This window comes from Diuraphis noxia, unplaced genomic scaffold (genome assembly GCF_037042655.1).
Source record: "Diuraphis noxia isolate RWA-SAM2 unplaced genomic scaffold, SU_Dnox_SAM2 contig0005, whole genome shotgun sequence".
NCBI classification, from domain to species: domain Eukaryota; kingdom Metazoa; phylum Arthropoda; class Insecta; order Hemiptera; family Aphididae; genus Diuraphis; species Diuraphis noxia.
The window spans coordinates 8,646,156-8,718,244 of NW_028301715.1; the positions used below are offsets into that span (position 1 = coordinate 8,646,156).

General features: G+C 31.9%; 1 protein-coding gene across 2 annotated transcripts; it reads left to right on the plus strand.

Annotated features, from left to right (window-relative positions):
* The first annotated feature begins 4,399 nt into the window (after positions 1-4,399).
* snu (ABC-type transporter snustorr) lies at positions 4,400-51,221 on the plus strand. Of its 2 annotated transcripts, none has more exons than XM_015519171.2 (16): positions 4,400-4,789; positions 34,272-34,577; positions 36,500-36,659; positions 43,202-43,356; positions 43,436-43,543; positions 43,631-43,724; positions 44,138-44,308; positions 44,462-44,709; positions 45,004-45,211; positions 45,291-45,468; positions 45,561-45,676; positions 45,772-45,842; positions 45,932-46,020; positions 46,678-46,854; positions 46,913-46,999; positions 50,015-51,221. In XM_015519171.2, exons 1-16 carry the CDS (start codon positions 4,737-4,739, stop codon positions 50,227-50,229), a joined length of 2,436 nt encoding a protein of 811 aa, XP_015374657.2. In that variant the 5' UTR covers positions 4,400-4,736; the 3' UTR covers positions 50,230-51,221. The 2 variants fall into 2 exon arrangements, with proteins under 2 accessions (XP_015374657.2, XP_015374663.2); XM_015519177.2 differs by lacking the exon at positions 4,400-4,789 and adding an exon at positions 25,032-25,358.
* Positions 51,222-72,089: the final 20,868 nt, after the last annotated feature.

Consider the following 72,089-nt stretch of genomic DNA (forward strand, 5'->3'; position numbering starts at 1 on the left):
GCACTTATTATATTTTATCTCTCGCGTGCAAATAATATAATATGCGACCGTTTAGTTGTCGCACTCGAGCGCGATCATTAATAATAATTACCATCACGATTTGTCAAACTTAACATCGTTGAAATTAGTTCTTCGAACGCTAACGAATTACTGAATTAAATCGTTTACACGTTATTATATAACATGTAAATAGATCCGACCAATAGGTCAATCGTAGCCCGCGGGAGTTTATCTTATAAAGTACCTACCAACACTGATTGTTAGGACAGAACTATATACTACATCGCACTGTTGCAGTGTTCACTGGTGCTACACTGAAAATATAACTGAAACATACAAAACTATTGTAATCGCGATAAGAATTAATTCGTCGTGTTCACTATAATATAGATAACATATTATACCCGAACAAATTAACGAGAAATAAAATTAGTCATAGAGCGATGCGCTAAAAAATTCTTACCGGCAAAATATTACAGTAAAATTATATCAACGACCGTTTTACCATAATATAATAATAATAATGATAATAATATTATATTATAACAGTGAATAGTATTGTGATTTTATTCATGTCATGTGTTAAATGTAATGTTTATGTCGCGAAATGTTTAAAACGAAATATTATTATGATGATGGAGTAACAAGAGTTTTTCGTTTGTCCTGTATTTTGCTCAATTACGTAAAATATTTAACACAGTGCGAGCACGGCAGTTTTTTGATTCGCAGTGTAAGTACACGTCACGAATTTAATTCAAAATTATATCAAAATAGGTAAGTGATGGCAAATAGCTGCAGGCGTATTGCATAACTGCAGAAATTGTTTTAATCCCACATTTGCTTTGACATTTAATAATATTACTGCGAGAAACACTGAGCAGCTGCGATTGTTCGGGAATGTATGCGGAATTCTTATTTTTTTTTTTTAACAACAACGTAGACTTTGGTGTTATGAAAATTATTTTTTCATTGCGAGTTTTAAGTAAACCAATTACAACGATATTATTCTTATATGAATCTCATCGTGATTACACCACTGACGCGGACGTAAAAAGTTTGACGATTGCGATATTGTGTGCGAATTAATAAAGTTATTGTAATTATATTTGTGATTGAACATTTTTTTTGTTTTTTTTTTTTGTTTTACCTCAGATGATTTCGCAGCAATTGAATTCGATTTATTTTAATGGTAGTTGACTAAAATAAGAATATTGTCAGAAAGTCCTCATGTTGCACGATGGCTTAGTGTACAATAGCCGACTCTGTAGTAGTGTGACGCTTCATTTTAACATGATATTTGTACGGATGAGTAGATAATAATAAATTATCTTTAATTTGTAAAAAGCAAAAGTTAAAACCATATAGGTTGACCTACCTATTATATATAAATGAAATATTTACACATCATCTCTCTCTCTCTCTTTCTCTGATATAAAATAGTTTTAAATGAGATCATGATTTATTTCCTACGTCTGAAATTCGATCAAATTATAATAACGATATTTTAAACGCATCATTGAATAATAGTGTTTAATTCTCTAGTAAAATGTTTCCGTTTTCCTTTTATTACGATCCTCGACCGTTTTCACCATGTCAATAAAGATTATACTCGGATTTTTATTAAAAACTAATTTATTATTTTAGATATTTTTTGAGGATTTCTCATGTCTCTTATTGTTCAACGCTTCCGGTTATTGAGAATGTTCCAGTAGATGCTGACGAAAGCTTCATTGTACATTTTTTAATTTTCGAATTTATTAATAATAACCGTGTTGCTCGCGCTTTTATTGCATAATGTCCGAAAACATTGAACTAATAGCGTGTAACCGTGTTCATATAATTTTTTTTTATGGCTATACACATCATATATGTAGGCAATACATCTCAAAATAGCGGTACACAATGGAAGTGCTACGAAACAAGGTCTTATTTTCGTAAAATACGATTTGTAATTAACAATATTACCTATATGTTTACAATTTCTTATTTTTTATGTGGTTTAATTTATAATCTAATATATACTTATACGCCGCTAAATTTGTGATTTTAATATTATGATTCAGAGACTAAACGCAATGTGGTGAGGTGAGGTGAGGCGCTTGTATCGTATCGTTACAATTATTTACGGATTTTGGTTTAGAGATTCTCGACATATATGTACAAGATAATATTTATTTTTTTACTGAATTCAAAATAGGTATAACCTTTGACAGGTGATGGTCACTTTGGAGGAAACCGGTCACATACCCCTAATGAATACCGAGTAAACGATAGCGAGTATTTGAGACTTCTGAACGTTATAAAAGAGAAATTTGATGAATAATTATATAATAATATTAAATCTGAGTGAAGTGAGGACTGTATCGTGGCAGTAATTCTGCAAAGCTACCTGTATGCTGTTATCAGCTGATATAATATTCCTACCATTTTAAAATTGGTGTATCAAACATTTTTTCTTCAGAGATTTAAGGTTTCAATAATGGTGATGTCTCGTTTTCTAATTTCACGTCAGTTAAAATTGAATATAATTGTAAAACTTGAAATACCTTCCGCATATTTTCGTAGCTTTATGCGTGATAAATAATTAAAGCTTCCAATAATTTATATTAATTTTACCAACAACTCATAACGTTTTCTTAGAGTTCCGTCGAGTGTACGCTTTTCGAACGCCACTAATATAATATCATCAGTTATTAACCACCGTCCTGCAGTATCGATCGTAATTATATGATCCGTGTATCGATATAAACACGAGTGGTTTGATTATTTTCGTTGAAAATCTAAAACGTCGAAAGTTTAAGAGAATCGATAATTATATATATCCTCACCGGACTTTACCTACCGCGAACTTTTGCCCAGCTCGCATTAGGTTCATACCACACAGCATATGTGTTGTACCTATTGTTAAATCTGTTGATTTTTGGTCGGTGGAAGCCGGAAGGTTCGCGAGTTATAATCATATTCAGCTATATAATATTATCATTACAATATCGACGTGGAGTTACGTAAAGTATATAGGTATAAAACAACAGACTACCTACTCTAAAATAGCTCTTAGTAGTTATATAATAATATAATATTAAAGTATTGATGTTATAGCATGCTAGCTGAAAAACAATATCATTTGTTCGAGAGAATGAATTTATCAATTTGTTTACGATAAATGAATAAATGATTCCAAAACTATATTACAAAAATACTCGTATTAGGCAGCTTGCATCTGTACAACAATAACTCTAACCTGCACTTTAAGACCAGCTTAAAAAGGGTGATGACATAATGTAATATAATATTATGCTTATCTGCAGTGGTATCTGAGCATTTTGATTTCTTATGTTTCTATCATAGGGGCAAATAGGAAGGGTGCTTGTGGGTATTAGCAGTATTAGCACCCTCATATTCGTATGTATCAAAAACATCTCGTTAAAAAAAAAAAAAAACTAAAATGAGAAAATTCTTAGCTCAAATGGTCGTTATTTTATTTAAAACTTGTGATCATTTCGTTGTCATTAATGCATTGTATCATGTTATGATTAATATTTAATAGGTATTGTAATTACGATTTCAAACGTGTTTATATTCGTAATATCATTATAATATTACCGAACCGATTCGCAACGGTCGCCGGAGATCGCGTAAAGTCGTACTTACGATATTATTATTATGACGACGATAACATATATATATATTAAATAGATAGGCATATAATAATATTGTGTGTATTATTACAAAGAAGAATAAGAGACATTCTAACGCGTATACTGCAGCTCGGATATCGGATGTTACGACTTCGATGATGATATTATTATATAGCACCTAGGTACCAGTCGTTTGTGATAAAAGAGAAAGAATGAAAAGAAAAAAAAAGCGAACGCGCATTATTACTATTATTACTATTATTACTATTATTACTATTATTATTATTATTATTATTATTAGTTATTAATATTACTATTATGTAGGACCATCGTCGAATGTCGTCGTAGGAATGTCGCACGTGAACCGGTACACCCGGTCGACCTTCCTGGGCGAACGCGCGCGCACGTACCCGCGATGGTCGGAGGACGGTCCCACCACACGAAGAGTGAAAACGAGCTCGAGACCCACCACACACACACACACACACACACACACACACACACACACACACACACACACACACACACACACACACACACACACACACACACACACACACACAATTTACGACGACTTAAACACGCTCACACACACACACACACCGATAAACATTGTTACGCGTGCGAATAATATAGCGCGTTCGCCAAACTCGTATAGCGCCTCTTGTTTTATATTATTATTATTATTATATGTTATTCTTCCGGAACCAACTCGCTGCAACCTGTGGACGGCGGCGGCGGAGGTGGCAGCGGACAAGTCTGCACAATCGTTTCACTACCGTCGCGTCGGTGACTCGTGCAGTGTGAGCGTGAATGCAGTGTGCGTTCGCGTCGAAACGTAAAACAATAATTAAAATATAACAATATTTATAACGTCGGAAACACGTCCGCACGCGACGTTAAAAAACATTATTGTAATAATTAGTTTTTCTCCTGTTTTTATTTTTTTATTCTTAAATTAACTTTCGGTATTTTCGGTTTTTCTCTCCTATATTAAAATATATATATATATATATTACTCGTAAGTTAATTTGTGGTCGACACGCGAGTCGCTAAGGTTTGCTACACATATACGACGAAAACGACGACGACGAAAACATGGACGACAAGGATAAGATACGGAAGATGTTCAGCTGGAGCTCGAGCCTCACGTGAGTACATACAACACACTCATACATCACTCCGTCTACAATTACAGACCAACAGCACCCATCGGAGTATTCCGTGTATTAGGAAGGTCAGGGAAATAAACGATAGGTCACTAGGTCATATTATACCGTTTCGAGAACGTGTCACCGTGCTTGTGCTACTCCTATAAAGTCCCCTTTGTGACAAACGCTTTTTTCGCGTCGTCGCCGGTCGTTCAAGTCTATACGCACTGTCAGTGATATATAGACGAGTGCCGGAAGAGGGGGCGACGGTCCCTCGAATTTGAAACTGCTCAATATCATACGTGTTGGTGCAGGGGAACGGTTTAGATCGATTTGAGGAAACTGCAGTAGTGACTCGGTCGTCGTCACTCTCCAGTCGCCGACCGCAGTCTTATCGTGTCGGCGTACAAATTATTTTTATTTTATTTTTGCTATACGATTGTCATTGTAAGACAACCACTGGCGGCTCGAAACCTTCGTGGTGACATCTTCGGAGGATGTATATACCGTACAAAATAATATCATTATAAATACGACGTGTGTCGTCCAATAGTTATTTTTCGACCGTTGTCATTTGGCCGCACACCAGCCGTAAACAGTAGATTGATATGATACTGTTTACGTGAAATAGATTTTTTTTCTTCTCTTTTTCTTTCCTCCGTTTCACACGCAATGTTACGACCGTACACAGTGGCTATAACCTAACCGTGGTTACGCAACCGAAGAAGAAATCGACGGTGGCAGCGGCGGCCGTGCGAGCAATAGCCAGTGGCGACTGGCAAAAGGGGACAACCACCGGAATACCGGTTTGTTACGCCACGGACGACGAGCGCTCCCACCGCCATCGCCACTGATGCAGTCTCCACGCCGGCCGTCGGGAAAGCTGGTTTCGGGGTGTCGGCCGTGAGACCTGATCGTTTTTTATAAATAGTTTTTTTTTTTTTCATAGCGTGTGCTAAACACGTCGATTAACAATAATAATTATAATAATAATAATAATAGATAATAATGCGTGGCGCGTTTCTTACGTAGGTACGTTTACATATAATACGTCACATCACTCGTAGCAATTAAATAAAATATAATATGATAAAGGAAAAATGTAGTGTTTTTGACTATATTATTTTATTCGAATTTGATGTTCGACGTGTTTTACCGTTCACGTTTTGTGAGCCCCCAACGAATGCCTTAGATTGTCCGAAAACGAAAAAACAATTACTCCTCGTGACTAGATAACTACTAATACATATGTTCATACAAAGTTGCCTACACTAGTAATTTTACGGCTCAATGTTATTTTTTAATTTTTTTCTCCTATCGGTTGGTAGGTGACTACTAATAATGATACCAACTATCCGTGGTTACATTATTTTGCTAGCAAAAAAAAAAAAAAAATAATAATAATAATTTGATGTTTTATTTATACAATATTAATATTCTATCAACTCTCGTCGTTCGGCGTCACATTAAACTATTCAGTCATCTACGACTTTCATTCGAATACATAATGATATTATTCTATTATGTTATTTTTTGGCAAACTATAGCGATGCGAAATAATAAGCTCATTACGCACATGGCCAAACATGATGCGTCTGAAACATACCAATGGCTTTAATGAGAATTTGAACCGTCGAAAAATGTCGATAAGAGACGTAATAAATCCAACTTTTCAGTTGACAATCTATTGCTATATTTTATTATATACCCATCACCGGAAGCTGATTGACTACTTATCTATGTCAAGGTCAACTCTTAACAATACAAACATTCAACAACAATAGTCAAATTGTGCATAACTTTTCTATGGTATTTTCTTTTATCATGAAATATAATTAAACGAAAATACGAGTCTTATTTTTTTCTTATCAGTTTCCATTGATCATATATTATTTGAAATTTTTATTTAAATTCATCGAATAAAAAAATTAAATTAAACAATACTTAAAATGCACTTAATGGTAAGCATAACACCACGAGATTTATTTCAGTACCCATAATAATAAGATAAAAGTTAAATATTATAACTAATAATATTTATGCCATAAACATTGAAAAATTACAATCTCACAATGAATATAGCTCAATAGTTTAATTATTTTAGTAAAAGTATTATAAGATCCATTTTAACTTTTAAATCATTTTATATAAAATTTTCCAATTATCTGTGATCGGTAGTTTGGTCTTAAAAAATAGGTCTTCGTTTGGGCAATTATGGTGGTTAGTATACAGTTCTGAAGGTCAGATCTCATATAAAGTGTCGTAACTATAAATTGCAACTTGAAATAATATGTTTATCTGATTGTGATCAATGTACATTTTCATCATAAATTCATAACATATAATTATGTTTATTTTAAGTGCACATTAGGTATACCATGGCAATTTATTTGTTTTAATTAATACATTAATATATAATACTGTAAGATGCTTAAAAATAACAATAAATTATTTAACAATATCCATATTGACTTAACTGAATTTTAAAAATTTAAACTGAACACAAAACTCTAGCCATGATCACCTAATATGTAGTGCTCGTTCATTTGATTAAAATATGTAGGTAATATATGTCATTTGATAACGGAAGACGGTACAAAACTAAACGACAAAACGAAAAAGTGAACGTAAGTGAAAGGATAAAAAAGATAGCGAAACCGAAACCTTAACAGTTTATTTGATAGGAAGGAGAATAATGGTATTTAATAAGTAACATAATATTATGCTTTTATGCCTGCCAATGATTCAGATAATATAAAATTATAACAATAATAATATCATGTAATTATGGAATCTTTAGAATCGAATATAACTAATGGATTTCATTAGTTATAATTATAAACATAATCAACAACAATTAATATATCATGTTGATTAATATAATAAAATAAATGGTAAAGATATTAAAAAAATTAACTTCACGATATTGTGAGTCACTGGTTGATTTTTGGCTATTGGATGATACATTACGTAATTTGATGTGGTTAACCTATTATACCTAGTTATTTTGATTTTTCTTCATATTATATTGATTCGGTACCTACTTAATAATAATATGTATATTCTATTTTCTTCATAAGATCCGATTCATCTTCGAAATACTGTCATAAAAAATTGCACTTCCAGAAACTCCAACTAACGTTGTGATGTTTATCTTTATTAAAGTTAATAAAAATCTGTCACCAACCAAGTCCAGATCTGTATCCCACTACATAATAATATAATATATAATAAATTAACCGAGTATATGCAGCTTTCAGTGGTGAAAAATGTGGGTGATTTGTTAAACATGGCGAGTTCATAGAAAAAAAAATGTATTTCGGATTTCCCATATAAAAGCACATTTTAGAGATTACGTAATATTTATCGTATTTATCAGATTTGAGTGTATTATTATTATTTTGTAGAAACCCGTGTAGGAAAAATCGTATATTTTATCATTTTCACTGTCAATTTTTTTTTCTTCTCGTTTTTAGAAGGAATGAGATATTGCCATTCATTTTTTATCTAATCGCCTACCTCTATGATTTGTGTTGAGAAAATGTTTACGTTGGTTTTACTATATACATATTATGGCAATCCGTATGATAATGAAATTTCAGTACATGTTTTTCTAAAAACTAATAAAGTACGTATTGTGGACTGGACATTGACAATCAACCATAAATTACAAATTCAATCAATAATGGATATGAACAAGCGTTTAAATTAAATGTTTCATTTATTTCCTGTTAGACACACGCTGCATTATCTTCGCCAATATATACATATATACGTACGACGTCGTCAAACGCATATTACAGCATACAATTCCATACGAACTTTTGATACGTATAAATTTGTTTTTAATTCAAGTTATCGATACACAAGGTTTTTCAGTGGAAGCGCTAAAAACTGTTGAGTTTTTGGCCACAATTATTATTATAAAAGATTAATTATAGTTAAAAAAAAAAAAAAATGTATTGATAATATTGTGTAAAAAAATTAAAAATAACAAGCTTTACCTCGAGAACAAATTGCATTCGTTAGAAATCGTTATAGGAATATCTCCTGTGCCGGTATGATTTGTGTCGACCACATAATAATATGACCATATTTTGTCTTATGACGTATCTGAGTCTATGATTTAAGTGTATTTAAAAATGTACGGAAATCAACTTATTAGTCCTGTAGCGAATGTGTACATCAACATACAGTGTTGATGAAATGGATATCACGAAAGACATAAAACGTGTGACCGACCAAATCAATATTGTCAGCGTTTTATGTTAGTTGGAAATAACAAATGAGGACCTGTGTAGGTAGATACATATTATGTCATGTTGTGCACACATCATATATTATGTACGCAGTATTTGAAATAAATATAATATGTTCCATAACTATTAATGATTGTACAATGTTTATACCTATAATAATAATATGTAAGGTATATATATATATATGTAGGTATGCTATTTTATTATACACACGGTTTAAAAATAAAAAATAAAAAGTATCATGAGTATAGTTGTTATGATTTGAAATCACTATAAAACGACCTTCGTAGATTATTCATAACTGATGTAATCATTCATAAAATATGTAATCGAATACATATTTATCAATCACCGATCAGCCCGAGAAAACACTGTTTTACCTAAAAATGTCAACAAATTATTATGCTTGACTTATCATATTAAATGTATATAATATGTATGTTGACTATAACGTAACGCTATAAGTTGTCCAACCGAGGTTACGTTTAAAAACAAAACGTTCTGTTTACTATTTTCGAATCTACTTATATTTTTTTAAATTAATTTTTACATACCCATCAATATACTTATTAGACATTAAGGATTTGAGATTTTGATATTGTATTAAATGCTCAGTTGAATGCATTTCTTCGTTTAAACGACACAAATCACGTTAATATTTTCCGTGAATCACTATTCTCTAAAATGTTATGTGTGTGTATCTAACATTAAAAACAAAAAAACATAACAATTATAATGTAGGTCAGTAGACGAAAATTATTTTTACAATTTCTTCTACCCGTTTCATCTTTTACTTGTAGGTATATGTCAGTATTTTCTATAATGATGTGTTCACGTATGATCAAATTTTTAACACATTATACAAACATTAAAATTTATTTGAAAAAAATAAAATAATTATAACTTAGAGCGTCCTTGCTTGTTTTGATTTAATTATAATACTCTTTGAGTAACATAATATATAAATATTATTCTATTATATAATTGCCTTAACCATTTGCTGATTGCCCTAAATAATAAACACGTTTTTATTGATTATAAATCTACATTAGCTAAAACCTTCATTTATTTTAGTGGTTTTTTTTTATATACTTTCGTCGACTTCATACAACATGGTATACTATAGTCATCAATTTATTTTACTTAACACCTAAAAGTTTAGTTGTCTATATTGACATTATGACTATAGGTATCTCTTAAAATAAAAATAATAATAATTGCTTTCTGAAACAGGATGTCTATGAAATCGTCTACTGCAGATTTTCTTAATATTTTGTTGCTTATTTTATACATAAAGATGTACTTACTATTTTATTATTATAATGATAGTATTTAATGTGTATAGAAAAACATTAAGTAATTTTATTTGTTTTATATTTTGCTGTGTAACAGCAAGTCGACTTTTTAATCACATCGTTTAAGACATTTACGTTCAAGTCATAATATCGACTGCTGTGTTTTTTTAATTTGTAATTTTTAAATTAGTCAAATCGAATTGAAGCTGACATTACAATTTTGATTTCTAATTTTAAATGTAATGTATATATATTTATTGACTTTATTAATTATATATATAAAAAAAAAAAAATTATCATGCAAAAATCAATACCGATGCTAACATTAAACGTGCGAGAAAATTTAACGAGTTATTTGCAAGCATATTATTGTAAGGTTATTTTACGATAACATGAGACTGAAAATAATAATATAACTTGAAGGTTAGAGATATTATTTTAATAAACGATCGGGGTAATAACGTAGATATTAAAAATATAAATGCTGTATTCATATTATTTCATTCCCATACCAGGTAACTAAAATATACCACTTATATGTAAGATAATTAAACGTGTAAAAAATATTAAGGTTGTACGACATACTTTAATGTATAAGTAAATACTGTGTTCAAAATCCTAAAAGAATATAAGGATGAGGCACTTTCGCAATATTTACTATATTTTAAAAACAAAAGTATATTGTTGTATTTGTATACCTATACATTAAGCAACATAAGTATGTAGCTGATGAATTTTGTAATATTGTCGGGAGACAAACTGAACAACGTTTAATTAAATATAAACCAAAGGAATGTTTTAATCCGAAGAGATAATAAATAACCTTCGTTGTACAGAACCACACTAAATATAAAAATAAATACAGATGAGGACATATATTACAATAGATGTCATAATGTATATGGTTTTATGATTTATTATTTTTATATACCTACCTTAAGAGTTAAACGTAATGGACATTATACACGGTAATTTTCAATACGTCATCGAATTTGATTAACAATAATAATAATAATATGTAAATGATTACTTTTGATTTACGTCAGACTAAAATGTATAAGCATTTCCTCGTGGCAAACTAATACAATAATAGTTTAATGATTGAACCACGTTGAAGTATTAATTTTTGGTCGGTTTTTCAATAATCCTAAACATTTTGTCAATGATAAATGTTGACGTTAATTAATTTTTTAATTTATTTGAACATGTATGTACAAATTAAGTGTTCGAGTTTACACGTATAATATATATTATACATATTATAATATATTATACAGAAACTTAATTACTAACAATACACAATATATTATTATACATTATTGTATTAAATGTTCATTGCTTACATGGTATATTTATAACTTTTAAGAATGTTTTTATGACCGTTACTCAAAGTTCCATAGAAACAATTAAAATGTTTTCTAAAACTAATTTCTATTGCGTACGCTATAAATAAATAATTAAAATATATATACTTATTATATTGTTATTTAATCGAAATGGTTTATTTTTTGTTTATTGAAGTACATTACGTTTCGAATGACACCTAAATAAACAACTGAAGACAAACACGTAACATGTTTAGATTATAATATACAGTACAATTATGGTACAACTACAACATTATACATAGCCTAACTCAACCAATTATATGTATATATTATACAGCGAGAGAGAGAGAGAGAGAGAGACATAGAGAGAGCGAGAGAGAGGAAAGAGAGAATGCGAATAACTAGATACCGTGCATTACGACAGGGTCAGGGTCAATAAAATTATTATACGGGTAATTTTATCTTTTTAACTCCTTGTTTTCAAAATTCTATACGCTTTTCCAGCAGTCATAAGTAAATAGGTGTTTTCGACATTATTCTTAATATTATTATACCTACCTATATAGTGATTGGCACACAATATTATAATAATGTACCTACTTAAATTATGTTATATTTTAGTGAATGACCGAATTAAATGGGTAAAATTTAATACAATATTGTGCCTACAAAACATCTGCATCCGTATTCGTAGCAGTCGGATAAATTTCAAACAATAATGTACTCCTGCGTATAAAACCATCGCGGATAATACTGTTTTATCCTTGCAGGATTGAATATTCATTCTGGTTGATCAAATACGTTTTCAATTAATTATCGTATACAGAAAATAATTTTTTGTGTTGTATAAAAACAAGTATCGTTTTGGTTTAAAGTCTCAATAGTAAACGGAGGTAACACCTAAACATATTTTTTTCAAAAAAAAAAAACGTATCGGTGCAATCACAAGAGGTTTCCTGAGAATTTGATGGAGTACTCAACGTAGTATTAAATAGAAAAGGCTTTAGTGACTTTAGCGAACCATATGACTACTATAATAGCTAGGTAGGTACAATGTAAAACAGTGTTATTGAAGTCTCATATTCAGTGAAATTTAACCAATGCAATTAATATCATATTATTATCTTGACAATATCAATTTATTTTACTTTTTTTGATACCGAAACACTACGAAATTTAAAAAGCTATTTCAGAAAATAAAAATACTTCTATTCATTCTTATTCTGTTTTTTTCTTATATTCTATGCTTGACAATAATACTTAAAAAAAAAAAAATTGTAACCGTGCATGACTAATTATTTTCAGGCGAAAAATGCAGTGTGTATTAAGTTCGACGTCGGTATTTTAACTAAATTTTGACTCGCTGAGTTTGAATATACACAAATTTATTATTTATTTTATAGTTTATTCATGTGACTTTCGAAAGCAAAATTATACACTAGAAAAGTATTATTAAAATGTGTTTGTTTCCGAATGCTCTAGTGTTTTTAATATTCTATTTTGTTTATTTCGATTTTATTTTTAGCGAAAGCTATGCATTATTTGTGTTTGTACGAGTACTTTCGATTATTGTCATCGATTGGTTCGTTCATTTTACTGAAATTATATATTATCTTGATAACCATCGTGGAAGACACAAAATATAATCGTAAAAAACCAAATAATAAAACTACCAACCTGATCATATAAGACTACGACGGCGGCGACGGCGGTGAATGGTCGACGGTCGCCATGGTCGGAGGTTTGTCCGACTCCAAAACATGTTTACACGGAAAAATTATAAATCATAACATAGTTGGCTGGTTGATGACCCCCGAAAATCGTAACGCCGGACGGTTTTTTTTTGTTTTTGTCGAAAAGAAATAATTCGTTAGGTAATATATTATTATCATCGCGGTTCGCACAGTTCGTATCGGCGACAGGTTCATCGTACGTCAATAGAAATGATTATATAATAATACTTATTGATGCATAATCCGTCGAGTTCGTGGAAATATATAATACGAAATTTGTGCCACGTGGGCATCGTCAAGTCGATCGTCGATCGAAAGGAGAACTTATGTCATTATTTTCCGACATAAAAACTAGATGTTGGCATACATGTTATAATAAAATTGTAAACAATATTTTTCGGACTTTAAAAAAAAAATTTTTTTCTAATAGCTTTCGTTTACGGTTCGATGATTACAGCGCAACAATATCACGAACGACTGTAATATAATAATATCGCAGTTATATTATGCGCTCGTAAATATTCGGACAGAGCGCCGCCGCCAAGTCTGACATTCGGCCGTCTTCGCTTTTATTCCATGGCGTGTCATGCCTCTCCCATCAAAAAACGCTCATTGCAGCCCCAACAACGGTCAATATAATATTTTCGGGAGTTAACGACATCATGCGTGCATGCTTTATAATATTCGCATACGATGTGACGTGATTCAAGTTGGTCGACGGTCGTTTTTTTAACACGCCATGTACGATTAATATTATTAAATCAAAACGATTTTCTTTGCGTGTGTGTGGTAGATTACTGTTTGTTTTATTTTGCATCAAGTCAGCCATACCACGACGATCACCTCTGAAGTTGCCAGTTTCATGATGATAACTCCATTCAAGTGTCTGTCCGTTTACCATAAGATAAGCGTCCGGAGAATGCATCACTCACACTCTATGGCCCATACCGTAATGCAGGGGAGAGGGTTATGGTTTCTTCAAACTTGAGTCAGTCCAATGGAATATGACGTGATTGGCAAAACGATTAAGATTAAGTACTTGAAAAACAACAGAGTACTGTTGCAACGATCACTCGAAAACGGTGTATTTTCCGCTGGTCACCATGCTGCAGTATATGAGGGCATTAAAGATGAACGCGCAATCACCGTGACCACAACCGCGTCAAAAACCATTACTTGATCAAAACTGCATGTGCAGCATCGTCTCTCCCGAGCACGACCGCTAGACTGCAGCTGCAGTGTCTTTTTGAACGGGCTGTATACTATATGCATTATACAGCCGGCCGCTGCTGCGATGCTATACCATATTCTATTATTGTTGTTGTTGTAATAATGATATCCGGTCACAATATTGTTTTCGACGCCGTATATATAATATAACCTTCTGCGGCGTCGTTGACACGGGTCGCCGACACTTCGACCGTGCCGCTGAGGGTTTTCGGTATATATACACACACGTCATAATGTTATAGATATTCACTTGATACACGTATATATATACACATATTTATGTATATTGTGTAATACAGATATACAACCTACGTGATGAACGGTAGACACGATGCTGCGAAATATGATATATGTTATTAATTATTATTATTATTATTACGTCGTCGTTCAGTTTTGGAAAGAACGGCACGCAATATACCTAAGCGTTTTCGCCGTATGTTATTTTCACCGGTCGCTCGGTGAAAATAATTATAGAGACGATCGTAGACTTTTGCAGCACCGGAACGTTTTAACGTATTATATAATATTGTGTGATCACAATAATACATTGATATGGCTAATATTTAAGTCTGTCCTGACGTCGAACCCACGCCGAATACGGATCTCGCCAGTTCGTATAGGTTTATGATAAAATTATAATAATATAATAATATTTTATCTAAAATAAATTAGTGCAATAATAATACGTATATTGTACGAGCAGAGTATACGTATAGTATTTTCCCGGACGAATTTACGCCAGAAGACGCAACAACTAAATTATAATATTATATTTATATATACATACGACCGGGACGACTGTCTTATGCGTTATATATTATACATATATAGGTTCAAAAGAAGGCGGCGGTGGCAAAAAGTGAAAGTACTATCGGACGTAGTGACCGTGAAGGTAATTCGATAATAATTCGGTTTCGAGGCAACGGCACGCTGCACGCCTGCACATATCTATGGCGAAAGCTCTTTTTCCTCTCTCGTGTCGTCATTGGTTTTTTTTTCTCCGTCTCATATTGTGTGTGTAACGTCATTACATCTGTTGCCGTGGCAGCACTCCAGTGATTTTTCCTTGCTTTGTTTTCCCCGCAAAGTCGATGCTTTTCATCTGCACACCGTTTCGTGCAGCTCCGCCGCGCGCCGTCTTGTGCTGTTTTCAGGTTAGGTAAATTTACACTGCAGATGACACAATGCAGATGCGCATAACAACAATTATGTTATAAACTAATATAATAATAATAATATGCAAAATATAACAAGTCACGTGCGTGCGAACTGTGAAAACTTCGCGGTCATCGTTTGTCGTCTTCGCGCGAGCATGTTGTGGGGTATAGGTATACTGCAGCTGCTGCATTTTTGCGCAACAACAGTCGCCGCCGACAAAGGGTTTCGCCTTGTAAACTATTAGTGTTGCAGTTATAATGTATAGTATAACTTTATAACGCGACGCGATGACGATACGCACACAAGACGGTTATTGTTTTTTGACGCCTCGTCGTAATTACCTATAGTCATTTTTTGGAATAAAGCACACAAACCGCGCGGGTTGCGCCTAGTGTCAAAATACATACTTCAATATATATATATATATGTACAAGTACGACATTAATCAATTTATGTACCTACGATAACTATTATAGTCCACAAGACGTGTTAAAAATAAAATAAACGTGTCAAACATTGGTTTGACAACGCAGCGCCGCGACTGTTTCCATCTGTCCAGTTCCCGCGGTGGTTAGTTTTTCAATGGATATTGTAAATATTATGCAAACATAATGATATATTTCACGATTCTTCCCTGCAGATTTCGAGCTTTCGACAGAACTATCTATTATATTTATGTCTGAAAAAATATGACCGATAACAATGATATAATGTTATACGCCTAGTCATATTAATATATTATTTTATAGACCGTCGAGCGTTTATAATGGGTGATTCGTTTATCAAACAACACTCATTATTTATAAAAGTATTAACTTTTTTCAAAATATTGTTTTACATAGTTTCAAGTTGTTAAAAAACCAACGCTTTTATTAAAAAATTATATTTTTAAATATTTTTTATCCTTATCATTTTTTAAGTTTTTTACTTTTTTGAATGGCAACATAGTTTTTTAATTTCATATTCCAAAGCAGAATATTTTTCTAAAAATTTTGATACATAAAAATCGAATTTAGGACTAGTAGTTTATGAGTTATAAGTATTTAAAGTTTAGACAAGCGGAGTAGTGGACAAACATTTTGCGGGGTAACCCCGTACCACTCCACTCTGCCAATCTAAACTTTAAATACCTATAACTCATAAACTAGTAGCGCTAAATTCAAAATTTTAACGTAATAATTAATTTAAAAAATAGCTTTATTAAATTATGAAATTTGAAGTATAGGTTACCATTTGAAAATCAAAAGTTGATGGTGGTGTATATAATAAATATAAGGGTGAAAAATATAAAAATAATAAACAATTCAAGAAGAGTGTAAATCTACAATTTTGAAAAAAAAAAAAATTGAAAAAAGTCAATACTTTTTTAAATAATGAGTGTTGTTTGATAAAAGAATCACCCTGTATAGCTGATTTAATAAAATGTGTTAATTATCTTATCAAGTAGGTAAAAAGGACAGGCACTTAATATCTATACGACCTACCTACTTTTATACAATGCGTTATTTGTGATTATCATATCACCGACTAACTGATAAAGTGATAACCATATTAGTAGGTACTTGGAGAACAATATATTATTATATTAAAGGCAAATTAATAAATTTAATTTCAAATGTTATATGATTTCAATCGGATCGAGTAGCTGCTTATTGTGACGAAAAAAGAAGAAATAACAGTGTTTGATAAATTAAAAACCTATTTCCGAACTGTTGGACAAATACATCCGTTTATTGCAAAAGTAACAATTTTCATACAATCGAGTTGCACAATGGCTAAGAAGAGAAGATTTTCATCAATCGTGCGAGCACATATACACTTGAAATAATGACAAATACGCTTGCCTTTGTGTAGGGCCCCGACCTCATTTTACGTTGGTTTTCAAAGGGATTATTGATTTATATATATATAAATTTATTTCCAGTTCTACAAACTAAAGCAAAACGTCTTGTTTGATACAAACTTTAAATAATAGCGTTTGTTATAGTAAGTTTTTTAGGTTTTGTATAGATATGTACGTCATTCAACACTTTGACATAATAAATAATTACACTTACTACTTATGTATAATGTTTTTAAAAAATACGTATATTAGATTATATATTTTTAGAACAGCTATGCTTTGTAGATTTGTACAAAACGACTTAAACGTCTACAAAATTGAAAATATAATAATATAACAAATTGTATTGTAATATTTATTATTTTCTAAACGGTGTTCAAACATGTGCATAATATAGCATTATAATTATATTATGACCGAGCGTAATTGAGCAATTCTCCATAAAAACAAATCACATTCCTAGAACCACTTTGAAAACCTTTCTTATATATGACGATAAAAAAAAAGAAAAAAAAACACTCACGCTCGAATGCTAACCGAATTTCATATTATGCGCATAACTCGTTTCCGGCGTCGTTTCCGAATAATATAATCCCGTCTTATAAACGCGTAAACGAACGTCGCGTAAGCCAACAAGAAATCGATTTATATAATACATCTTAAACTCGTTTGCTCTTTCCGTCGCGGGTCCAAAACTCTCATTGTTAAGTGTGATCCGGATATAGACACGGTCCGACTTGAAGACGTCGACGCCCGACGCGGACAGACACAGAGGTCAAACGGTCCACGATGTAGGGATAATGATTATTTTATACACAATACGACGTGCGAGTGGATATCGAAATCGAGTTCTCAGTTATGGTTTGGGGTGGGGAGGGTAAAGGGGGAGGTCGTGACATTCACGGTGATAATAATAAATTATATGCGCGAGATAGGTACGTGACGTGATAAACGATCGGTTCAAACACACGTGAGAATAACCTCACAGTATTGCGAAGACGACGCGTAAGCCTCGCTAGTTGCGTACCCGCAATCTGCCGCCCGGCGTGCGGTTTTCGCGCGACTTTCGGCACATCGGAATAATAATGTCGATGAATAATATATTTCAAAGTCGGCGAAAACGTACGCGTCGAAAACGAATCTGCAGAGCTGATGAGATAAGACCACCCGTGTGATATCCGTTGGAAAGTCGCCCAGACACAAATCGCAAATCGCTGCAGGGCCGGGAAACGTTTTTCCACCGCGGCACATCAATATTATTTACAGGCGTCTAGGCGTACAAGCGTTCGATTTACGATTGGCGAATATTACTAGGCATAATTTCTAGGAGCACCGGGTCGGTTAGGTTAGGTTAGGTTAGGTTACACAGGGTCTGTGCAGCACCACGACAGTCGTGGTACATTAATAACCATAATATGATATGTCATCACCGCGGTTGTATAGGTCCGCATATTATATGACATAATATTATTGTTATATACTTCGGTCACCGAACGCCGAGGCCCAGCCGCTGACGTGTGTCCAAATGACGGGCGGACCTATAATATAATACCTACCAAATACGATTTCCATTCTAGACGCGCGCCGGGAAAACACCGAAAGTGGGTCAAGTGGATATTATTCGTATTGTCCGATTTTCCCGTACCGCCGCGACCCCGGCGGCGACACCGAACACGCAGTTTTCCCGTTGGGAGGGATATATACGTGTACACAAAATCTACTATATTATATTGGTACGTGTATATACGCCGGCTACACGTCTGTATAAAATATAATACGACCTAATGTATTATAAATATTATTAAAATATTTTCGTATTTATCTCGGAGCTATGCGAAAATTGTGCGAATGCGGGGAAACCGCAGTCGGATAACTGTGTGAATAATATAATATTGTCCGGTGTAAAATCTAGACACTCATATATATATATATATATATAAACCGTGAAGACCTTCACGCGACGCTTTCACCCGTAGTCAGATACCAGCTTTATATATACTATAATAATAAGTACATATAGATAGGTACCTATATATGTGTATATATATATATATATATATATATATATATATATATATATATATAATGTATAGTGGTACGGTTCACGGGCGCCGTAATTCTGCGCGAGTTTGCGAGAAAAATCGCAGACTATTATAATATTGACAATTTTCATTCATTTTCATCGGCTGGTTTTCCCGCACACACGCGATATTCCGCGTCTTGATGATTCGGGGGACGAAAATTACGTATTTTGAGCACCCCTGACGTCGACGCGACTACGTGACCATCATATTATGCAACTTGCGTGCCGAAGAATGTCGTTTTTCGAACGGCCACGGTCGTCCATCGTCTCTCGTCGATTGGACTTTGGGCCAGGAACACTATATATATATATATATTATTATTATTATTATCATCGTCGTCGTCGTCGTCGTCATCGAATAATTCAAAATTCTACACACGCATACTGACGCGTATACACACACGACTTAGTAAGTAGCGATTGTAAGAATGTAAGCTACGATAAAAATATATTATTGATATAAGATATTATATTATTATAAGCTAACTGCGATGTCGCGAATTAAAATATTAATATTATATAGTTTAGTAACGTGACGTTACAGTTCAGCGGTAGTCGCCGTACAGTCTTGGACTCATATCGTCGTCGTTGACGTCATCGTAAACATATAATAATAATATTATAGTGACATTACGATGATAGTGTTGTGCATACCGTCGTGGTATCGCGGTAAATATATGGTTATAATTGCAGTGACGATGGATGTATAATTATGATAATGGAAGAAGCCGGAAATTATTGAAATCATATAATAATATCATATTTATTAATTGTATCGCTCTCGCCGAGACGCTATTCTACGCCGTGTCTCGTCCGCGACTGTGTCGACGTGGACAGCCTACAACTCATTTCTACAACAGATTTATGCATCGATTTTTTTTCCATCGGAATATTACAACAGCTGCAACTGGCCGACTCAACTCGCGGAATATAAAACAGAAAAACAGCACATTCGATCGAACCTTGATGTATAATATGAATCGGTATGACTCGGAACAAAACGTATAACTCAATATTATAATCACATACATTATTATAGTTATAACTACTTGTATTGCAATAATGTATCGCAGGCTACTTAATGCATACGTCAATGCACGAATCACTTTAAAAATGTCTGCAGCTGCGTTTTTTATATATAGCCAATCAGTGATCTGCAGTTTATCAGGTTCTAATATTGTCATTGAGTCTTACACGATCGTCGTCATGGTTTTTAATATTTTACACATTATAATAATTGTTATTGTGGGTATTCATTATATTCGAACGAAAAAATTAAGAAATCATTTTTATTGCTAACAGAGATGGGCGCGATGATAATACATCATTATTATATTTATAAATACTTTATTCGGGTCTCGTGGGGAATTGTCTATATGGATTATGGACCATACGGTTGTCATAAAATCTCTTCTATTAAAGCCGCTAAGCATTGAGTTGGGTTTCAGGATGATAATATCAGAGCACAGACAACGCTGAAAATGTCGGCTTATACCACTAATAGGTGTTTAATTCGTCGCCATTAGCTGTTCACGGACCAGTAGATGCGCATGAGATGTGCGAAAAGCGATTAATCATCATCGAAGAGCATGTTAAAATAGTATACGTAGAGGTATAAACCAAACGGCTGACGAACATCCGTTTGACACAATATAAGTATCCGGTCTACCCGCGGATCTCTATAGATATCGACCCAGACCGATCGTCAATTTTAAACCTAACCACTACAGTCAGCAGTACATAATAATATTTACGACCGTGTGTACATAATGCTATTATATTTATTTAAACGAATAATGTCACCGCAATAGATTATTATTATATATGTTATTACAGTGTATCGGCGGATGTGTGCGTGTGTACGTGTGTGCGTGCGTGCGTGCGTGCGTGCGTGTGTGTGTGTGTGTGTGTGTGTGTGTGTGTGTGTGTGTGTGTGCGTGCTCAAGTCTTATACAACAACACGTCAGCTTGTACATAGTTATCTACTATAAACGTTTAAAAGTGAAAATCATTGAATGGTCTTTAGACGAAACAAATATTGCGCAACTTAATAATATATTTATTTTTGTAATAATTAATTACATTACTTTTTATGTAACACTCCGCGGCAACGTACAATGTCGACGCAGTGCTTGTACAAGCCGACCTATAACTGGACTCTATAAGTATACACGCGCTGTTGCAGTTGTCATATTTTACTGCAATATTATTGTATTTATTTCACTCGAAGTTCGTATTAAAATGGAAAAAAATGATATGAATATAATATGGCCGAGAATATTTCCACAAAAACCCAACGATCGGATGCAGTTCATCTTCGTCGGTTTGCTTTCTATATATGTATTATATTCACGCGTTTCGAATTTCCGTTAAATTATAAAATAATAATACTGTGCTTCATATTTGAACGACTACGTGGCGCCACAGATAACCCTCATCGCTTGGCCAATGGTCCTTTAGGTACTAAACTTACGTACGCCGTCACAATCGATTTTCAAATTTACAATGTTGAGGAAACGGAATAACATTTCTTTACATATTATACCTGCCTATACATACTAATTACAATTTCGTCATGCCACACGTGTATGCCGACAAATTAATTATAATGTAATTATGTTTATGCGCGCAAATAAATTTACAGCAATATAATTTATTTATAATGCGAGATTATTAAATTATTATTCTTTTGCACAACAGCACAACACACAAGTCCATAACATCAAAATGCGAGTAAATAATATCATTGGTATATAAGTATAATATGCAAGTGTATCATTAAAACAACTACCTACAACATTTTTTACTGAAAATCGTGTACCTACCTGTTCTAAATGTTTTATGCTTTAATTATTTGTATGTGCTTACCGGCTATCAACCCTACCTATAATGGTAACTGGCTGGCTGTCTCAAAATTATAATAAGAATAAAACAAAGACAATCGTATTGTAGTTGTTTACAGTTCCTTGACGGCTAACACTATTATATTATACATAATATGTATATAATATTTCTCGTCTTACATAAACATTAGAGTAGGTAGTCACTCATTTTTATGCCCCTTATAAGTAAATTATAATTCATAATAATATTATAATGTTGCATGTTAATCATTCGGCATAATATGTATATAAAAAAAACATGCGATTTACTAAGATTTACTGTGATTTGCTGTTTGTTAAATAAAATGTCCGTATCCAGTAGTTGGCTTGTTTCACATTTTGTGTGAATCGATTGATTTTACAAAGCAGCAGTGTTGCTTATTAGGTATACAGTATTGTATCGTCTTAGTTCTTAAATGGTTTATTCACTTTGCGAGTTTTTATAACACATGACGTACCTACATTATAAAAGTAAGTTCCGGGTTCCCCATTATAATATATAGTTATACTAAAACATTTATTGAGAAAATTGCAATAGTTTATGTGACTTGATCAATAACCAACTTCAACGATCACTTATGATTTTACTTCATTTTCTTACACTATATTATTATAGGTGATAAGTTAAATAAAAATGAAACAGCTAAAATTTAAATATTTAACCTTCAAAGTACAATAACGGTCAAACTAATAATTTTTTGAACTACGCTAATATAGTAACGCTAGAATTTATCTATAGAAAGTTAAATAGATGGGATAATCGAATGACTTTTTTTTTAAATATCTTTTGATTTTCATTAGAATATTATCATAAACTTATTTATAAATACCTCAAACCTACAACCTATCGATTAATTTCAGTTGGAAATATTAAACTATGTTCGAAAAAAAATTATCATTATAAAATAATATAATAAAAATTGCACAATGCACATATAATTCATGTGTATACAACTGAATTGATCATATCGTCAGTTTGTTCGTCAGTAACCGAAACGTCATTCTGCAAGGTTGATATATTTTTGTGTTTATCGGCAAGTTTTGATCTTAATTCAATGAAATAATAACATGAACATTTTTTTCTGACAAAATCTGACAATTTGTGGGTTGAATCTTTATATACATATAAATGTACGAATATATATTTTATAAAATCATTGATTAATGCGGAAATGAACTGAGTTATAATTTATCAATACTTTTAAACAATTATAATTTTTCAATTAATAATATTATGAAAAAATAACTAATTCGTTTACTTAAGTACATTTTTTAGTCAAACTATCGCCTATATTAAAGTTTTAAATTGATTTAATTAAAATACAAATATAATTATATTATAACATTAATTTAATAGTATATCATATTGTGTTTCGCAATAATAACTTAAATAATGTATTACTTTGTAATCTCTTCACACGTTATGTGTTAATATTTAATAATAATAAGACAATATTTACCTATAATTATTATTATTTTGAAACTTAATATAATTTTTTAAATACTTAATAACATTATAGTTGACGTTTTAATATGTCTTTGATGATGAGTAATAGAAATATAATACTACACTAGGTATTTCGCTTATATTTTCACCATTGCCAAGTTTCGATTATTTTATTTTATTTTTATTTGGCGAACAAAAATAAATTCTTTACACGAAGTAATGAATTATTTGTTTGGACATTTATAAACTATATTGTTTCTGTTTAATGTCACTAATATCAGTCTTATTTTAAATTTTTAATGACTATAATAGTTTTTTAGTATACCAATAAACTAATGGTGTCCTTGCTATTAAAATTAAAACTTAAGTGATACATTAAAATTTTTAGTATAATTTCAAAATGAAAATTACCAATTTAATATTACTTACATATGTGTATTATTCATAATGTATATATAACTACTACAAAGGAGTTGGATAGTCCCTGTATTTAATTATTAATTTTAAACAAAACCGACATAAACAATACCGTAGTATCGTCCACCCCGATCGATGATTAGGAGGTAACTATTTTAATCGAAATCGATAAAATATACATTTTTGTTCATTATACATAATATTATAGTTGACTATATAGTAGGTGTAGTACCTACATCATTATTATGATGTATCGAAGACTCAAGACATGCAATATTAATAATTTATATTACTGATCGTATATATATATATATAGCAGGTAGGTAGATATAGGTACCGTGTTATTATGTAGACTTGGGCACTTCGTGTTGTTAACGCACACACACACGATATAATAGTATACAGACGGGGGGGTCACACACGATAGTGGAAAAACACATAGACAACCGTGTTATACTATTCGTCGCTCGGACGAAGAAAGGAAAAAAAAATGGTGGGGTCCATCGAGGAGGCATTGTGGTCGATGGCACTGTCGTTCTTTCCCAACCACCATAGTAGTTACCTATTGTCGTCGGCCGCGGTCCGTCCCCGGTACGTTCACTTTTCGTTTTTTATTTTATATATTTTACTTATATATCGTATTAGTTTAATTTATATATTTTTTTCGTTCATAGTTTACGGGCATACTGTTATATTTTTTCATTTTATTCACCGTCTAAAAAATTATTGTTGTCCGCACAGTGGACAACAAAATATTTCGAGATAACATCCGTACGTGCGTTTCAAACGAAAAATGTGCGCCCAGTGTTCGTTAAATAATTAGTGTCTCCAAATCATATCATCATAGTTCGCCCAGTACACTCCACACAGAGACCGTTCCCTGCGGCTGTCAAAGTTAGTATTTTATTTTTGTTTCCACCCATATTAAGACATTAATAATATGGTAATTCGTGATTTTATGCCAATCGCGTCTCGTGAAAAGTGTCTGTGCGGTTTGTATAGTTACTATCATTATTGTCGAGTTGTCGACCGATTTATTAAATTTTAATACCTTTGTGGATATGATATAGGTCCTATAATATTATAATAACAGACGCGATTGCTGATAGTATTACACTCGCTATTACACGACGTCTTCGTCTTCGTATAATAACAATAATAATGATAATAATAATAATAATATGACTTTGATTATTTTTCTGGTCGAACGACAACTGTCAACACCCGAGACTGTCGTGGTCGTACGCCAAATATTATTGTTATCATTACGCGGGGCATGCACTCGCTGACACCGAACTCTCTAACCAGTCCGGTAATAATATGTTTATCGGGTTGGCATAAATAACAACAACTGCGGTTGTTGTAGTTGTATTATAGTGCTGTAGTGACCACGACTCTTTGACGGGCGAAAAATGCGAACGCTCACTGACGATGTGATGACGCGCGCGCGATGGGTTTTTCTTCGTCAAAGACGTCATCGCGGTCGGCTGGGTAAAACCGAAAACCGGTTATGGCCGCGACGTCCGACGTGCGTTTTCCGCCTTATAGCACGACGACCACGACCACGGCGATAATCGTAATTATACCGCGGTAATATAATATTATCTACCAATGCGGTAGTATAGGTACAACCACTCGGAACAATAATTATGTACAACTATCATATTATTATTATTATTACAGAAATATTGAAATAATAATAATATTGTAAATTACGATACGCGTATATCGTTTTTACACGGTATTTTCGACGGCCGTGCGTGGAGGTGCGTACGACTTCACAACTACACCGTTGTCGGTATTTATTATTATAATGTCGCGTACATATTGTGTTTCCGATCAGATCCGTCTTGGCAATTTTTTGTTTTCCCTAAACCGAATGAAAAAAATAAATTTATACGCACCGCGCCGCTGCCGTTCCGCATAATAATCGCGCGCGCGCCGGTCGCCGTGCAAGCCGTTCCGAAACAAGGTCGTCGTCAGATTTAGTTGTGTACGAAATATTATCGTAAAGTTACAAAACCACCATCGGATAAAAATATGCGAGAGCGCGCCCGCACGCGTGTGAGTATACCTAAATAATAATAATATGTATATGTATCTAAGTATTTTGTTGTTGAGTGTATTATATTTATATTTGCACGGGTAATTATTTTTGATAGCGGACCGGAGATTATAAAGACATATATTATGATATGTGCCCACGGGACCGGACCCAGTGACACCCGCGAAATGGTCGATGCCCGATGTCGATATACATATTATATATAAACACAGATTGTTAGTATAGTATAATGTAGTACACTTAGGCATCACCGGGGACTTTAAGCCAAGTTCACACTTTATATTCGTAAAACAAAATATTGTGGTTGCTCATTTTCATATTATTATGAGTTGTTTAGTGGATGTGAGAATAACCTAATATTTTTACGAATCTGATCCGTTGCATAAAGCGTATATACGAGACCTCGAATTTAAAAAAAAAAAAAAATATGCACAACATTTTTCTTCATACTTACGTCAAATTTTTTTCAAAGCTTAAATACTTTCGATAAAAATAATATGTTAATTTAGAAAACATATTCGAGAAAATCAAGAAATTGGACTAAAATATTCCGTTAAATATCGTGATTTTAGAGCCCATAAGTCAATACTGTTGTGAATCCAATAGATGAACTTTTTCCCATTTGCTTATAGTTTACGACGTATAAACGAGACCAGACTGTTTTACGAGTCCACGCAATAGGCGAATATGAGCCAATATTAACCGTGAGTTTGATGAGTATAACGACTATAATATTCTAGTATATCTGCTGCAGTATGTGTCACACAGTCTACATATAGAGTACGAGTTATGCGAGCGAAAAGTTGGATTTATAAAACCTGCAAATATGATGCTAACATAACGTTATGATTCATAATAATGTCACGAATCCACCTATATATATATAATACATTTTGTACAGTTTTCGATCGTTTCGACTGACGATGACAACGAAACGTTTAGTAGGTACCTATACCTATACTTGCGCGTGCACTACACGTGTTACACTGCGCGTAGAATAATAATTGATACATTTATGGAATTTTTCGGATACCTGTTGCAATAACCTGCTTCTGTGTGCAATTAGATGACCAGCTACATATACGAAACATATTATACGATATACCGAAGGTATATATATTATATATATATATATATATATATAATATATATACATATTTGTTTTTATCATGCCACCGCTCAAATGCAACGTGTGGTGGAAAAAATAATTGTTTTTACATATATAATTTTTTGTTGAGGAAAACCGCGATTTGCAAAGAAAACCTATTATCAATCGATTTATTCTAAGCGCGCTATAGTGCAGCTGCTATAACCTGCAGACTGTAGTCTAGACTCAACTAGGTGTAGGTATTTGTATTTTAATATATTATATTGTACGTCGTTGCACTATCTGCACAATCGATTAGTGGCAACTCTTGTATGGGCACATTATTACATGCATGATGTGTAAGTATATTATACATTAATTCAAGCGATAAATAAGTTTTGCTATTCAATATTTACAGCCATTTATTTTATGCTATTATAAAATGTTTATTATCTTGCCTATAGCCCTATAACCTACTGCAGACTGTGGTTTAGACTCCACTAGGCAGGGCAGGCAGGTGTTAAAATATTGTGCATGCCGTTGTACTATCCGTACAATCGATTTGTAGCAACTTTTCGTTTTTGTTAACGATAGTATCTATAAGATACTATACCTCTATTGATATTGCTTTTTTCCATTCGTATGGGCATATTTTTACCACCTATTTTATAATGGATTGATTCCCGCGATACATGCGCTTCGCTATTTTGCCTATGTGCCATTTTTATAATACACACATTTGAATTTTTCCGTTAAAGTGTACGCATAATTTACAGTTTTCGTAAAGCAATCTATTCAAAGGAGTAATATATCAAATACTATAGTAATCCTTTGCAGTACATAGGTTTCATACATTTCGAAACCGAAAAATTTTGGTTTCGATAATAAAAATCTCCGCTCAATAATAAAATTACTAAACGCGTCGCCGTCTTTTTATTTAATATATCATTGTGTCAGACTGTTATATTGTGTTATTTCGTACATTTTCTCCGAGATAATCTCGCGTGAAATAATTTGGAAGAAGCGAATACATGTTTATGCGTTTCAGTGACTAATTAAAACTGTGGCTGTTGGCGGGGCTACAATGAATACAAACAAGTTTTAATAACAAAATATGTTTCGTAAACTGTACATATTGTCAAGGTTGAATAACTCTATAAAGGGCATGCCACATGAATGAAGACGACGTTTTTCGCGCACGTAAACAATGAAAAATGGCACAAACACTATTATTGGATATAGGTTACTGTCGTGCGGGTAATAATATTTCAATGATCGGTTATATTGTAATCTAATAATTATTACAATCGGTCGCTCCTATAACGAGGTGTATCCACAACCTACTGCGGTTATTAGCGCTCTAATTATTTGTCGATATTATGTTATTACTTGCATTACCATTGTAATTTTGTGCAGTCTACTTTGTTGAAATATTTGTTGTAACGATTACAAAAGATTCTCTCATAATAATATTATATGTATATTATATGTTTATTATATGTATATTGTATATACGCACTAATATTATATGTATAATACTACTAATACTGAAATTCCACGGTCGGTTTCAGTAACAAGTTAATAAATATAATATATATTATAATATAAGAAGGACGTGTGAGGAACTCCATTATCCATTGTCTTAATAACAGACACGTTGTGTTTTGATATTGTAGTGTCACATCATTATGTTATGTTTATAATATGTATATTTTCATATTTTTTTCCTACGCTTCCAATTATTTCAGCAATGAAAAATATCAGTGCCCGTTCAGTATTATATACATAGGTAAACAGCTACATTTGTCTAGATAATTTGGATGATATTTAGCACAAACTCAATATTATAATACTGCTTCTATCGATTCTTTTTATTAATAAAAAATAAAAATAATAACTTCAGACTGTAAATTTTACGGATATAATATTAGATATCCACGACCGCAGTACGGACGTACGGTTAGACGGCACACATTTCTATTGGGCGTACAATTACCGAAGCTGCACATCGCCGGAGTTGGGATTTTCGGACTGTTGGAGTCGCGGGTTGAGGTCAAGGGAACGTGTGTCCATCATACTAATAATATTATAAAGTACCATTGTGAAATGACATGTAATTCGTTGAGGTCGTTCCCGGAACGTCCCGCGATACGTATCGTTTGACGCGATGAAACTCGCTTAACTCGCATAACGGAGTAACGCATAACGGCGGCGGCCGTATAAAAATTTATAATATTACATTATCACTATGTTGTCCTTGCGCTCGCACAATTGCACCAAAAAAAAAAAAAAAAAAAAAAAAATACATATACATAATATTATTTATGATTCTAATTAAATGTTCTTTCTTCTTTTTTGCGTAGGTTTCATATATGGTTTAAGATCGAACAACGACACTATATATTATTTTTCTTTTTAGATTCTTGAGCGGAGCAAGGAATGTATTGGTTTTACAATCATGTTCATTTCTTTTTCTTTTTCTTTTTTATTCTGTAAACACTTTTTCTTCCTCTAAACTTGCTCAAAAGTATTAAGTGTAGCATCTTTTCTGAAAGGTAATGTTCTTGAGCTAGTACTTTAGAGAGGTTTTCGAAACGGTACTCGAAATAAAAGCGGTTAAAGGAGAAAAAACGTACGATTTCACGATTTTATAATATTAAATAATTATGGACGACGTTTTCTACTAGAAATATTGCTTCAAATTTATAGATATTTTAATTTTGGGAGTTTTTGTTGTAATTCGATTAAAAACATTTGTAAAAACTTGAAATTTGGGTTGTTTACTTATATTAGCTTTACCTAGACATGGTAAAATTTTCAAAACATTTGAGCGACTTTTTAAATCTAAGATTTTAAAATTTTTAATAATCTATAATATTTCCTAGACAGATAAGCCGTCTCCGCTCAGAATCGTTTTTCGTATACAATGATATAATATCATTGGATTCAAATTTAATTCCATCAATTACAGTAACCCATTTGTAACCTACTGTACAGAAGATGAGCGACATCCACGACTTACTCGCTTTTTTACAACGGGATCGCATACCGGATAATTTAGCAGAAATAGAGTATATACTATATACATTTATTGATGGGGGGGGGGAGGGTCTAGAGCTAGGAGAACTGCACAAAGTCGATGCGAATGGTTTCGCTTCGAGCGAGCGCTGATGTACGAACGCACACAAAGCCGCAGGGCATTATATCCACGTTGCTAGACGTTCGCTCGTTTCCGGATCGGTCGTTTACATTCACTTTGGATTAGGTAACCCGCGTAATCAGTGCGGCCCATAATCTATAAATGTATGATAATATTATGTTATTCACACACACACACACACACACACACACACACACACACACACACACACACACACACACACACACACACACACACACACACACACACACACACACACACACACACACACACACACACACACACACACACACACACACACACACACACACACACACACACAGACCACATCATAATGTATTGATGCGTAAAATATAATAATATGCAGGCACGTCATAGGCGTAACTATAATATAGTGACTATATAGTTGAATGATGGAAGTAGGCTGCATACGTGGCTGTCCCTGTAATTTCCAAAAGCGCCGAGGAAAAACAAGTTATATATTTGATTTGATAGTGAAAATTTATCGACATTTTTGTTCATACATATTATTATATATTTACATGGTTTTATACATTTGTTGCTTTTTAACATTAATAATTTACTTTAAATAATTGACATGACATTGTTTTAATATTTTTTGCAAACGTTAACGTATAGTTGCATACGTATAGTTTTTCTGCTTCTATTTGTAGCGTATATAGCAAATCCCATTAATAAACGAGTGATCAAAAGGTTTAATTTAAGAAAATGCTGAACGATGTATTTTTGGTAATTATTACAAAATAGACTATTCGAGTATTGACAAGATTGAGTAATAATTTAATAAGAACTAAAAATACAATTTGTGTGTCTGTGCAACTTACAACGAAGTTTATGTGTGTGTGTAAAAAATCCCACACCTGGATTACCCCCTCTAACCTTGTTTTAACACAGATGGTAAATAATAATTTGCCGTCTCTGTGGTCGAGGACTTGTCACACCTACGTGTACTATATGCAAACGTATTTTCTGGATTATAGTACACGTTACTTCGTTGATCGTACAACTCAATATTTTGTTTTGTATAAAAAATTTAAGTATTTTTGTAGAAAAATAAAATATTGTATATTGATAAGGTATAATAATATGAATGCTACATATTTTTAACGTGATAAGCCATAAAATATTTTAGACCTTATAATATCATACAAAATATTACAACTTGTAAAATTGACTCAGTGACGACGTCCAGTCAATCGCGTGTTCAGGGCTGAAAAACATATTATTCGTATTCCGACCGCGAATTCTCAAAATGTAAGGTCAACTCAATCATCGTTTTCAAGGTGTACAACTGCTGCAATATATGTAGTATGTACCTACCAATGTGAGCTCTGCGGATCGGCCGCTGATGATGGGTCGACGTGTATAAGTACAACAAATAGGTATCGTGTGTCAAAAAGCATTGGTCAAGCTTGAGACAAATCTATAATATATCAGTATCGTACTATATCGCATGGCAATTCGAAAACCATACGTTATTATATTATATCTATATATCATAAAAAATCATAGATTTGTTTGTCAAGCCCCGTTAATTTCCATAACTTTATTGAGAGAGGGGGAAAAAACGTCCCGAACGTGATGTGAAAATCATCGAATATTAGTATTTACGTTTATATGTACACTCACGGTGAATATTAAAAAGACGTAGGTACATAGTGTGTCTGTCACTAGGAAATAGACTCGTCAACAGATGTGCGGAAACGAAGAGATACAAGAACAATATGTTCGATTAAAAGTAAAATAATGAGATTTTATTTTATTTTATCAAGGTAATGAGGTATACCTTGTAGATGATTCTCTAAATCGAGGACCAGCCAATCAACCCTTTAGTTATGTTATAGCCGCACACGGATCTATTTGTGTTCTCATTTATTTTATAATACTTGTTAATTTGTAATAATAATAATATGTACCTAATTCATAAGCAATAATATTATTTTGTCACGATTAACGGTAGACAGCGACATCAGCGAAAATTCCACTACACGATAATTTAATTTAACATATTATGTATTATACCTATACTAGCTGGCTATACTTATTAATTATTATACGTTCGTTTTATATATTGTATTGGAAGCGGATTTTCCTTGAATGTTAACAAGACGTGCACAAAATATATTATATTGATTTGCATTCGTTAAATTCATTCGGGAAATGTCATGTGTACTAAAAAATAAATGTTTTTTCATAATATACTGCAGTCACGAATAATAATAATATAACGGTGCATAATAGTTAAAATGTGTGGATTACTGAACCCTTTCTGCAAAGGTCGATATTAAACTAGTTGTAGACTGTTATATTTATATCATTATATGTAATAAATAATAACATAATATTATAATGCATATATGTATGATCATCTATTTTTGATATAATTATAGTTAATATACCTTTAGAAAATAAGATCTATGTAGATTATTTGTTTTTGTATTAAGTAAAATTGTCTAATTAGACAATTTGTTTTTAGATCCATATGAATTCCACTTATCAAACCAAAACATGTAATTCATTTAGAGTTAGAGTTATATAGTCTCAGCTTAGACATAATGTTGACACTCGTCAGTCGTCAGATTCTCAGGCAACAACTGTTCACACCGTCTTCAAATCAATTCAAAGTTTAACTTAAAGTGGTATAATTCAAACGTATAAGGTAAAATTGGAGTGTCTCAATTAGTTTATAACTGCAAGAGACATAATATCATTTGATTCATGTAAAACCACGACGGTCGGAGCCGTTATTTGGCTGTTCTTAAGTAACGATAAACTAGGGAATCGAAAATAATACCAATAACAGAAAACACTATTTTAATTGGTATGAAAACGGCTTTTTAAACAATTAAAATTCAATCGCAATTATATTATATTTTAATATTAATGAGTTGTCACGATGTAATCCCGTCGATAAGCTGACATCATTTTCGGTGTATGTTGTATAGGAAAATCAAACGTATCAAACATTATTATCTTAAAATGTTAAAAGCATGGCATTACGCCAATGACTAAACTTAATAAATTAGTAATAAATTTACTTAACCAATGAGTACACCTACTTAACGTGACAAGACGTATACTTGACACCTGTACAATAATTATTAAAAACCGAAAATCACTGTTGACGAGCGATCGTTTGCCGTCATGTCTTATATCAAAATTATAATTATAATTTACAATGTTAATAATATCTTAGAAAGATGTTTATCTAGTTAAATATATTTTGTGGTGGTACCAAAAATGCCATTTCTAAACCGTTCAGGTGGTTAGATTTGATCAGACGTCATCAGTCTCTAAGTCAGTTTCCTATACCCTGCACACGAAATTTGGATTGAATAGTCCTGTCTCCCGTTATGGCATGATAATATACATCCTAAAATTGCCTGTAATTATGTTGAATACTCTTCGGAGAACAAAAATAATAATAAACGAAAAATCTAATTTTTTTGATCTTTTGTTTTGTTTTTCCAACAGAGAAGGGAACGAAGAATCTAGCGGCGTTAAGGCAACAATGACGTCCGGCGTGGGCAATTCTCCGGACGTGGTGGCTATGGAGCCCCGAAACGGCGGTGGTAGCGTCAGCGTGGGAATAGCGGACGGCGGTGGCGGCATCGTCAACCCCGCGTTTCAACCGCCATCGTTGCTCAGCCAACAGAGTACCGTGTGGACGCGTCGCCAACAGGCCGTTTGCGTTCGACACGCGTTTAAGCACTACGGTTCCGCGAGCAAGCCGAACCACGTGCTCAGCAACCTCAACATGACGGTCGCTAAGGGCACAATGTTAGTACAAACCATATCGTATTTTTAATATACCTTGTATGGTCCTATGCTGTTTATCAGAACCGAGAGATACCCCTCGTTCCCGGTAAGTGTCCGGAAAACGATAAATCGTCCAGGAAATTGCGGGAGAATTTCCGAACATTATTTTTCGTCTAAAAGTTCAAGTTTTTCATAGGATTATTCAACCGTATATACTGTATACTGTAGGATATTCCATTATTATATGTAGGTATGTATGCTATATACCGGGACACGGCATTTAGAGATTAGGTCGGGACACTTACCGCGCGTTTATTCGTAATACGATTATGCTAAGTGATTCGGTCGTGCAGAGACGACGTCTTATAGCCGAGCTCGTTGAACTTTTTTTAGAGAGTACCAAGAATAGGAAATCCTATTGGAGCTATACCAATATTAATCACGCAATAGTATTAATGAATAAGTATAACTTCGTAATAAATATTCATTTTTTTTTTCTATCATACATTCATGATACGTATCCAGTGTCCACCACCGTATAACGTGCACAGTCGACTGTCGAGTGTTTTCCCTCATATACGTTTCGTCAAAAATTACATGCTAGCCCGGGAAAACCACGTAAATTCCAAGCAGACTATGCAGTACACTTGTCGAGTGATTCGCACTGGTTTCAAGTGTGATATTCTACGACACTACTCGAATATACCGCTTCTGAATATCATCGTTTCGAGTGGTTCCATCGCGCATGTAGAAGCTATATACCTATAATAATAGTCTCAACGAGCGCGTCATCATTCTACCGGCATTAATCCTAAGGCACAGAACAAATAAAAGTTTATATATTTGTATTTTTTTCCATACTCTTTCGCCCGCTAGTCGACCGGGTCACGCAACTTAAATGTCAGATTTTTACTGGATGAAACTGCAAATAGAAAAACAATCCGTAGGTACATAATACATATACATGCGGATAAAATAAGTGCTCGCGTGGCTTTCGACGTGTAGGTTCGTGAATATCTTCGTTTAAGAGACGACTATTATAATAAAGTGCTGGTGTTTGCGAACGACAAACAGACGATAATTACATTTAAATCAGGTACCGTCTGCGACATCAAAGCGCATATTATATATGTTTATACGCACCAGCGTATGCGCTTATAATACATTATATTCTACTTATTCTCTGTAATATACGCATGGACATCATGTAAAGACGCATTATCCTTGGTACGACCTCCGGACGCCAACCGGTTTGCATAGGTTCCGCCGACGACCCAGCAATCTTCTGTAGGTTACACGCATACATTAAAATAGGCATAATAATAATAATATCGTGTGCCCGATCACGGAATCTAAGATAGCCAGAATGCGGCGGTGGCTGTGACGGTATTCGACGTTCGAAAATCAAATTTTCGATGACCGGGCCGCTGCGTAGGTCGCCGAAAACGGAATTTCACAATAATAATTATTTTAAGATTTTCAGTGTCTTAAGGGTACACGAGAGATCGCGTTATGATTATCTCATAGTGCGTCTTATAACATAATATTATTATATACCGTTAGGTTCTATAATATTTCGACAATAGTGGTGATTACACGTTGTTATTATATTCTAAATAATCTACATAATTGATATGTGTAGGTGTGCTATACTTCTTGAGTGATGTGAAAACTCGTATCCTTTTTTCAAATTTAATGTATTATTTGAATGAATTTCAAATTATTTTATATGCATTTTTAGTTTTAAAATAATTATTTAGATTGATGAAAAAACAGGAATTTTCCATAGAAAAAAAAGTAAAACATTCCAAAGAATTGATAGTCTTTATAGGTGTTAGTATCCCTATTATATTTCTGAGAAGTAATTTTCAGATATTTGAATTAAGTTTTATGTGGTTAGGGAGTTGTAATATTTTTCTCACAAACCTTATTATGAATTACAGATATGGACTGCTGGGAGCGAGTGGTTGCGGAAAAACGACATTGCTCAGCTGCATTGTTGGCCGGAGACGACTAAACACTGGACAGATATTTGTGCTCGGAGGAAAGCCCGGAACAAAAGGAAGCGGAGTGCCCGGAAAACGCGTTGGATACATGCCTCAGGTAATATATGTTTATTAAAATGTCATTTTTTTGACGAGTTTAAAACCAATAACTGAAGAAAACTAGCAAAAACATTATAAAAAATCCAAAATCAAAAATAGTAACATGTATAATCGAAATAGTTCTATAGAGGTGTTACATTCAAAAAATATTTATTATACATGGTAAACAAAATATAGTTGAAGTATAATACAGATTTATTATTATAACGGTTTATACTGGTAGGCAGTAGAGAAAATTAGGTGTAATAAGAAACTTGGATATTATTTCGTATAATTTTAGGCTTGAAATATTTGTAAACTTCGTCGCATGTTTGAAACCAGTTGCGATGAAACCGGAAAAACGTGATGCGTTGCAATTTTTTAAAAGTTGGATAGGGATAATGGAAGCAACGGGTGCAGGCAATAACTAATAAATATCGGGACATATATTGCCATATCAAATTAAATCAAAGTCAAAATAAGTGGTTGAGTCCCATGTTCTACATGTAGCCGAAAGGATTCCTGAACAATCTTAGTTGAAAAACGAAAATCCGTTATTATTATTATTTATTATCATTGTTATTAGACGACTACCACGTGCCGGTGACTTGTGATTATGCAATACCTTAATAATGCCTAATATTTATGTAGCTACATAGTTACATTGTGCCCCGTATAATATGTGGAACTAATTGTCTCAGCATGGTGACCTTCGTCTGAAATACGGTTTGCTGCGATACCTACCAGAGTACCTATACATTCTAAATTTCACATACCCACGGGTATGCGCACATCCACATCATTTTAAACACTCAGCAATTCGATTATTTTCAAATTTAAAATCGCAGGCTGTGATTTAATAGATTTAATATTTAAGATCACGTAGATTATTGAAAGTACTTAAAAGAATTTATCCATCCATATCTGATGATTTAAATATTGGTTGCTTCATAAAAAGCAGAGCGCGCCAGGAGGGCTAAAAATGTGAAATTTTTCCCAAACTGTGTAGGTACTCATCAGTGCCCTCGAGCTAGTATAATATCACAGCAAACCGTATTTCAATCTAAGATTGTTGACTCGTAAGACTCGTTGAGCTCAAATATTTAGTGGTTGTGGTACTGTACATATAAGACGGAACGCACTGTATAATATTATAATATCATCATCAACGACGATACTATAATTCGTGAGCGTGTGGTCTCTATTAGCATTCGACTTCTGGTGAGAGCTGTGGCGTCTGCAATTTAACACCTCATGTAAACGATTGACAATAAGTGGACTTGACCGAACTCGCTATCGAAAGCGTGGTGTACACGACAAACGGTCCTTGGAATTTGGCAAAAGTCTATCGTAACGTCGTCTATCGCATCATACGCAGTCATCGTCATCGTCGTTGAGAGAGCAAGGCCAGCCGATGCGGATAAATCGTCGATCGGTCGGCCGAAGCTTTTCAAGGCACAAAGACGCGTTCACGCGAGCAAGTATCGCTGACTACAGTCTACTTTTTTGCACATTTATTTTATTATTTTTGAGGACGCCACCAAGGCTGAGCATTACTCATTTGATATGTATTTATCATAAATATTAAATCATATTTAGTATGTCGCGTACTTACATGATACTGTAGCTATATGTTGACGAGTGATTTTCTCCCCCTTCAACGTCCGTCGCCGCGATTATAAATTGTTAGACAAACGTGCGAAATACGAAAAAAAAACCACAACGACGATAATATCACCTGAAGTTAATATTTACGTATTTTACCTACATATGTGTATTATTACCTACAATAAAAGAAGAATTTACATTATATAATTTTATATAGTTTCTATTACATTATTAGCAGCAATGGTTACTTAAACCGCGGGACGCATCGACCCGAGTCATGTGATCATACCTAAATAATAGTAATATAATATTACTCCGTTGCATAGGAGTCGACTTAACATAATAATAATAATAATAATAATAATAATAATAATAATACGCCAAGAAAGAAACGAGGCAACTTACTAGCGTGAAGCCCATCCAACTGATGTTTGATTAGCATTCGGTTTATTGTAAATTCCGATTTCTTAACGTTTGCATTTTAATTTTTTGCATAAAAAAAATTATAGATATAATAATAATAAAACCAAACGAAAATTAAGTTTCTGTAGTCTGTATTTCGTATCTTGTAGTTGTAATTTAATTAGAAGTTTTAATAAGTACATTTTATTCCCACGCAGAGTCTAATGCAATTTTAATTTTAAAAGGTTTAAAACATTATTTGAAAGAAAAAATATCCTCACGAACGAAGGTATAGCAACCAATAAGCCTAACCTACCTAGTACCTAATTTTTTGGTCGGTAATATAAGTTTTCATTTTGGTATATATATTTTTAAAAGTTTTACTAAGAAATTAAAAGTTTATAACAGTAATAATAATAATATTAATTTAAAAAGTATGTCACTTAAGATTTCCATTTACTGCATTAAACATTAGTCGTGTTAGAAAAGCTTAGGTACTATCTATATGATAATCTTACAAAGTAAATCAACTAATTTCCCTTGTCAACACCACCAGTTATAATTATAACTTGGATTTAAATATAATATTTGTACGATAAATAGTATCAAATTTGTCCAAGTGAAATAGTTAGGAAACGATAAATATATTTCTAACAATTAACATATTTTTTACGATTTAATTTTTTTTTTCTATTGAGATTTAAACATTAAAATTATTTTATGGTGTAATTTTACAGATCTAATAATAGTATAAGTTTATTTTTTTAACAAAATGCATAAAACAAAGTAGTTTTTTTTTTTGATAAAGAAAAATGTTGTGAAAAAAATAAAGTGCTTTATGTAAGATGATATTATATTTTGACATTTTATTCTGTCAATAACTACATATTTTTATTTATCATAAGTAGTGTTTATTGAACACCTCTCCACTAACGTCTTTATTCAAACAAATAATTTTAGAAGAGCAGAAAAAATGTATTACTCGCAGTAGTAGTTATATATTTTTGAATATAAAAGGTTTATTTCCCACCATTTCAATATCTTAAGTTACAAATTTACGAATATCCCAAATATTTTACTTGTATGTATAATATATATATGAATTCCTTGTATTATAATATATTATATTTATCGGTAATATAATAGTGATGTGTTAGGTACTGTGTTTGGATAAGACGCGGTTATATACTAAATCCCTTTACCAAAAAATATCTTACAACTTTACACAATTTCGTGCGAACTCGTATCGATGTGCCAAATAGGTTAGTTGTGGGATCGAGGGTAAAATATTAAAGTCCCGACTGACATTTTATGAAAATTTTCTACTTATTGTATCAGATCAAGTTTTCAATCTAAAACAATATTAACGTTGAATATTTCAATCGTTAATGGAATTTTCTTTATTTTAGTTTGAAATACGTCCGTCTGATAATTTCATTCCGTTTAAATAGGTCGGTATGATGTATTTTGGTATTTTTTCATTCCATAACCTTTAAAAGTTTGAACTGTATAATGTATATTCATTTATTATATTATGATCTTAAAATCACAATCAAACGAGCCATTTGAATATGTCAGTATAATATTATATACCGTACTGTTATGTATTATTATTTATTAATATTAATAAAACGTCTATTACTATTAATATAATATAACATCACAGTTGTGGATTTGTTTCTGCAGAGCACAGTTGAAGTCATGACAAGTTTTCATAATAATTTTCATTTTTCCGGTAACAACTTTTTGTTTAAAAAAAAACAAATAAATAAATACACTGTCAACTTAAATTAACAATGAAAAGACAACTCTTCAGAGAACATGTTTGAATCCATATGTGTTCCGCAATGTTTTGAAATTGTGGAGCACGTATTTCAAGTTATTTTTTTCACACACGTGCATACTTATAAAAACGTCCATGTCCGTAACACATTCACAGCATAACATAAATTGTTGAAACAATTAATATTTACCTTTTTGAATTGAAGGTTCCAATAAATTAATAAGATTTATCAGTGTGATTGGTTATTGGTATATAATTACTCGAGATTGTACATTTTATATTATGATATATTTAGTTATTGGTTATTACCTATTATAATTATTTTTTTTTTCAAATCCTAATTACAATATAATAATATAATGGTGATATAAAAAATATAGCTAAGGTTTCAATGACATAATTTTACATTTTTCCATCATTATGCACTACGCCTAATTATTCTACCATAATATTTTAAATAGTAATAATAATAATAATGATAAGAATTAACCGTTTCAAGGGAGTTCCTTAAAAATATAACAAAAAACGATCAACAATAATTTATTGATTTTCGTACGTATAGTTTTTAATAATTTTCTTAAATAATCTAATAGAGACAAACAATATTTTAATGAAGTACATTACGTTAAATAAAACTTGATATTTCTTTATAAAATTAATTAATAAAAAATATTCTGTTTTATTTTATTATTTGTTTGATGTGATGTATAATCACATTCCTATACAATTATAGTTTTACTTGTTACTTGTTAGGTATTATACAAAAAAATTAATTTATATGTTTTGTGGAATATTACTACCGATAGTTACGTCAGAACCTTAAATATTTAAGTATCTAGGTGTGTATTTTTTCTCATTTAATTACATTTAATTTTTAATATTGATATAATAGTTCTTGAAAGTAAAAGTAAAATTAAATTTGGTTTATATAATATATTAGTTGATGATTGTTTGTACCAAATATATTATAGTTTTGTAAATTTAACAATGACATTAAATTACTGGTGTAAATGTGTAATATTGACACTTATATATTTTCAATTTGTATTCAATCGCTCTTCAGACAATCACTCGAATGACGTTAATAGTCGAAAATCGTGTCGATTGTTTAGAAATTATTCTTCGGCGCCACGTCACATCAATAATTTGTAATGACAATTTTGATTTCTATAGAACAAAAAAAAAAGGTCTTACAGTCTTCACTCCTCAGACATCAATACATTACTGAATATTGATTACTCACAGAATTATTACTTTTGGACTTATTCTCCCATTATTTTTTATTGTTAATTATTTACAGACAACATCATTTAATTATGTCTATATATGACATTTTAATACTGAACATTGGTCATTATCCATAACGTTTACTGACCTCGAAACGACATCGTAATTGGTATTTTAGATACTTGCGCTGGATTTTACGACGACCGATAATGGATGTTTAGGTGGGGGAAGCGATTATAATTTGGAAGGCGATTTGATGAATAATTTGAGTCCTAATCGCTAAAATATTTAGAAAACAAGTTTATTGCCTTTGAAGGCTTTAAAACTAAAATAGGAAAAAATCTTTAGCCCTAATAACACTCTCTAAAAAAAAAAAATGACCACTAAACATTATTTTTTTATGAAATAAAAGTCCTTAATTATAACTTGATATTTTTCTGAGACGTTTGATTTTGAAAAAATCTTTAAAACAGTTTTCTCACAGTTAGTTTTCAAAATGTCTACTTATTACTTTCTACTTATTGATTGTGGCTATAAACACGGGTTTAAATTTAAGCTACTATAGTCGATAAAATAATATAATGAATAGTTTTGTGTAAACCACAAAATTATTTTCTTAATAAATTCCAACTGTCATGTAGTCTGAAGTCTGACATTATGATTGTATAACACACTGTTAATTTTTTTTAAATCTATTTTTAGGTTTTATACAATATACATTGACAGTTTTTTTTTTGTTTTTACCGATTTCGGCGTTATAAGCGGCTTAGATACATATATATTTTAAACATTTAAACTCTCGTATTCAGAATTTGTATGTAGAAACACGATTTCTCCGGTGCTGTACTCAATATTTTTTTCCTATACTAAAATCACCGACTGTAACGGATTATAGACATTTAGATCATATATTTTTTTAAATGTTCATATTGATACAAAAAATCAACATTGATGTTATAACAATAATACAATAAATCCGCATTTCATTCATGTTATCCTTCGCATTCTTACGTCTATCAATAATAATAATGTAAGACAATATAAATTATAAATACGAAAACCAAATAATTTAAATGTTATGGGAATAAAAATAATTTTAGTATATGAAAAAAGCTCAAACATAAATATAATATTATGGAATTAGTTTATAGGTATAGGTTATTTTTAACTTGAAATTTATTAATTCGCGGAATTCGTTTTTGTTTATTTTTTATTACTGTAAACACGTTGACTATAAATGTCATGTAGGAATGAAGTATATTTTCGTAAATACCAACTCAATATCTGGAAAGTATAAGATTGTTTTATCAAAACCAGTAGTTTTGTTCCCAGGTGGTAGTCCATTGTAATATTCATACACATTTAGAAATTAAATTATGAATGTATGAGTTCTATGAGTTATGGTAATAAGCCAATTTTACAGAGTTTTGTTGTTGTGTTTCATAAACATATACGTTTTGCTTTTCTAAAAAAAATGTGTTATTTTATATTTTTGTAATTTATACATCAAACTTATGTTTTATTGTATATTATGTTTATAGGAAATAGCTCTGTATGGAGAGTTTTCCATTAAAGAGACGATGATGTACTTCGGTTGGATATTTGGTATGGAAACGTCGGAAATTAATGACAGACTTCAATTCCTTTTGAATTTCTTAGATTTGCCCAGCCAGTCTAGACTGGTGAAAAATCTTAGGTAACTAATTTTTGAAATCTCAATGTGTTCTCAAAGACTTAAATAAGCTTAATGTAATACACTTTAAATTATTTTTCAGTGGTGGTCAACAAAGAAGAGTTTCATTCGCTGTGGCTCTTATGCACGATCCAGAGCTCTTGATTTTAGACGAACCTACGGTTGGTGTAGACCCGTTACTCCGGCAAAGGTATATCTATCGAGGACAATATTATTTAGTTTTAGATAATAATTTCATATTTTTTTATAATTATTATATAATTGTCTGGTAAATTAGTATTTGGAATCATCTGGTCCAGATCACAAAAGATGGACACAAAACAGTTATTATAACTACACATTACATTGAAGAGGCTCGGCAAGCTCACACTGTAAGTAGAATCGTCAGGATATGATATACTTATAACTTAATATAATCCAATGTAAATTATATTATATTTATATGTTGATAATACAAAGTAATATAAATATTATAAAGTTGCTTGGCGAGGTGTGGTTGTATGCTTAATCTGCGGAAACGCAATGAGCGTACGTATCGCACGCAGTTACTAGCTCCCAAATAGGTGACCACACGGGATTTTTAGCAACATATCCTTGCCACACATACACAAACACGTGTTACCGCGTTACAACTCTACCAACTCAAAAAACCAACAAACAAAAATAATCCCCACCGTACCACCCCAAACCCAATGCACTATATGTTGCACTACGTGCGGGTTGTTTTCCTTTGAAAAAAATGGAAAAAAGTATTATAAAAAAAAAAATTGGTTGCCTTGTCTAGATCGGTTTAATGAGAAGTGGAAGGTTATTGGCCGAAGAATCCCCTCGTGCATTATTGTCTATGTATCACTGTCAGTCATTAGAGGAAGTGTTCTTAAAACTGAGTAGAAAACAAGGAACGGACGGACAACCGCAGGAAACACCAGTCAATATATCGAACAACATTTCACTCGTAAGTCATTATTTATTTTATTATTTGCATAGTATCGAGATAACTAAGTATCTTTTTCAAATACGGCGTTTTAAGTAGGCAAACAATTCAGATTTCGTTTTGCTATCAGAAGGACTAATAATAATAATTATTGTATTATTTTTATTTTTTCAGGCTACATTAAACTGGGGTAAGAAGGACGAACCTGTTTACGTAACTGAAGAGAGCGGAGTAGTAGGCTTGAACTTCCACCAATCAAAGGAAGTGCTTGCGCAAGAGCAATCAAATGGCATAAATGGTAAATTGGCGGAGATGCAAATGATGGAGCCACAATACGACTCTAGTTGTTGTGAAATCACTACTCGAGGAAAAACAAAGGCTTTGTTGCAAAAGAACTTTTTGAGAATGTGGAGAAACGTTGGGTAAGTTTACTTAGGGATTCCATTAAATATTAATAGATATAATGATATTATGAAATATTATACTGTTTGTTATAATTATTTTACTTAACGTGGTGTAAAATAGTGCACCGTTGCATTTTAAAACCCATGATTTGTCAAATATTATATCTAATAGTAATAATTACTGTTAAATACCATGAATTTCAAGCAACAATGAAAATTAAGATAATCTGCAATTTTTGTTTGATTTTGTCGACTCATATCCTACAAAAAAATTCTTGGATAAATATTATTCATTTTTTACTATACTTACAGAGTGATGTTGTTCATATTTGCATTGCCAGTGATGCAAGTCATACTTTTCTGTTTGGCCATCGGTAGAGATCCAACAGGCTTACATTTGGCTGTAGTTAATAAGGAAATGAACTGGGAAACAATGGAATGTCCTGTTTACGATAACTGTACATTTAACATGTTTTCATGTAGGTACCTAAACGCTTTACCAAAAGACACCGTAGTATTAGTGAGTATTGGAATATTGTTATAATAATTATTACGTGTCGTGCGAATAGTGGATAATACAATATTGTGCTATTTACCAGGACTATTATGAGACTCCCGAGAAAGCTATTAACGCCGTTAAGGTGGGCGACGCCTGGGGAGCACTTTACTTCACTGAAAACTTTACCGACGCACTCGTCGCACGAATGGCGTTGGGCAGAGAATCTGACGAAGAGACATTGGACCAGAGTGAAGTGCGGGTGTGGCTTGATATGTCAAGTAAGTGTTGAACAAGATTTATTTATTATTTTAAAAATCAGCACGCACATACAAATGCAACCAGTTTTTTTATATTTTATTTCGTTTTTCAGACCAACAGATTGGTTTGATGTTAAACAGAGACTTACAATTGTCTTACAGAGACTTTGGACAAAGTTTGCTGTCAAGTTGTGACCAAAATCCCAAACTCGCGGATATTCCAATTCAGGTAAATTTAGGTTTTATAATAATGTTTAAAAACTAAAAAAAAGTGACATAATAACAATTGTAATATCAAATTATTGTTTTTCATTTTTTACATAGTTTAAAGAACCAATATACGGCAGTAGCGATCCTAGTTTCACGGATTTCGTTGCGCCGGGAGTTATTTTAACGTGAGTTTTCTATAATTGAGTTAACGGACTTTAGTCCGTTAAAATCTTTATAATAATACATTAATATTATTTTTATCGCATGTCCATAGAATCGTTTTCTTCTTGGCTGTCGCACTCACGTCTTCAGCACTGATCATCGAACGGACCGAGGGTCTGTTGGACAGAAGTTGGGTCGCCGGTAAATATTACGATCTTACTATAGTTGTCAACCAAAATAAAACCATTGTTGCAGTTTGCGGAGTTTTTGAATTTTATTACTAGCTTTGTGTTATTATTGCGTATACTACTGCACAGTGTTAAATTGTGGCATAAGCGTATGAATATTTAGCCGTTACCATCTAATAAAAAAGATCAGATATGTTTTATGGCTTTTAATCTTGGCGCGAATTTTCGCAGTGGCAATAAAATTGTTACGGGTACCAGTATTTACATAGGACATTTGAATACGTAACGTTTTTTCTCATTCATTTTACATAATTTACACCACCCACTCACAGATCTTACATCTTATAACGAGTAGGTATTGCAGTATCACCTGTCGTTTTGAGTTTCCTATCTCGAAAAAAAAATATTATGACTGAAACATGAAAAAAGGTTGTTATCGAGATAAATAATAAGTTCGAACACTATTGATTGTATTTTCATAACCATATGACTTAAGCAATATACTCTTGGTAGTTGTGTTATCATCATATTTCGTTTATCGATCAAAACTATTGGGGATTTTATAATGATATTATTATGATATTGTAACCTCCACGCAAACGTGCAAGATATAAGCTGTTAAACTTTTTTACATACAGAAATTAATATTTTCTCCAAATTTTTCCCGCAGGTGTAACGCCGTTAGAAATTTTGTTCTCCCATGTCATTACACAGTTCGTAGTCATGTGTGGACAGACGGCACTTGTACTCATATTTATGATTCTTGTATTCGGCGTGGAATGCAAAGGAGACATTACTCTTGTGATCACCCTAACGATATTGCAGGGTCTATGCGGCATGTGCTTCGGTAAGTGAAACATAGTTCAACAGTTTTCTCGGACCATGTGTAACATTTCTTTTTACAGGTTTCGTTATATCGGCCATATGTGAACTGGAAAGAAACGCTATCCAGTTGGCCCTGGGAAGCTTTTACCCGACACTTCTGCTTAGTGGTATGTGCATATTTCTGAACCATATATTATTATTCAATGTTAGGATTTAATCGAAACAAATTTATTTTAAGCTCATATACAGTATTAGTACCAGCGTAACACATCCATCGAGAAAACAATAAAATATTATATGATTATTTATTAAATATTTGTTAGCAATCTTGAATTACCTTCAGGATATCGCCCATCGTAAACAATAAATATCAATGTCACCGTAACCTTCGACTTACACGCTGTTGTAAATGTTAACTAATCAAATTTTAATTAGGTAGATACTAGAATTAATACTAAGTTCTCAACGTGTGGTACTAAAAAATATATTTGTGATATTTATCATTTTAAATTTAAATTCTCAACAAACATTTGAGGTCGAGCGTTTTTCTCAAATATAAAACATAATATACATATATATATATATATATATATATATATATATAATGTTTATATAGGTACTTTAATATATAGTATCGTACTACAACAATAAAATAATGTGTTTGTTTACATAACTCAGGTAGCCAAAACTTACACAGTATACACAGTGTTTTGTTGTTTTGTATGGTACAAAAACAAATATGAAATGTTAATATAAACTTTTGAAACACAGTAATTTTACTACGACCCGGGTAAAAAGTAAATTTCATTCAATGTCTGTACATTTAGACTATTGTTCCTATTTTATTTTCTATATAATATACTTAAATATTTTAATTCAAGAGTACTTAATAGGTAACCTTTTTTCATAATTTATTACAAATCGTTTATTGAAGAAAAATATAACGCACGTATTCTAGTTTATATGTGTCAATACTTTTATTTCATTTCACGTAATAGTAGTGAAGCATAATAACGTATTTTTTCAATATAAGTAGATACACCACTCGAAAAAAGTATTTTGAAATCAGGGTCAAGAAGTCTAGTTCTCTAGTATATTCTATACGTTGATAATATTATGCATTTTTCTAAGTGGTTATGGTAAATCATAAATATGAATATTTTAATTTTTGACAAACTATTTTAATTTTATTATTGTTTTATATTTGGTACAGTCTCTATAATTATGTGTTATATTAACGATATGGTAATTTGCAAGAGTAAAATGTGCAATAGAAAATAATTTCGGTAATAATAAATGGTTTTATATTGTTTAATGGAAATTTAGGATAATTGTCATATTATTTAATTTAGCGATTTTGCATACATTCAATACGACAGGTTAGTTTAACCAAGTTTTAACTCATAAAAATTAAAATATAATAACACCAAATCATATTATTACATGATAAAAATTACCTATTTTTATTTTTTTTTCCTATGGTATCGAGGACAGGAGAAGGAATTACCTATTTAACATTATTTTACTATATACGTATTATGTTGTTTGATGGTGTAACAAAGCTCAACTAAAAAAAAAAATTGACAAATCATTGACGGTCGAGACAAAATAACCCGAAAAAAATTAAAAAATCAATAATAATAATAATTATTGAGACACCCCCTTATCATCCCTTCACCAAGGATATAAGGTACGAAACGATCGCGTAGATAGTATTTAATAAAGTTCACATTACGTAACGAGGGTTAAAAATAAACAAAAATATTTTCAGCACTTTCCTTACATAACTACCATCGTTAGGAGTCCTTGCGAAACTCTATATTATAGTGTCGTTGCCGTGTAGTCATGTAGAGCAGCTGAATTTGAAGTGTATTGTATCCGAGTTGTCGTGGCGCAAACACTAGAAACCCGTCCGGTCCGAATAAATAATTATTGACGATTCAATGAGTTCCGTTCGATTAAAACAACTCAGCCCTGCAGCACACTATATCGCGCTAATTGGCAATAATTAATAATATAACTGCGCACCGAACAATGTATTTAATATTTATGTTCGGGCGAATGTTGTATTGTATACGTACAGTATATTATGTATGTTCCACGGTGTGTACCTAAATTATTAGAAAAACGTCTGAATTAATATAATATGTAACCTGCAGCCGATAACATTACAATATTATTTTGATAAAATATGTTTCCGATTTTATTTTTATTTTTCGTTTCCTCTGTCCCATTCTCATCTTTCGACTGTAGGTATTATTACAATACAGTTGTAGTCACCCGGAATCTATTCAGTCGTAGTTAACTAATACAATAAATGTATTAATTTTATCATTAGAGTCAAACTATGTTGTAAACAATATGTATTACATATATTATTAGAATAATAATATTTTGTGTATATTTATTCGGAGTGTACCACAGTTCTTGGTATACGCGATTATTGTTGCGCGACTCGTATTTACAACTCTAGTTCAATTCACCTTACCACATTATAGATATATTTATTTAATTTTTATATCATTTATTTATTTTGTATTGCAACTAAGTTATTGGGTTCCTTAATTATCAAGTGATAATTACAATTTTATAAGAAGTTACCCACAATACCCACTGAGAAAATTACTGCTGATTTAAATATTATTTACAACTTTTTTTTAAACAAAAATCTTAGTTTACATATTAAATATAGTATATACTAAACATATGACGTCACAACAACGTCCTAGAGGTCGAGTCTCTACAGTATGCAATATACGCATAGACGTAACAAGGGCTACAAATTACGATGTTACAATGTTCAAGTGACCCTAAAAATATTCGTTTCGAGAATTCCCCCTACCCCCACTAAAGGAATCCATTATCGATTAACTAAATCTCGTCATTTCCGGAAATCTGAACATTATATTGTAATAACACTTACGTTTATATTAGCTATGACGTGAGTTGTGACACTTGTAGCAGTGTAGTTCTTGCAGCGTAACTTCACTAAATCCTAATTATGACATAATCAATATGATGGCTACACGTCGTACGACTAATGTTTTTTTGGAAACTATTGCAATGTTTGAAAAATATTTTGACGAGACATGGCACGACGACCGATACCAATAATAATGATATCGTCGTCACACGCTTACCCGCTGCTCGCCATATCACAATATAATTATTTTTTTTTACAGGTGTCATCTGGCCGGTGGAGGGTATGCCCATCCTGTTGCGGTATGTCAGTTACTGTCTGCCACTGACCATGGCCACGACGTCGCTGCGAAGTATACTTACACGAGGCTGGAATCTGCTGGAACCTGACGTATACTTGGGCTTCGTATCCACCATCTCGTGGATAGTGTTGTTCCTGTCCATCAGCATGGCTGTGCTCAAGTTCAAGCGCGGCTGATCGTCGTCTCCCAAATTCCTCCCTCCCCGTTAACACCCGTCATCCAGCCAGCACTCGTGAGTCCTCTCGCCTTGCACCCGTGGGGTTATGGGTACAAACGGCAAGCACCGGAAACGGGGTGATCGCGACCGAACGAATCAGTTCGGAAAAACGAGTACCTACGCCGATTTCAACCATCCACCCACTCCCACACCAGTGTATCTACTCTCCCCTCTTTCAACGCCACCCCCTCCCCAGAACCATCGTGACGTGTATGATATTATTATAATTACGATTTCTTAGATTAAAACGATAATATTTGCTCAGCATTCTTTTGTGACATAAATTAATCAAATTTACCGTCCAAAATTATATTATGTACAATGTACGTGTGCGTATGTCTGTGCGTGTGCATGTGACGTGTCTACACATGTAACAGATTCGCGATTGTAAACGCGAATAACGCGCATGCATAGGTATATACATATATTATTTTTTTTTTACCCAGTGACTTTTTATTACTTTATTAGGATACAATCTAGTATTTATATATATATATATTTTTTTAGACATATGTATATTTATATGTGTGTGAATATTTTTTATGTAATCTACATCACCCACGCGCATAATTATTTCAAAATAGTTAACATTTGTGAGACCGAAGGGCTGCGGATCGTTTTCAATAGATTTCAATTCAAGTGGCATTATCGGTGTAGTAATAATAATAATATTAATTATTGTACAGGTATTGTAGTGTTATTTTTATAGCACTATCTGCACAATATTGTAAAAACAAATCGCGACCGTTACATCAGCGTCTACAGCCCTTCGGTGTATTATATTATTTTAAAATATATTTTGTGATTGGTAATACTTAATGTTTTAGTTGTTTTATTAATAAGGCGAAAACCGTTCGATTCGCCGTTTCCGTACTTCTTTATCGAATCTTATTAATTATTATGTATCCATGTACTATATTATTATAATTATTATAATTATTTTTATTTTTATTATTATTATTATTATTATTATTATTAAGGTCGTGGAAAATTAACGTTATTTGGAGCAGATTTATAAAATCTGGCGACAGTAAAAAAAAAAAATAAACAATAAAAATAATAATAAAAATATTAAATTAATAAAAAATAGCAAACCAAACAAATATATCGTTTTTCTTTGTGTGCCAAGTGTTGCAGCTAAGGTCAGTACGATAAAATAGTATACACACAAAAACTATTTTGTTTTTTTTTAATCGCATAACGAACAACTAGACAGCAATCAATGTACAACATTTGATTGTACTTATTTTGTAATAACACTGCACCACGTGCAGCTTATAGCCCAAACGCGAGGACGTGAACCAAAGTCTTGTCTTTTTTTTTTTTTTTATCAAAATTTCAGTGTATGATATGGGTCATGTGTAGGACAATGATTTTTTATCGTCATTGTCGATATCGTTTTTTTTGTATTTTCAATATAGGTGCGAAGGTGACGGCTGCAGGTCCTGCAATGCTATTGCCCTGGTGCAGGAAACTGCGTAATATAGGTACGTTATGCTATGGCGTAAAATAAATAGTAATAATTATATAATATTAATTTCGTAACCGTACTCGATACGTAAGGTAAATATCGAAAAACACGACCGAAATAACACTACAACTTACCGCTGTAGCGTCGACACCGTAGCGTAATAATTTCATTTGTTATTATTTATTATTAGGAACTTATAATAAACAATTATTGTCATGCCCGCGCGTAGACAAGTAATTTATACCTCTGATCGTGCGTATTAAAATTCGGTGTCGTTCGCGCAATATGTCAAATCGAGCTCCATTTCGACAGCATATACATATACATCATATATACGATTTTACAAATAAGTCTTGAATGATTTTTTTTCAAAACAAGTATAGTTGTTGGCCAAAATTTAAAAATGGCCCTCGAAATTACGAAAAACAACGTACCTATTCAACAGAATTCAAAAAATCGCGTATGTACTTGTTATCGAAACGGAATTGTCAATTAATCGTCATTAAACTCACAGACTCTTCAGTTGACGAGACACCGCGGATCGACGTATTATTATAGTGTGACGGCCGTAATAAAAATAATGATATTATAAATAATATATGTAATCATTGCAATAAGGATTTTTTATTTTTACACAAACTATTAAAATATGGAACAGTTAACCACCACGAGCTTTCGAGTCTTATTGACATCAGAGCCCCTCCGGTTGCTACATAAACTCCACCTTATTTCATATTGCGCCAAGTAAACGCAACAATTCTGTTATTTTGTAATATTATATTATAGTCCCATTAATGAAATTATTTTACGCTACAGTGACGAGCATTAGCTATCTAACTTTGATTTTTTCTTGGATAATAGTTGTAAGTTGAAAAAAAAACAAAATTTTTGTTTAACATCAATTCTATTATGCAGTAGTATGTTATCCCTATAATAACCAGCTATATCATAATATTATGACGTATCTTCTGTACTTACCCTTTGCTCTAGCCGACGTTATTATAAATTAATAAAAATAAAATTGCCATAGCTGGAAGACTATTGACGGGAACTTACTATAAAATGACCTAATATAATCATCATCATCATTATCATCGTTATTTTCCCGACCTTGACATTGTCCACAGTTAGCTGCCCACCACCAGCATCACTGTCCGCATGTCTCATCGGATTCACCACAGCTGAGTGACGCCACGATAATAGTATATAATATTCTGACTTTCTCGCAAGAGATAATACTTAATAATAATGATGATGATGATGATAATAATAGTAATAATATCATCGTAATATTCACAGCTGAAATTCCGGTGGCTAAATTATTGTCGATGACTGTGTATTATGGATGTCCGGGGCTGCGGTTGACAGTAGAGACGTTATAATATTATTCGCCACCGTCATCACTAAACTTCCGTATATATAATTTTTTTTTTCGTCGGATGACACCGTTGTCGTCGTCGCTATTATCGTCGTCCCCGTTTCGTCGTAAGAATAATATAATATTTCTAATTTCTTTATAGACGAGTAGAAATTTTATTGCGACACAAAATTTTCGACTTTGTACACTCAAAAATGATATAAGACCACCAAGGCATCAGATTCGAAACCAAGTCCGGACGGTTATACTAAAACCATTATTTATGATTAAATTAAAATAATTTAAGTTTTTTTTTTTTAATTTTATGCTCGAACGTAATTTTTATTATTATTTCAACTAAGTGATATCGTTATTAACACTAGCTATATTGATGATTTATATTTTGCTCAAATATAATATTAAAATACGTCGAAAGACTCTGTTTAATTCTTCAACAAGTGAAGTTAATGTGAATTATAATTATCTTATTATTGTTTTTAAATTTTGTTTTTAAGTTAAACAATTACATCACCAGATATTTTAAGTGGATAAAATTGTCAATTCAAAAACTATGATATATATTATATAATGTACAAGTATTATTTATGTATAACATATTTTGTTAATGTATTTTATAAGATGGTAATATACAATAATACATTACCTAGTATATATGGTTATAGATAACTTAAAAAATTATCTCAACCGCTAATATAACTCTGTTATTTACAACCCAATCCGTAATTTTGGTTTTTTAGTAGCTACCTCTAGGGGTATATGACGTACGCATTACCAATACTCGACGTGGTAGGAACGGGTAAAAAATTTTATTAAAGTCGACCTATTTATTCGACAAAATAATACAAAATACGATAAAAACAATTTATATAACAACTAAACGATAATCACTGCAGGATATTAATATTGACGATTGACTTGAGCGTCAAGAGCACAAAAAAAATCGTCTCCTGCATTTCACTTCATCGAAAGAGATAAGGTATACCTATAGCTATTTCTCGAATATTGAGTTAGAGGTGAATAACCTATAATTGATCGGTGAAAATATAAAAACGAAAAAAAACGCAAATTTAAGCTTTAAAATTATTATTATACAGTGATGCACAACGATATCGTACTTCGATATCGATATCGAACAAATTTTATGATATCGAATTTATCGAAAGTACATCGATATTCGATATTGAATTTTGATGTCATTTAATTAAAGATTATATTTTCTATTTATTTCAGTCTTGACAATAAATAATGAACGATAAAGAAAGATAAACACTAATAAATAATAAGCAATACTATAACGATAAGGCCCCCATCAATGAAAATTTTTTTTAATATCATGTTGTTTATAATAAATAAGTAAGTAGTACCAGTATAGTAATATTATTATTGGTATTATATTTTAATGCTTTTAGTTTTATAAATTAATAAATTATATTTCTATCATTATATCGTATATCTATATCGATAATGGAAAACATATCGTTGTGCATCACTATTATTATATGATATTACTGATATTATTACGTAGGTCATGCACATACATTATAACATATTTGTACGTTTGTGTTTTCAAATCTTATAGTTTTATAAATAAAATATATCTGTATATTTTCAGAGTTTCATCGGTTGGTGTGTGCGTGTGTGTGTGTGTGTGTGTGTGTGTGGAGGGGGAGGGATTTGGCGAATATATTACGCTAAGTCACGTTCACACGTTAGCATTTTGGTTTTTGCAGCGTTAAGCCGTTTTCATTGGATTGTTATTGCGGGAAACCTACGAGAGTGCTATGCGAGTGCACTGCAAACGTAGTCGTTATCAATATCGTTTATTATTTTATTTACATTACGTGAAAAACTTCTCGACCACCGGTCTCCGATCGTATACATATAAGTGTACATACGCTGTAAGCAATATTTAAGATTTTAAATAATATGCGTCGTGCAAATATGGCGTACACGAGTAATGGACCAAAACAATGTAGCCGAGTCGTTACTCAAAAACGATTTGACATTTGTTATGAGTAGATAACAGTATTCCATCATAATGCAATATAATATTATTATATTATTACAATTGAAAAAAAATAATTATTATGGAAACTCATTCGGTCGTATATCTTATTTTGATGTGCTCAGTATGAAATTATTGTCGTTATTTTTTTTTTTCAATTTTCCACTTCGTAAAAAAACAAAAAATTTTCAATGAATAAAAATAAAAATCATAAACGCCCAAACAACATTTACAAGGTGTACAATTCAAGACTTGTGTCTAAAACAATATTGAAAGTATTATACTTTTTAATTATTTTTATTGCGATCGTTATAATTGTTTAAGTTTGTACTTGGATGACATACAATTTTTATTTTATATTTCATTGCAAAATATTGTCTTAGGGTATATTTTTATGATCAAATCGAATTTTTAAATCGAAGTCAACCGTGTACATATAAGTAGGTATTTGATGATGTACATTGAATACGGACTTTAACTATAGTTATGAATTTATGATATTATTTAATTAACTATTCGAAATCACATTTTTATGTATCAAATTACTCTGAAAATTATTCTTCTTCGGAATAAGTACGTTTTTTTTTCAAAAAAGTAAAAACCTTAAAATAAACAAATATCAAAAACTTGCGCAAAAACAATTTTGTTTTAAACATGTTTAAGATTTTTTGAAATAATCAGTGTAGACACCTAAATGGATCACCTTATATAACATTATGCATCATGTACGTATAGCATTGATATTGTCAAGAAGTCTTAAAAGTGATGTAAGTCAATAGGATAATAAAATTATATTACATGCTATAATACACCTACGTACTATCTTTTGAGCACACATCTACGTTTTTTATTTATTATTATTATTGTTACGTTTTTTTTCGTCTAATAATAACAGTTATCATTACGATATGGAAGTTGTTGAATTCGCTATTATTATTATTTTTTCATACACGTTCACTCGGACTTAATGTTTAGTTTTCTACAAAATGTGTGTTTCACTACACTTTTGCACGTAGTCTTTAATGGCGTGTACGTCTTTCTAAATATAACATGTTAATATTTAAATTTAAAAAAGTGGGAAAGTGGATGTCGCTTTGCTGTACAGTAGGTTACAAGTGGGTTACTGTAATGGATGGAATTAAATTTGAATCCAATGATATTATATCATTGTATACGAAAAACGATTCTGAGCGGAAACGGTTTATCTGTCTAGGATGTATTATTTATTAACAATTTTCAAATCTTCGATTTAAAAAGAAAAAATTTTATGTTGTCAAAATTCAAATGCTTATAAAAAAAAATTGTGACTAAATATTTCTTTTATTTCTCAACTGCTATTGTAAAAATATGTTATGACTTTATGAGCCTTGTATTTAAATTTCAAATCTTAGATTTAAAAAGAAAAACTTTTATGAATTTCTAGCATAAAATAATTTTCGAATTTTCGTGATTTTGTCAAAATTAAAATTTGAATGCTTGTAATAAAAAATTGTGACTATGTATTTCTTTTATTTTTCAACTGCTATTGTAAAAATATTTTAGAAGCCTTGTATTAAATTTTCAAATCTTAGATATAAAAGGAAAATTTTTTATGAATTTCTAGCTAAAATAATTTACGAATTTTTGTGATTTTTACGTATTTTGTCAAAATTCAAACTTTGAATGCTTATAAAAAAGAATTGTAACTATGAATTTATTTAATATTTCAACTGCTATTGTAACAATATGTTAAGAGTATTGTATTAAATGTTCAAGCTTTTCTACCCAACAAATACATTTTTATCGATATTAATTTAAAAAAACTAATAATGATCGAAAATTGTAAATACCTATGAATAGTTCAAATTAAGTCGAAATTTTTTAAAAACTGCATGGTGGATAGAATATACTTGCATAAACATTCGGTGAATATTTCATCTATGTTCATTTTTTTTAAAGTTACATCAAAAACCAAAATCGATTTTGTCGAAAACTGATTGTGCGTAAAAATTCCCGTTTTTCCCTTAATTTTTAGTTTGTTTTTCTCAATTATTTGGAAAATTATTAAGAATTTTTCACTTTTTACCACCCAAAGTACCGACTAGATTAATTTTCTGATCGAACGAGGTACTGAAGTCAAAAATTGAAGAACTTTTACTGCCCCAAAACGTGATGACAGACACAAAAAAAAAAAAATTAAAAAACACATCATGGTAAAATCAATACATTCATTGCTCCGCTTAGAATCTAAAATAATCAGCGAAGGCGAGTGAAAATACTCTTTAATTTAATTATAAATATGAAAAGCAAGTTTAAAATATATACCTATATATATATATGTATATTTACTATAAGAACATTTTTAAAAATGCATAGTTAGTAATTAAAATACCATCAAAGAGAAAATAATATTATGCACCTATATACATTATACTTAAGTGATGATATCGTAGTAATTTAAATACAGCAGTAACAACAACAACAAGAATTCAATTTTTTTTTATATAAACCTTTGATAATTTTAAAGTAATGAAATATTTAATAAATAATAATATTATACGTGTTCAGGTTAATAATATAAGTTGTTGAAGCCTTATGTTTTTCAAATAATATACGTGCTATATATTTTGCTTAGTGCTCCAGTCATCTCTGTAGGTATAAAACTTATGTAAAAAAAAGCGGGTAAGTCGTGGATGTCACTCTGCTGTACGATAGGTTACTGTAATGGATGGGATTAAATTTGAATGCAATGATAAGTATCATTGTATACGAAAAACGATTCTGAACGGAGATGATTTGTCAGTCTAGGATATATTATATTTAAATATTGTCATATATTCTATTTTGAAACAAATATTTGATTTTTCAATAAAGACGCATTTTGCATAAGGCATGGTTAATCAATTAGTGTAGTTATCATGTAGTTATCATAATTCATAATACCTTATATTATCATAGATATACATATACCTGGTTTGAGGATAAATCATTATCATTACGCGATTTCATAAAAATTTAAAACTCAAACGCTCAAAACACTTTTCATATAATGACGCTTCAAATTTTCTCTAGAGCTATTTGAAGCAAAACTTATTGAAAACTTAGTGTTTAATTTTATAACCCACTCACAGTTGTCTGCCATTGGGTGTTGCGCTCCGTTTAACCTGACCGATTTTTTTACATGGTTTCAAGTTGTGAAAAAACCAACGTTTTTATTGAAATATTATATTTTTAAATATTTTTTATCCTTATCATTTTTAAAATTTTTTACTTTTTTGAATGACAACATAGAGTTTTAATTTCATATTCTAAAGCAGAATAATTTTCTAAGTATTTTGATTCATAAAAATCGAATTTAGGGCTAGGAGTTTTTGAGTTATAATAGTATTTAAAGTTTAGATTGGCAGAGTGGCATGGTACGGGGTTACCCCGGCAAAATGTTTGTCTACTACTCTGCTTGTCTAAACTTTAAATACATATAACTCATAAACTACTCGTCCTAAATTCGATTATTATGAATCAAAATACTTAGAAAAATATTCTGCTTTGGAATATGAAATTAAAACTCTATGTTGTCATTCAAAAAAGTAAAAACTAAAAAAATGATAAGGATAAAAAATAATTTTTTAATAAAACCGTTGGTTTTTTAACAACTTAAAACCATGTAAAAAAATATTTTGAAAAAAGTAAATACTTTTCAAGATAATTAGTGTACCCACTTATAAGAATCACTCTGTATACTGGTCAAGCGACAAGGCATGATTTCCAAACGTATAAAGTGTCATCAACTTTTGACTGACAACAATTGTGTTACCTACTGTTCTTATCATAGTTCGTTGCACAACCAGTATAATATAAATATATAATGTTCTTAATTTGGTGTTGAGTGGACTGTATAATTTCGTATTTAATTTGATACGAGGTTTTTTGTGGAGAGTCAAAACCACGCAAGTCTTCCCTGGGTGGGTCTTGCTACGGCGAGATCAGAATGAGGAGATTTTATACCATGCAAGTCTGCCCTGGGTGGGTCTTGCTATGATGGTAAGGTAGGAAGGAAAACTGAATGATTTTGTGCTCCGCACTCCCATTTATAATCTTGGTCTCGCCTGCTGCGGCGCCGTGTATTAACAGAAACCACGCCCACAGCAGTCTGTAGTTGGTTATTGCGTGCGGTCACGTGACGGCGCTGACCAATTCATTGGTTGTTGTCACCTTCGAAACCACGCCCACGGCAGTCTGATTAACTGCTGCGCGTGGCGCAGTGTCCGGCGTGCAGATCCGCCGCGCTACGCACGAGTTCGCGTACATGGCACTGACGTCGGGTATGGCCGGACTTGTGTTCTGTGACGGAACGGAGGGCGCCCTCCGGTCTGGCGCCAGCCTTTGTCAGGAACAGAAAACGGCACCGACGCCGTGTGGTTGCCAGTACTTGTCCGGCATAGAATGCCGCCCTGGCTCATTTGAGCCTTAGTAGTTATTACTATAGTGTAATGACGATTATGATGTGATACGCATTCCTTATCGCAGAATATACACAACCTAACCTTATTGCAACCGGCGCTCTGTGGACCAGCCTGACCCGTGCTCTTACACAACACATAGATCGGGCCGGTACAGTCGGCAGCAGGTTGGTAGCTCGTGTACGCCTCCCGACGTCCAACGTGCCCGCCGTTGCAGCGGGGCTGGGTATACAGTTATCCCAATCGTGATAAGGAAAATGTTTTGTTACCAACCTTGAATATCAAAAAAAAATCCAGATGGCAATTCAAGTGGGCTCATGGTGAGATACTGTATGAAACGTAGTCCGTCCTGTAAAATATTATATCCATTGTTAGTTTATAAATATAGCCAATTGTCAATACGTACTTATAAATTATATTTATAATAACATCGGAATATTATATTATTATCTTAATTCGTTACTCATCATCACGGTATATCAAAACAATTTCTGTGGCAAACTAAATATCTTTGAGAACATAAAACATCAATGTAGTATATTGTATATTTAATTTGGAATATTAATTGATTTCATATTATTTTTCTAACTTAAAATCAAATCATCTGTTGTCACAGGCTCAATACCCAAGTCTAATTGAAAGCACTTTTTTAATATTTCTGAGTGCTTTTCATTAAGCAAAATCTGCGTATAGGCAAGTCTACACCTTAGGAACTTAAAAAAAAAATGCAATGAGCTAATTACATCTAAAAAATAATGAAAAAAAAACTGCATACAGTAAGTTATTAGTTAAGTTAATTAAAATATAAAAGTAATTAGTTATGTTAAAAAGTTAAAGTTAAATTAACCTTTTAACTCGTAAATGCCCAGCCATGCTTATAATTGATGGTATAGAAAATAGAATACGCCGGGATTTTTATTTTCAAGGTTGGTACTGTGTTCTTGTATAGTTCTTATCATGTTTGGGATAACTGTATTGCACCGGTTGCAGCGTTTATTCGCGACGGTCGACCAGTCAGAGTGCCGACCGACTGTATCCGAATCTCATGCGATCTCATGAGATTAATGAAACTAACTATTTGTGTTCCTAATTCCTATTTACACTGAAATTCCAGTTTTTGGATATCGCAGTAACACAATTATTTTGACACGATAAGATAAACATTTCATTTTGTACTTATGGTATATGACAACAAATATGAAATAACTATCACCAATGTTTACCTTGTAGTTTTCTCATACGAATCGATGTGTCACACCATTTTTGTTTTTAGTCGGCGATTCGAGCGTGAAAAACGCGCGACAAACGTAAAAATGATGTGACACCTCGATTCGTATGAGAATTTCGCAAAAAATACAACTTGAGTGTTAATTTTCACATTTAAGATTATGTTCTGAAATAAGATGAATAGACTCAGATTTTGAAGATTGAAAAAAAATTTCAAAAAAATCTTCATTGGGTCATCACACTAAGTACGCATATATACTAGTTACCTCAACCATTTCAGAAACAACTTGTTGATATTTCACTAATATGTATAGTTCCTTATGATATCGCAGAATTTAATAATATATTATTTCAACTGTTTATTACAACTCATTTGTTTAAATTATCAGTATTTAATCATAATATAAAGATTTATATGCTAGTTTAAATTTTTTTAAATAATTACTAAACATTTTTTTCAGCTTTCATCCCAATAATTCTTCGTATTTTCTTATCAAACGTTAGCTGTATAATGATTTGTGGAATTACACGTTAGTAGTACGCATTTAATGTGAAATAAATTATACTCGTATATTAAATCAAGGGGTGTTTTTTTTTTTTTTTAATAATTCTAATCACAGCGATAAAACGAATCATATCATTTAATAATTTCTCTTTATAGCGGAAAATGCTAATTTATTACAATAATTATGGAATTTCTCAATTATTTATTTTTCCAAGTAAATACCTCCAAAGGATCGCTTCACACTGGAACTGAAAATGAATCGCTGTAAACTTGACGGCTTTAATAGTTCCCATTTGGTGAGAGACTTTTAAACGAACAGCATTCTTCCGGACCTGAAGAGTAGAACATGGAGACATGCTAAGGACTTCACGTTCTATCGTGTCACTTGGGCTCTATATCTGAACGTGGTTTTTTCAGGTACTCAAACCGCATCGTAAGGGACTCGACCCTTATTCAGTCAGATCGTATTGCCCGGAGTCGGTAAATTGCGTCCCCCAAAAAAGTTCATAATAATTATATACTACGTAAATTGCGGCCCATGTAATTAAAAAATATACGTAAATTGCGTTCCGGGTATATTTGAAATGTACGTAAATTGCGGCCTGGGATATTCCGATTTCCGGTCGGTTGTACAATTTAAAGATGAGTATTCATCTTTGAATGATCGATTTAGATACCTAATAATAATATGTTCACTAATATAATATATTACTAGCAGTCAGTGTGCATTTGATCGAAGACCTTATTTAATAACACATTTTTACTGACACATTATTACTAATTGCTAATAATATATTTTTTAATTAAAAACAGCGAAACCAATAGTTTTAACCATACAAATATTGATACAATTATATTGACAGCCCTAAGTCTGAAAAATATCGATTTTAATATTATTGATAAAAAATATTTGGGTAGGTAATAAAAATTATACCCAGGCAGCAATTTACATAAAAAATTAAAAATGGGCCGCAATTTACAGCGAACCGTATCCGTATTGCCAGCCCCAACCCTTCGCCCCTCCTCTTCTACCAGGACGCAATCAAACACACGCTATTCGACTGCCAGCAATGAGAGTTATTATCCTGGTGAACGGTTAAAGTGTATGTCGGCGGCAGGAACATCGTTTCGAGTGACGTCCTGCAAGATTTCCTGTGTGGCCCAATACGGACATTTCGTATCGCGAGGACGACTGTCTTGGACACCATCGATTCTAAAGCCTACGATTCGACCGAGTCGTCCACAATATCATGAACACCAAAGACCAGGGGTGGCCAACATTTATACGTCCACAAGCCAATTGGATAAGTACAATATGGTATCAAGTGCCAAAATTTTTATGAATACATTTTTAATAAGAAACCGCGAATTGGCCACCCTGCTATACACTATACAAACTTACACTTTAACACAAAATCGCGACCAAACTTATTGTGCGTAAACAAAACGAGTGAGCTGCTCACGTAGTTGCATCAACGGAGTGCGGCAAAAATGAGCCATTACAAAATTATATCGGATATTTATTTTGCACGATCTATCGACAATAACGAAGATTAATGAAAATAAAAAGGGAAAGAAAGGCGGACGGCCCCGAAACCCGAAATCATATTCACCGATATTATACAGAATATATATGTATATATATATATATATTATATTTATATATACTATAAATATAAATAATTATCTGTATTACCGGCACTCGGCCGAATATACCACTCTACAGGTGTCGGAAAAATATGATAAATTATTATCGTTCAGACGCTTTTATAATATAATATATAATGCACATACCCTCTCCAGTAGAACACATCGATTTTTTCTTCCATTCGAGTATTAATAATAATTATCATTATTAAACTGAGTATCTTAACAGTAAATATGTCACTCATTATTTGAAAAAGAATATTTTAATTTTTTTTTACATAATATTATGTTGAATTCGCGACGAGATAAAAACCGTTTACAATATTTTATTTATTGTTATTCTTGTGGTTTATAACTTTTTCGTCGATTTCATTATCCGCAAGACAAACAGTTTTCCAAAAACACTGTATTAAAAAAATATCATTTTAGTTCCAGGAAGTCAATTACATATAATTAATAGTTGATATAATTATATACAAATAAATAATTTATAATTTATATAAGTATTCAGTGTTTAGATTAGCAATGCTCAACGTGATGGAGTGGCTCTGCAGATATAATACTCTTCGAAGTCCCACTCGTCTCAGGTATTAATATTTTGCTTCGTAATATGAAATTAAAAAAATGGTAATAAATAGTAAAAATCACATTTTCCCCAAAAATGTTACCTTGAATAATCATGCGTTCAGCCGCAGATTGTGTAAGATAATAATATATTCAAAAAGACATATTTCAAGATGACGAATGAGTGTTTGGTGAATAATATTCTGTATAGATGTTAATATAATATTATTATATATTATTACGGGAAACCGATTATCGTTTCAATAAAATATTTCCGGTGGTGTATTAATACACCTCTTATTATGATAGGTACGTCGCCGATTTGAGGTATATAACTCGTGTGGTGGTTTTTCATAATATTTTCCTCGGTATTGAAAAATTACGATTGTTAAGATTCGTGTACATCGCCCTGAAAGGGCAGTACCATTTTTTGGTATAACGATGGCGAAAGGAATTTCAACCCAAAATCGCTAGTGGAAAAGGAGCGGTGCAAACAAAATTGTATTATTATTAAACTGCACACATGCGGTGGAAACCGTACGAGCAGGCCACCGTGCGGATATGATGATAGTAGTACGGACGTCCGAAAACGAATAATTTTCCGCGCGAAAACGTATACCTGCGCGAGCAAAAAAAAAAATATGCAAAGAGCGAGTAAAAAATAAAATAAAATAAATAAATAATTCAATTTCCACGATCGGGAAACGCGTGTCGTAAGGCCGAGTGCGCGCCAAATACGTATTATACAGACGACACGTTTATTCAACTCGGAAAACGTTTTCCCAGTATGTGTAAACTTCCGGTCTCTTCGTCGCCTCTCCTGCACACGCGGACACATGCACCTCCGGCACACAAAACCACCCTCTTCCCTCCAACGACAACACTGCAGATTTTCACCGTCCACTGCGAACATATATATGTATAATATTCGACTATGCACGTCGTATATTTCACGCGCGTTAAGTACTTTAAAATTACTTTTTTTTTTTAATCTCTGCAGCAGATACTAATTTTATTTCGCGCAACGCTGAAAAGTTTTGACTTTGAAAAAAAACATAAAGCTCGAACCATAAAGCGTTATTCCGCGGCCAACGTAGGCAAGAGGCCCGCGATGATATAATAATAATAATGTCATATTATAAAATATTATGTTTCGTAAAAAATAAGACAACAATTTTTTAAGCCTTTGATCATCTCATATCACGTGACTTCGCGACGGACCCTTATACAGTGAAAATATCGCATTAAATCCACCGTAGGATATGTCGAGCGACGTGCGGCAGAGTGGGTTGAGATAGACATCAGGTCTTAGGTACCTATCTATTATAATAATACGACGCGGTAAACGTAATTTATTACCTACACGGTTTTCATCTCGACAGACCATTAAGCGAGCGTGCCCCATGAAATTGCACGTTTTAATGACGCGCCGAAAACATTCGAATTTTATCAGGCATTAAACAACTGCGTTGATGACCAAAAAAAAAAAAAAAAAACAAAAAAAATTAATAATAATAATAATATTAACAAAAAAACGTGAAAACAGCGTAATTTTTGATTATGCCTTGCAATTTTTTTCGGAAGCATACTATTTGCGTCAGAAAATATCGATATAATCGATATCAAAATGTACATTAAAAAAACACGTTGATGTTTATTTTAATTTATAATAAGTAAGTTAAGTATACAATTGAAAATAATATAAAAACCCATAATATTATGTTAAGTTTATGAAGTATCGATTTTAGTGATTTTAATAGATAATATCGATAATAATTATTCAGCCCACTTGCGTCCCCAAAACGGGACGCAAGTTATACCGACTAAATTTACTACCTAAAAAATATACTTTTTTTTTGGGACGCAAGTAACTTGCAGCCAATTTTTCCCCATCGTCTGCGCAGTCGATCTGCAGTCATGACCACCGCATCGTATCTCATCGACATAATCAAAAAAAAAAAAAAAAAAAACACCCGTAAGAATTTTATATTATTTTAAAAACAAAATTAATCCGAAAAAAAAACCACTCGAATGTCTAAGGTACAACACAGACGTGTAAACTTGGTATATATATATTATGGTGTATACCAACGCACAACGACTGAATTCGGGTATACATTATGATATACGTAAGGACAACCGATACATTTCAATTATATTATTATAGGCACCGATGACGGTCAGAATGTTTGTTTCGGACGTTTCAAGTCATCCCGCTGTTTGTGGATGTTTAAAGTTTTCGAGAAGTACAAAGTTTTGCAGAACTCGCTCGAATTTACAAGCACAAAATCGTATGATATATTACACGGCACAAATCATTACACACACTTAAAATAATGTAAAATAACGTCATAACATTATATTTGGGACGAGTGTTCCGAACTCTGTGACATGAATTATGAGTGTTTCAATACCGAGTGATAGCTGCAGTATACCAATAAGTTTAGGAGAATAATTCGAATAAACTTATCAGTTATCAGTGAATATACCCGCGGAATTCATAAGACATATACAACACAAAAAAAAAAAACCAAAAATGAAATAATGGGATGCGCGTGTTTGTGTGGGGGGGGGGGAGGTGGAAGACGTTATCATAAATATAATAGGAATCTTTTTATACAATCACTATTGCATTATATTACAATATTTAAAATACAAAGATAATAATATTATGGGGAGGGGGTTGTCGGCCACTCCACCGGTTCTGTTTTTCAGCATCACACCTTAATGATAATATTGGTGCAGTGGTTTGTGCATAATATTTGTGTCAGAAAAATCAAGTCAAATAGACCTTTCGTCGCATTAGTGCGATAATACGGCTGAATTTACTTTTCAAGACTTTTTCGATTTCGTTATCAATGATATACAAATCGTTTTGTTTTGTTAATTTCTTAGTAGGTAAGTATTTATCACTGCAGGCTATTAATTTTTGTTTTAAAATATATATTTAAAAAAAAATACACGAGAAAAACTATTTATTTTTTCACACCCGGTATTGTTTTTTTTTCGTGAAAATGTTTTATATCTATTTAAATAATATTCTATGCAATAATAACATCCCATCTCCGGCAGCAGTGATATACAAACGATGTTTAAGTTGACGTTTGACCAGTCGTCTGTGTACATTCTAAGAACGACACAAATGTGTAATTTGTAAAAAAAAAACCTGCTACAGCACGATTATTTGCAATGTTTGTATATTATTTATTTATGTGATGGGAAATGAAAGATTGTGCGGAAACCCACAACAATCGTCTGACAAAATCAACAGAGCTTAAGAAATCGCTTGATAAATGTTGGCGGAAAGTGTGATGCGATTCTAGAAAAATACGCGGAAACTCGGAAGTTGCGGTCTGATTGGCCACCTTTGTCACACTATAATTCCCGTCACAATAACTTCTTTTATGTTCTCGGCGATGAACGAATTTTTTGCTTTTTTCGCGAAACTTCTTTGCAAATGGACTACTCAAAAATGTTTCATACCTAATATAATTATACGTCTTATTGTGCATAGATCAAGATGCTTGAAGATAATACTTTGTGGACATTTTGTCAACAATTACTCCGTGCCAAAGCAAGAAACTGCAAATAAATTGCAACTAGTTGCTAGTACACCTATATATACCAAAAACCATCTGAGTGTTTGAATAAAAATCAGAAATCGCGGTTTTCCACTGAAAATCGTTTTTAGTATTTTTATTTATTTATTTACTTTTTATTTTAAGAATATGATATAACAACTTATTTCGTTTTACCGTCTGACATTTTTACCCTTTTTATTTTATCAAGTAACTTTTTAGATCAAGTTTGCGTACGACTTAGTTTTTTCCTTGCCGCCGTGATCCCCCGGCAGAGTTTACATTTATCAGATAATTTTTTTTTCTAATGTAAATAACCAAAAAGTCGTTTTTCTTCCGAGTCGCAATGTTCTTTATCTAAGATTTTGAGATCGCATTTCGAGTGGTTTTTTGCACCCACTATTCGCGGGGGTCAAATGTATTATAATCGTTTTCCTAATTACTTCAGCACATATAATGCTTGCCCAACTCGAGATATCTCAGAGTATAATAATAGTAATACAACAGCTAACTAATCTGTACACTGCAGACATGCGAAACAAACACTATTAATATTATAATATTACTGTCACATAAAGTATGTTCTATGATAACAATAATAATAATAATATTAACAATAATGACTTACAACCACGGTGGGCGTAAATCGGAGAATGTTTGTGTGCAGGGGCGATTGGGGTGGGGGGGGGGGGGGTTAACTTTATTTTACGTAGGTACAACCATCGTACAGATTAGATGTATTATGCTTAATATGCATGTAATAACATAATATAATATTATTATCTGAGCTAAATGTTTATAATATGTAAAACTAATGACGTAACTCATCGATGACGTGGTAGTCTATATCCTATTAAAATGTTCCACTAGGCACCACTATATTATACCTAAATATATTTTTGTGTAGTTTGTAAATAATGAATTTATCGTGCCCATACAGATATAATTATACTAACGTCACCACGAGTAGGAAAACAGACTTTTGTTAGGTTAGGTTAAGCTAGAAAAAGACAAAGGTGGCCATTCAATAGTTATTGTTTTTTTGATTCAATTATTTAGTATATTTTCTAATCAACCAATGAACTTAACTAGTTTGATTGACAGTTGAAATAACATAGATATTCTCAATTGTTTTAAAAAGTAATTCATCAAGTTAAAAATATTCTTAATTTGTTTGTTTATACGTAAATAGGTAAATATTTATATAAATCAAAAATAATCCAATACTACCTATATAATAGCACAAACATTCTTTTTCTTGATAAATTTGTATATTGATATATTTTATGAGATAAGATAAACACAGTCACTTTTTATGTAATTTACATACTAATTTAAAAAAAAAAAATGGATACAGTTTTTCAAACAGAGTTAAGTTAATATTTTTCCATAACAACTTTTAACTTCACATGAAAACCATCATTGGAGAAGCTCAATTCTTTTATTCGCGCTTCCGCATGCGCCTTTTGTATCCCACCAAAATCCTTTTATTAAAAACCTCTCCTCTCTAACTCTCCCAGGAAATCCAAGGCGCAGGCTAAAAAGGAAATGGTGTCGTGACCTCCTACAATTACCAAGTTAAAATATACAATATATATATACACACAATTCCAACCATCAATAGTTAAAAAATAAATATATATATATATATATATAAATGATAATTCATGCTAAGTGTTGCCACTGGACGGCTTCTTAATCAATTTTTCACGTCCTGTCTTCTCTTAGCACATAAGCTTATTGTACATACTTGTATAGATTGTTTATTTATGATAAAAAATGATTAAAAAAAAACTTTTAACTTAACGGTCATGATGTGTACTCTTAACTTAACTTGAGTTAATTATTTTTAGTAACTTGTGATGTATCCACTGAGATTTCGACCTATAACAGTTTATTAAGTATCATAATAACAGTCGCCATGCCTTGTGAGCAAATGATATTTTTATGGAACACGTATAACCAAATCATAATTCAGTTAATTGAGTTTTTATTCAATACAATTATTTCTTATTCTTTGAACAATAGTTTTAAATAATTAGATATTTTTAATGAAACAAAATAACTCCCTCCGCCCTTTCAATCGATAATGCCTTTTTGTTTAAATTTTTCTTATCGGTTTATAAGATACTAAGAGAGGCGTAATGCTGATTGCCCCGTTTAATGTTTAGAGAGTGCCGAATGCATATAGCAGCATTGTAGTTCGAACACATTATTTACACTTTTGTGTGGGAAGATAATATATATTACGGCACGAAATCTTTCAAATACCACAGTATTCACACCTACGCAAGTATTTATATTTTCTACTTTTGGTACGAATATTGTTTGCCTCAATGTATGTATATTAAACTGTAAAATATCGTTCGTTCTGCTGTAACCGTGACCATATAACCAATATATGATGTAAATATAATATAAACAGAACACTCCGGATGTTGCAGGGACCCCGCAGAGTTTGGTTACCATACTTCTCACTTCTATCGGTCACAGCGTAAAGCGTCCAATTTCTAGGACTTAAGCCTATCATGGTATTGATTTTAAAAAAAACTCGAGGCGTAACATAACGGCAACGTTACACCTTAAGTTATCAAATTCAAATATACAAATTATTGTTTGCATTAAATTTCTTTTTCATATATACTTATATATTCAGCAAACTGAGTAGCTAATACACACACACACACACGTTTAAATAAATCACTGCGATCCAAATTGAACACTATATCTTATTTTCGGTAATAATTATTAAAATAATATTTCCGATTTACATAATAAGTTCTAATGAACATTTATTTTATACATAATTTTATTTTTTTATTAACACTTACCTATTTTACTAACAAAAAAGGTTCACAGAAAACGACAAAAAAAAAAAATTTATAACATTGCAAAAACATTGTAATAACAATCGTGAAAGTCAATCGTCGTTTAATGCAGAATCCAAAAATATCCAATAAAATAAAATAGCATTAAGAAATTCGTGATTTCTTGCTGGAGGTTGTTTGAACCGGAAAGACAATTTCATTGTTGAACAAATAATGTTACGTATAATTTATGAACGAAAATATTTGAACTGAAAAATTAATTTATACATTTATAAATTAATTAGTTCAAGGATTAACTTAATTGTTTAAAAAATATGTGTTTAATATCTATGTTTTGTTTACAAAAATAAAATGAACAATAAACATGGAGTTTGTATAAATGGTGTATAATGTTTATTTATATAGATTGTAATTAAAAATTTTCTACTGGAGTTTTTCTGGGATAATAATTTCAGTTTCGGGTGCTGTACTCATCTCGCTTCAAACAACTTTCGCCGACCGGAACATTTAATATGGAGGACGCGCAATCGATTTTCTTAGCTCAGCTTCGGATGGGTTTAAGGTTTGTTGACACTTTAAATTTGAAAGATAATATTTCGATTGAAATCCAATGAAATGGTGTTTTACATTTTACTACGATAAAAGAAATGATCAAATCAGCATGAACAACAAAAAAAAAAAATATTTTCCAATTTTCTTCTATTTTCCATCAATTTATACGTCATTATATTTTTTCTTATAATTTACTTGAAAATAAATTTAAAAAAAAAAAGTGTACCACCTATAAAAGAAGTCTGTGTCATATCGATTTAAATATATATAGGTACAAATATAAATATGACGTTTTAATAAAATATTCTAAGTAAATAAATTTATGTCAAGGTAAAATTGTTGACATTTGAGAATATTATTTATAATTTGTTGCAATTTAATTTTCAAGACTATTATATTTTATGAATAATGGAATAGTATAAAGAAAGAAACACGAAGAAAAGACAAAAGATATGATGCAATTTTGGTGGCTTGTCCTAAATTCAGGAAAAAAACAATACTTACCTCTTCAGAACATTTTGTTTTTACAAAATAAGAATATATTAAGTTGAATACGGTTACATTTTTATATAAGTTTTCATTTTTTCTTATTATGCTATTATCTTCATGCATTGTTTACCTAATAAATAAATAAAGTTATAAACAATATAACACAATATTATATTATATTGTCTACATATTATACTAGTATTGTATCGTTGGATAAAATTTATTAAGTTTTTCTACGAGAAGTTTATTAACCTGTCTGAGGTTCACATATTACAATACTATAATAGTCGGTAATAAATTACTAATAATATTATCAATAACGATACAACGGTAACTTGTAAATGAGTTTTGTTTAAAAATTCATTCATTCTCCGTCATTATTATTTTATACTACCTATCGATTTTAATTATTTTGTTAAACTAATATTATATTTCTTGCAAGTAAAAATACGTTTATATTAATTAATACAATTTAAATTTGTGATGACAATAACATTATAAAATATGCTCAATAGGTGCATCGAATAGGAAACTAGAATGACATTTAAGATGATTTCCGTTTCAGTCAAAAGTTAAATCCATCGTCATCAATGGAGGGAGAATCACAGAAAACAAATAATTATTATTATTGTAGGTATATTATTAGAGTATTATATTTTTAATTCTTTTATGAGCGCATTCTCCATTTTTCTATCGACGGAATTCAGAAGTTTGGTATCGTTTGAGATTTCGAAAATTCGTTGAGTTTTAAATGTCATTATTAAATTGGTCGAAAAGTCGTATAATTTATACTGAACGTAAAATTATAGTTTCCGACAGCCGACAACCTTTTGTGCATAATTTTATACATAACCTGCATGTAAATTGTATATATTATATTAAATATTTAAATATGTATTTACATTTTACACGTGTATGAAACAATAATTATTATGTGAACAACATGAAAATTTTAAGTTTAAGTTATTGTTTCTGAACGAGCATTATTTACATATTTTTGTAATTGATTTAGCTGCGAATTAAATTGAATTGCGTCATTAGGTTGTGATTTTAACCAATGTTTAATTTTAATTGATACTTGTTTTAAATTATCGAGTCTTAGAGGAGGTCATACGGTTTTGAATAAATTAACAAAC

What these genes read in the sequence shown, in the direction of transcription:
- snu (XM_015519171.2), top strand. Translation starts at nt 4,737, where the DNA reads ATGGACGACAAGGATAAGATACGGAAGATGTTCAGCTGGAGCTCGAGC. An exon ending in ACGGTCGCTAAGGGCACAAT is followed by an intron (nt 34,578 to 36,499) that starts GTTAGTACAAAC and finishes TATGAATTACAG; the next exon opens with ATATGGACTGCTGGGAGCGA. An exon ending in AGGCTCGGCAAGCTCACACT is followed by an intron (nt 43,725 to 44,137) that starts GTAAGTAGAATC and finishes TGCCTTGTCTAG; the next exon opens with ATCGGTTTAATGAGAAGTGG.